Genomic DNA, 72,089 nt, shown 5'->3' on the forward strand with positions numbered 1-72,089 from the left:
TCAGTCTGGTAGTGACTACCCCATGGTATGTTTGATGCTTTTATGCAGAAACTAATACAGCACACGAGGTAGAAACAAGTAGGTTGTGAAGACAGAATTTAGACGAATAAATGTGGTTGATGCGGATGGTAAATATCACTATTACAAATGATCCAATCTCTAATTTAAAGACCAAAGAGTCACCTGCCTAAATCAAGTGGTAATTATTACAGCAACTTCTATTCATGTGGCAACGTTTATGCGTTGCAACATCCGAAACGTGCTTCATAGGAGCATTATAAAGCAGAATATGACACTTGAAATATAAAGAAATGTTAGGTCTACCTGGGCAGAGAAGTAGATTTCAATTAATACCTCAAGTAGGAGGGGGAAATAGGGACATGGAGAGATGAAGGGAGAGCATCTAAAGAGGTTGGGTAGAGCTCAGGCACAACTGCCAGTAGACAGCATTTACGATTGGGAGTGCACCAGAAACCAGGCTTACAAGTGTACTGTGGGATGATAGGAGATTGCAATAAGACATAGTACATAGAACATTACAGCGCAGTACAGGCCCTTCGGCCCGTGATGTTGCACTGCATTGTGAAACCAATCTGAAGCCTACCTAACCAACACTATTCCATTATCACCCATATGTGTATCCAATGACCATTTGAATGCCCTTAAAGTTGGCAAGTCTACGACTGTTGCAGGCAGGGTGTTCTACACCCTGTTACTCCCTGATAAAGAACCTACCTCTGACATCTATCCTATATCTATCACCCCTCAATTTAAAGCTACATCCCCTCGTGCTAGCCATCACCATCTGAGGGAAAAGACTCTCACTGTCCACCCTATTTAATCCTCTGATCATCTTGTATGTCTCTATTAGGTCACTCTCAAACTTATTCTCTCTAATGAAAACAGCCTCAAGTCCCTGAGCCTTTCCTAATAAGACCTTCCCTCCATTGCAATGATAGGGGAAGGGTGAAGTCATGGTGCAATTTATAAGACCATAAGTCATAGGTGTGGGAGGAAGGCCATTCGGCCCATCGAGTCCACTCCGCCATTCAATCATTGCTGATGGGCATTTCAACTCCACTTACCCGCATTCTCCCCGTGGCCCTTAATTCCTTGAGACATCAAGAATCTATCAACCTCTGCCTTGAAGACACTTAGCGTCCCGATCTCCACTGCACTCTGCAGCAAATTCTTATGAATAAGAATTTGAGTTTTAAATCAATATATTGCTTGACTGTAGCCAATGTATGTCAGTGAGCACAACAGTGTTGGGGAAGGGCATTTGCTTTGAATTAGGTGCAGAGTTTTGGATGACCCCAAGTTAGTAAATCAGAAATAGCATCAATGCCTCACCTCATGACAAATAATATGTCCTGTAGGTGATACTTTCCTTCACCATTCACACTGCATTAGTTGAAAATGTGTTTGCTGGAAAAGCGCAGCAGATCAGGCAGCATCCAAGGAGCAGGAGAGTCGACGTTTCGGGAATGAGCCCTTCTACACTGCATTAGTTACAGAACTTTGAAATGTATGACCGTGCACTAATGACAATGAATTATCTGGGAACTAATGAATGTCATGTCCATTAATCTGTATCATTGATCAATCACACTGTGCAATAATAAAGCTGAAATTAATTGCCTTAATATATTTTAGGTGTGGCACTGAGATGCTAGTGACTTGTAACTTCTGTAATAATTTTAAAGTTACTTTAAAAAGTAATTAAAATATTTTTAAAAAGTGAAAAACTTTTTTTAACAATGCAGTAGATATTAATCATTCAACAAATAAATAAAAGTTCAGGAGAAGCTCAACAGGTCTGGCAGCATCTGTGGAGAGAAAGCAAAGTTAATGTTTCAAGATCAGGTCTCCTTTTCAGAAGAGTCACTGGACTCAAAATGTTAAGTCTGCTTTCTCTCCACAGATTCTGCCAGGCCTACTGGGTTTCTCCAGCACTTTGTGATTTTGTTTCAGATTTCCAGTATTTAGACTTCTTTATTTTGTTTGAGACATTAATCATTGTTTTGAAAAAAAAACATAAAGAATAATGGTCTTAGAATTCATGGAGAGGGAGGAGAGGACACGATGACAGAGAATACAACAAATAAAGCTAAAGAAATGGGAGTGAGTTCACAATCTGAAGGTGTGGAACTCAGTATTAAAGTGCCTAGTCTGAAGATGAAATGTTGCAACCTCCAGTTTGTGCTGTGATTCACTGGAGCATTGCAACATGCCAAGGACAGACAAGTGTGCATGAGAGCAGGATGCCGTGTTAAAATGACCGGCTATGGGGAGGTTGAGATCAGACTTGCGCATGGATCAGAAGTATTCTGGAAAGCAGTCACCCCGATGAAAAAGCAGGTTTTGTATCTACTGCGGTTACATGGGCAAGTACAGTGAGAAGTTGGGGGTTTGGGGGGGTGGGGGGTGGTATTAGTGGTCATCGAGGAATGGACTAGGGTATCCCAGAGGGAACAGTCCCTGCAAAATCCATTATAACTATAACTTTCACATGGTCCATCTCTGACAGTTCCCTTCCTTCCCTTGACGTCTCTGTCTCTATTTTGGGGAATAAACTGTCCACTGCTGCCCACTACAAAGCCATCAACTCCCATAGCTACCTTCACTATGGTTCTTCACACTCCAGTCCTTCAGGAGTCCACCCCATTCTCCCAGTTCCTTCACCTATGTCATATAATTTCGGATGATGTCACCATCCAAAACAATTGCTGCTGACATGGCTTCTTTCTTCCGTAACTGTGGTTTCCCACTCACTGTGGTTGACAGGGTTCTCAACCACATCCAACTATCACCCGTGCTTTTGCCCTTGCCCCTTCCCATCACTCAACACACAACAGTGTGATCAGGTCCTCCTTGTCCTCACCTTTCATCCCACCAGCCTCAGCATTCAAAGGATATTCATCCATCATTTCAGACAACACCAGCAGAATGCCATAACCAAACACATCGTTTCCTCACCTTTCATCCCACCAGCCTCAGCATTCAAAGGATATTCATCCATCATTTCAGACAACACCAGCAGAATGCCATAACCAAACACATCGTTTCCTCACCCCCCCCCCCCCCCCCCCACCCCCCCCCCCCCCACCCCACCTCTGTCTGCATTTCATAGGGGCTGTAGAGACTGTTCTCTCTGGGACACCTAGTCCATTCTTTGATGACAACCCACACTAACACCCTTCCCATGTAACCACAGAAGGTGCAACTCCTGTCCCTTCACATTTTCCCTGCTCACCATCCAAGGACCTAAATAGTCTTTCCAGGTGAAGCAGCATTTTGCTTGTACTTTGTACAATCTTGTGTATTGCATTTGCTGCATCCAACATGGTCTACTTTAAATTGAAGAAACCAAGCACAAACTGGGTGATCACTTTATAATACCTCCGGTCTGTCAGCAGGCATGACCCTGACCTTCCTGTAGCTGGTCATTCTAACACAGCATCCTGCTCGCATGCCCACATGTCTGTTCTCAGCACACTGCAGTGCTCTAGCAAATTACATGTGGAAACTGGAGGAATAACATCTCATCTTCAGACTAGGCACTTTACAACCTTCTGGACTTAATATTGAGTTCAACACTTTCAGATTGTGAACCCACTTCAATTCCTTCTCTTTTAACTTCACTTGTTTTATTCCCTGTCACCACATCCTCTCTCCTCTCCCCCCATTCCAATGGAACCATCTGTTCTTTCCTGTTTGGCAGTTAGACACACTATTGTTCTACCATTCTCCCATTCTAGTCACTTACTCTGCACTAGCATCATTCTTTCTCCCCCAGCACTTGACTGACCCCTGCCATTATTAGATAAATGTTGCCCCCTCCACACTTCTTGTCAGCTCTGATAAAGAGTCATCCAGACTCAAAACATTAGCTTGCTCTCTCTCTCCACAGATGCTGCCTGACCTGTTGTGACTTCCAGCGTTTCTTTGTTTTCAGTACAGATTCCAGCATCTACAGTAATTAGCTCCTAATGTGAGAGTCAGCCTGAGTAGTGTTATTAATTGAATAAACTAGTGTTTGGTATATGCAAGTTGTAAGATACTGGTTAAACCTGGTTTTCTTCAAAAATAGGATACCTCATCAATAATGTCTGTTGATATGACAACCCTGGGACCTGCCTGAGCCTGTGAGGCTTGAAGAATTTTCACTCCTACTCACTTAGTTATATCATGTAGACAGTTAAGGAAAGGTTGTTTTTCACTAGTGTGAGGACTGACCTTGCCTCTTTCTACATTGAGTCCCCTCAGAGTGCATTCCATGCCCTTGCCAAGGTCAGTGCCTGTTCCAGTTGTGTCTGTTATTTAACATTGCAGGAGCAACAAGGGATTTGTGGGCGGCACTACTGCCTCACAGCGCCAGGGACCCGGGTTCATTTCCCACCTCAGGCGACTGACTGTGTGGAGTTTGCACGTTCTCCCCGTGTCTGCGTGGGTTTCCTCCGGGTGCTCCGGTTTCCTCCCACAGTCCAAACATGTGCGGGTCAGGTGAATTGGCCATGCTAAATTGCCCATAGTGTGAGGTAAATGTAGGGATATGGGTGGGTTGTGCTTCGGCGGGTCGGTGTGGGCCGAAGGGCCTGTTTCCACACTGTAAGTAATCTAATCTAAGCACTGATCCATCAGCTGAAAGGAGGCCATTTGCCCAGGCTTAACCAATGCATGACAATTCATTGGGTTTAAAGTCAGACTTTCTGTCATGGTTTGATAGACTGAGGGATTTCCTGTGCCAGAGGACAGATAAGAACCAAGGTTTCTTGTCATTCCTGAGTGACATTTCATTTTCCACCTGGACATCTTGCAGGTTCTGAGACTCAACTTTAGAACGTGGCTCCATCCTTCTGGTTTTTTTTTTAACCGACCCCACATCAGGTCCTGTTTTGTTATGGGACATTTTTCACACGGCCCACAAATTTCCACTCACTCTCAGGTGTATTCTCACCTTACATGGTTTACTTTCAACACTGACGATCCATTCGCTGCTACCCTCAGGCCTCAGGATCACTGATTCAGGTTTTCGTCTAACTTGATATACAACCCATATCCCTTCTTTTGCCTAATTCTTTCATCTCTCCTGGCCTGTCTCTCTCTCTCTCTCTCTCTCTCTCTCTCTCAAAACATTAATTCTGCTTTCTCTGCACAGAGATGCTGTGTTTCTCCAGCATTTTCTGTTTTTATTCCTTTTTAATGATAATTCGGCAGTTTCACAATCCATTACTGAGACGATTATACCTTACTCCAGATTGAATGAATTAAATTAATTTACATTCTTTAGTTCCTCTCCGGGTTTGAACTCATGCCTGTAGATTTCCAGCCCAGTAACAATACTCCTGAACATCGTGAATAAAAAACTGAAAGAACTGCAGATGCTGGAAATCAGAAACCAAAACAAATACTTTGTACTGTCTCTTTAAGTACATATCATTTTCTTCTATTTTATTCCTTCGCTGGATGTGGGCGTCAATGTCTGGGCCAGCCCGTTCCCAGTTACTCTGGAGTGGGTGGTGGGGAGCTGCCTTCTCCAATCGCTGCAGTCCATGGGGTGGGTGTACTCCAAGATGCTGTGAAGAAGGGAGTGTGCTTTGGCGAAGTGCCTGCGGGATGCGCTCATGAGCACTGAAGGTGTGTGCCAGACCTGCCAGCCCGAGCGCTGCCATTAACCACGGTCAGGAAAGGGACTGAACTCCCCCAGTAATTGTAAATGGGACGCCAGCAGGCACTGTGCTGCTAGAACAGGGACGTGTGCAATCAGAGGGACCATTCGCTGCAACCTTTCAGAGCCAGACTCCCAGGTTCTCTGTGGTGATGAGCTCCGATTTCTGCGGTTCCCTCCAATGCCGCGACCATGAATCAGGCAGGCGGATCAGTCAGACATGTAAATCAGGCAGGCAGACAGATCAGGCAGGCGGACAAATCAGACAGGCAGAAATTTCAGACAGGCGGATGATCAGACAGTTCAGCAACTCAGACACTCATTTACTGCATCCGCTGCACCCGATGTGGCCTCCTCTATACTTGCGGAACGTTTCAGAGAACACCTCGGGGACACCCGGACCAACAAACCCAACCACCCCGTGGCTCAACACTTCAACTCCCCCTCCCACTTCATCAAGGACATGCAGGTCCTTGGACTCCTCCATCGCCAGACCATAGCAACACGATGGCTGGAGGAAGAGCGCCTCATCTTCCGCCTAGGAACCCTCCAACCACAAGGGATGAACTCAGATTTCTCCGGTTTCCTCATTTCCCCTCCCCCCATCTTGTCTCAGTCCCAACCCTCGAACTCAGTACCGCCTTCCTAACCTGCAATCTTCTTCCTGACCTCTCCATCCCCACCCCCACTCCCACTCTGGCCTATCACCCTCACCTTAACCTCCTTCCACCTATCGCATTCCCAACGCCCCTCCACCAAGTCCCTCCTCCCTACCTTTTATCTTAGCCTGCTTGGCACTCCTTCCTCATTCCTGAAGAAGGGCTCTTGCCCGAAACGTTGACTCTCCTGCTCCTTGGATGCTGCCTGACCTGCTGCGCTTTTCCAGCAACACATTTTCAGCTCTGATCTCCAGCATCTGCAGTCCTCACTTTCTCCTAGAAGCAACTCAGACAGACAGCAATTTCAGACAGTGCACAAGCAGGAGGCTGGAGGAACACAGCAAGCCAGGCAGCATCAGGAGGTGGAGAAATAAACCTTCTGGGGATAACCCTTCTTCAGGGATGGAGGTGCGGCTAGGGGGAGGGAGCCAGGGTATTGGGTGGGGAGAGGGGCAGAATGGTGAAGTACCGATAGGTGAATACAGGTAGCGGGTATGACTTGGCTGGTCGATGGATGGAATGAATCCGTTTGGTAGCTGGAAAGAGGGGTTGGTGGGTGGAATGGAATGGAGGAGGCGGGGCTGGAAAGGGTGCCAGGATGAGAAGGTTGTTTGAAATTAGAGAACTCAATGTTGAGTCCTCCAGGCAGAAGGTAAGGTGATATTCCTTAAATTTGTGGTCTGATTCACTGTGGCAATGACAAGGATGGAAGAATTGAAATGGGTGGTGGCTGAGAGGTCAGGCTGGCCCCTGCAGGCCCGGCTGAGGTGGTCAGTGAAATGTTCCCTTAGTTTACGTTTGATCTCACTGATGTAGAGAAGGCCACATCTGGAGCATGGCTAGAGTAAACTAGTTTGGCGGAGAGCACCTGAACCCCAGTTTCACCTGGAAGGACTGTTTGGGGCCCTAAATGGAGGTGAGGGGAGACGGGATGTCCGCAGGTTTTGCATCTTTTACAGTTATGGGGAATGTGTTGGGGGTTCGGTGGGGAGTGTGGTGTGAATCAAGGCGTCCTTGCAGAAGGCAGAGCGAGGTGGGGAGAGGAAGATGTTCTTGGTGGTAGGGTCCAGTTAGAGTTGGTGGTCATGTTTGAGGAGATACGTTGCTTGTGGAGATTAGTGGGGTGGAAAGTGAGGACAAGGGGGACCCTGTCTTTATTATGTTGGGGAGGTAGTTTTAGAGCAGTGGAGCAGGAAATAGAGGAGGTATGGTGGAGGGCTGCCTGAATAACAAAGGGGGTAAAAGCATGTTATTTAAAATAGATGGACATTTAGGATGCTTGGGAGTGGAATGTCTCCTCGTCAGAGCATTTACAATGGAGAGTGAGCAATTGGGAAGACAGGATGGAGTTGTTGCAGGATATAGGATTGGGGGGAGATGTAGTCGAGGTAGTTATGTGAGTCTGTGGGTTTGTAGTAAATGTCCATCCATAATCTGTTGCCAGAGATGGAAATGGAAAGGTCAAGAAAAGGGGTGGAGGGGGGCGTCTGAAATGAACCAGGTGAATTTGGGGGAAGGGTGAAAGTTGTTGGTGCAGTCAATAAATTGCTCCAGTTCAGTCTGGCTGCAGGATGCATTCAGCAGTGCAGTCATCAATGTAATGGTGGAAAAGTTGGAGAACATTACCTAGGTATGTGCTGAAGTGGGACTGTTCAACATTGCCAACAAAGATTCGCGCATAGCTAGGGCCCATGAGAGTGGTTCATCAGGCAGTGATAGATCAGACAGGTAAGCAAATCAGATAGGCAGATATTTCAGGCAGACAGGTATTTCAGATAGGAAGATATTTCAGACAGATAGGTATTTCAGGCAGACAGATATTTCAGGCAGACAGATAGATCGATCAGATAGGCAGATGATTCAGATGGACGGATATTTCAGACAGACAGATCAGATGAGCAGATCAGACAGGCAAACATTTCAGACAGGCAGATAAATTAGACAGGCAAACAAATCAGGCAGGCACATCACCCTCCAAATACCAACCTCCAATTTTGGCACAGGGAACTGTCTTGGAGCAACAGCCAGGTCCTTGTGCTCGCTGCATGTCGCTCAGTGGTTCAGGTGGCTCATGGCACCAGGGACCTGAGTGTGATTTCGGGTGACTAGAAATTCTACCCATGTCTGCTTGGGTTTCCTCTGGATTCTTTGGTTTTGTCACACAGTACAACAAGATGTGCAGGTTAGGTGGATTTGCCATGCTAAATTGTCCATAGTGTCCAGGCTAGGTGGATTAGACATGGGAAATACAGAGTTATAGGGTAGGGAGTGTGTCAGGGTGGGATGCTCTTTGGAGGGCCAGTGTGGATTTGATGGGCCAAATGGCCTACTTCCACACTGTACGGATTCAACAATTCCAGTGCTTTCTGTTTGGCACCTGACTAATTCTACCCTGCAGGACAATCCTTTTGGATGAACTGGGCCCTGGTCAGTAACCTTAACCAGGCTCACTTACATGCCATCATTCTGCAATTTGACTGACATAATCCACACACATAAACAAAATCACACATGGGATGGGTAACTTACAAACTCAAAGGAAAATTTGGCAGATGCTGGAAACCTGAAATAAAAACAGATAATGTTTAAGTCGTACTTAACTCAATATGTTAATGCTGTTCCACTCTCACAGATGATACCAGACCTGCTGAGTTTCTATTTTAAAAATATGATTACTGGAAATTCACGGCCACCCAATCCGTTTACAAAATGGCAGTTGTAACAATATTTACAAAATTTGTCCAATCACGGACCCCCCAGGAACCAAAGGGAAATGATGAGATTTGTGAATAGAACACCTCAGGAAGGAGCTACTCTCTGGTCTTTCAGGAGAATCCTCATCTCAAGCTGCTGTGCAGAGAAACAGAGTTTGACATGTATTGGCTGGAAACCAAAGGGCGTTAAAAGAGGTACATATTTCCCAGCCCCCATTCAGTTCTGAAGAAGTGTTATTGGACATGAAACATTCATCCTGTTCCTCTCTCCACAGAAGCTGCCAAACTGATGAGTCTCTATGGCAATTTCTGTTGGTGTTTCAGATTTCCACAATCCTCGTTACTGTACAAGAGTTTTTGTGAAATGAAGTGTTGAATCTTTAACAAATTACCATCTCTAATAAACAAAACTGAGATGCAGGGAAACACTATCCCTTACACATTAATGCTGTGAGTCAGAATTGAACTGAGACTGCTGTGGCCACAATGCAGAGTACTAACCACTATACAATCACAGCACGCCACTGTGACTTTGCTAGAGTTTGGTATTTTTATCTATGTCTACAAGGAGGGTTCAAGCAGCTGGTTTCTGGGGGCAGAACAAACATGGCAGAACTGAATCAGAGGTGAGTGGCTGAGGTAACACATGTCAGAGCGCATAGAGGATGTGTATGTCTCTGGGAGTTTGCTTTTCCCATTTGGAATTGGCCATTGTTAGTCTGGATTCAGTTTCCTGAAAGTTGAGTGAGTGTGTGCACCATTGTTATCACTTGTATTTTGGGGTTATTTTTGCTCCATTGTTCCCTGCAGCCATCTCTGTTGTGTGTTTTTTTCAATCAAATGGGAGTTGTTCAATCCCAGAGAAAGCAAGGGAGTGGTTTGGGTCTGTTGCAGATCCCTTGGTTCACTCTCAGTACAGTAAAATACAGCACGCCAGCCCAATCTGCCTCCAATACAAGACCTTAAGACATAGGAGTAGAAAGAGACCATTCAGCCCATTGAGTCTCTTCTGCCTTTCGAAGAGATCATGGTTGTTCCGATAATCCTCAACTCCATTTCCTGCCTTTTATAGAGATAACCCTTGATTGCCTTACTGATTAAAAACCTGTCTATGTCAGCCTTCCACATATTCAGGGCTGTGCTGGATGAAGTGGGGCAATTTGCTCTTGCCCCTCTCTCCCAGTTCTCCAAGAGAAGTCACTGCCCTCTGACCGAAGATCTAATGTCACAGATTGAGGATGAGTTCAGTGGAGAGGGAAGTGTGGTTGTTGCAGATCGACAGCGCAGTGGGAGTGGGGGAAGAGCCTGTGATGGTAATGTTAATCCCTCCAGACTGAATGTAGCACAACTTGGCAAAAGCCTTCTATTGTCCCAGAACATTACAATGAGGCCCATCTTCCAGCGCCAGTAAATGGTTCCACTTGCACGATTTATCGGTGGGACAGCAACCTCAACCAGCTTTCAGAAAGGACCGGGCCGGATGCTAAAGCGCTCCCTGGGGTCGTGAAAGGCGCTACGGAAATGAAATTCTTTCTTTTGTTTTGCTCCGCCAACTGAACACAGATGAGAGGCAGTAATATTGCTCGACTGTGAGGGGCCTGCCTCACAGCGCCTGTAGACCTGGGTTCAATTCCCGACTCAGGCGACTGACTGTGTGGAGTTTGCACGTTCTCCCCGTGTCTGCGTGGGTTTCCTCCGGGTGCTCCGGTTTCCTCCCACAGTCCAAAGATGTGCGGGTCAGGTGAATTGGCCAAGCTAAATTGCCCATAGTGTTAGGTAAGGGGTAAATGTAGGGGTATGGGTGGGTTGCGCTTCGGCGGGTCGGTGTGGACTTGTTGGGCCGAAGGGCCTGTTTCCACACTGTAAGTCTAATCTAATCTAATCAAGCGTCAGCAGTGAATTTGAAGTCTGTCCAGTGCAGGCAGGAAGGAGGCTTGCGGTTTGCGAGCTGGTTATGTGAACTGGCTGCCTGCATTGCACAGAGCCCCTACTCCGGGGGATCTCAGCTGCTCAGTGACAGTGTCAACACCGTGTGTAAAGGGGGAGGGACGGTTCACAAACAGCCTCGGGGCTTCCACAGCATCGTTCAGCTTCTATTGGCAGAATAAGTTCAACCACAGGGGAAGGTCGTTTGGCCCATCATGCCCTTGCTAACCGGCCTCAGGAGCAATTTCGCGCTGCACCCTTCCGCAGCCCCCTCCCTGCACATTTCTGCTCCTCGGGTATATTTAGATGGCACAGGAAGTGGTCACTATGCCCACGCCAGGTTTAGAAACATCTCCTCGATAGATTGGGGGTGAATGCCTCAACTACCCTCAAAGCTGAAAACAAAATCCTCACACCTCCTGGAATTCTGAGAGTCAGAAGAATTTTTACAGAAAGAGACTATTTGGCCTTTATTCTAATCCCATTTTCTCCAGCATTTGGCCCATAGCCTTATATGCTCGGTATTTTTGGCATTTTTCGAATTAACCTGTTCAGTAATGTTATCACACATCTCTGGAGCAAAAGCTTGAACCCAGCTCCCTCCGCCCCCGCCCTAGCTCAGAGGCAGGAACACTCCCATTGCGTGACAACCTTTATAGGATCTGGTGTTTCAACTGCTCATCAAAGCGGTTCTTAAACCCAGAGGTTTCCTGCATCTCTCATCCTTTACTGAGTTGCAGATACCCACCACCCTCTCTGGGTGATTATTACCACTTAAATCTTGTCTAAACCTCCTATACCTTAAAACTGTACCTCCTAGTTATTGACACTTCCACGAAAGGAAACAGGATTTCCCGAGTTATCCTACCCGTACCACTTGGAACTTTGTATATCTCAATCAGATTCCCCCTCAGCCTTGTGTGCTCCAAGGGAAACATTGCCAGTCTGTCCATTTTCTCTTCCTATCTGCAGTTTGGACAGACCATTCCCTCCACAACTCCATCCACCTCCACCCCCCCCACCAGCCCATATCCCACTCCCGGCACCTTCCCCTGCCACCTCAAAAAGTGTAAAACCTGCACCCACACTTGCCCCCTCACCTCCATCCAAGGCCCTAAAAGGATCCTTCCACATCTGACAGAAATTTACCTGTACATCCACGCAACTCATCCACTGTATCCATTGCACACGATGTGGTCTCCACTACATCGGGGAGAAAGGACATCGTTTCAGGGAACATCTCTGGGACACCCACACCAACCAATCCCACCACCCTGTGGCTGAACACGTAACTCCCCTCCCACTCCGTCAAGGACACGCAGTTCCTGGGCCTCCTCCATCGCCAAACCCTAACCACCCGATGCCTGGAGGAAGAACATCTCACCTTCTGCCTTGGGACGCTGCAAACACACGGAATTAATGTGAATTTCACCAATTTCCTAATTTCCCCTACCCCCACCTTATGCCAGTCCCAAGCACTCCAACTTGGCACTGCCCTCTTGAACTTTCCAACTTCCTTCCCACCTACCCGTTCCATCCTCCTCTCCAAATTATCACCTCCCCCCCCCCACCTTCACCTACCTATCACATTCCCAGCAACTTTTCCCCCAGCCTCACTCCTCTCCCATTTATCTCTCAGCCCCCTGGCCCACAAGCCTCATTCCTGATGAAGGGCTTATACCCAAAACACCGAATCTCCTGCTCCTCAGATGCTGCCTGATCTGCTGTAGTTTTCCAGCACCACACTCTCGACGTTGATCTCCAGCATCTGTAGTCCTCTCTTTCTCCTATTTTCTCTTCAGAGCTGATCACTTTGACCCAGGCTATACCTGGTGAATCACAACTGCACCCTCTCCAGTGCAACCACATCCCTGTTATAGTTGAAAAGTGTGTTGCTGGAAAAGCACAGCAGGCCAGGCAGCATTCGAAGAGCAGGAGAATCGACATTTTGGGCATAAGCCCTTCTTCCCACCTATCCGCTCCATCCTCCTCTCCAACCCAACACCTTTCCCCCCACCTTCATCTACCTATCACATTCCCAGCTACCTTCCCCCCAGCCACACTCCCCTCCCAGTTATCTCTCAGCACCCCTGTCCCACAAGCCTCATTCCTGCTTTAGTGTACCGACCAGATCTGCACACAGTACTTCAGCTCTAGCCTAACTAACATTATATCCAGCTCCATCATAATCTCCTTGCTTGCAAGGTTTGTGAAGGTTTGTAGCTCGGGTTGAGGTTTAGGGTGTAGGTTTGCTCGCTGAGCTGTAGGTTTGATATCCAGACGTTTCATTACCTGGCTAGGGAACATCATCAGTGGGACCATCTATCAACCTCTCAGAAAACGAACAGGAAATGACATCACCACAAACCCCAGGAACCCCATCCAGGAGAAAGATATAAATAGAAAGCAGGAGACAACAGCTTCGCTTCACTTGGAGGTCGCCACTGATGATGTTCCCTAGCCAGGTAATGAAACATCTGGATATCAAACCTACAGCTCAGCGAGCAAACCTACACCCTAAATCTCCTTGCTCTTGTATTCAATATCTTGACTAATAAATGTATGTCTCTATATGCCTTTTAACCACCTTACATACCTGTCCTGTTACCGTCAAGGATCTATGGATATGCACTCAAGGTCCATCTGATCCTCTGTACTTCCAAAGGTCCCACAAGTAAATGTGTACTCCCCTGCCTTGTTAGTCCTATTTGCCACTGTTCAGCCCATCTGACCATAGAGTTGTACAGTATAGAAACAGACCCTTCAGTCCAATTTGTCCATGCCACTAGGTATGCCAAACTGAATTAGTCCCATTTGCATGCATTTGGCCCATATCCCTGGAAACCCTTCCTGTTCATGTACTCATCCAAAAGTCTTTTAAATGTTGTAATTATACCCATCTCTGCTACTTCCTCTGGCAGATTGTTCCATACACATCATGTGCATGAAAAAGTTGCCCTCAGGTCCCTTTTAAATCTTTCCCCTCTCACCTTGAATATCTAGGTTTGGACTCCCCACTTTGGGAAAAATACCTTGGCTATTTGCCTTATCTATGCCCCTCATTCTAGAGGTTGGCTAATGTGGTGCCACTATTTAAGAAAGATGGTAAGGACAAGTCAGGGAACTACAGACTAGTGAGCCTGACCTCGGTGGTGGGCAAGTTGTTGGAGGGAATCCTGAGGGACAGGATGTACATGTATTTGGAAAGGCAAGGACTGATTAGGGATAGTCAACATGGCTTTGTGCGTAGGAAATCATGTCTCACAAACTTGGTAAAGTTTATTGAAGAAGTAACAAAGAGGATTGAAGAGGGTAGAGCAGTAGACGTGGTCTATATGGGCTTCAGTTTGGCTTTCAGCAAGGTTCCCAATGAGAGACTGGTGAGCAAGGTTAGATCTCATGGAATACAGGGAGAACTAGCCATTTGAATGCAGAACTGGCTCAAAGGTAGAAGACAGAGGGTGGTGGTGGAGGGTTGTTTTTCAGACTGGAGGCCTGTGACCAGTGGAGTGCCACAAGGATTGGTGCTGGGTCCACTACTTTTCGTCATTTATATAAATGATTTGGATGTGAGTTTAAGAGCTACCATTAGTAAGTTTGCAGATGATACCAAAATTGGAGGTGTAGTGGGTAGAGAAGAAGGTTATGTCAGAGTACAATGGGATCTTGACCGGATGAGCCAATGAGCTGAGAAGTGGCAGATGGAATTTAGATAAATGTGAGGTGCTGCATTTTGGGAAAGCAAATCTGAGCAGGACTTATACACTTAATGGTAAGGCCTAGGGAGTGTTGCTGAACAAAGAGACCTTGGAGTGCAGGTTCATAGCTCCTTGAAAGTGGAGTCACAGGTAGATAGGGTAATGAAGGCGGCATTTGGTATGCTTTCCTTTATTGGTCAGAGTATTGAGTACAGGTGTTGGGAGGTCATGGTGCAGCTATATAGGACATTGCTGAGACCATTTTTGGAATATTGCATGCAATTCTGGTTTCCTTCCTATCGGAAGGATGTTGTGAAACTTGAAAGGGTTCAGAAAAGATTTACAAGGATGTTGCCAGGGTTGGAGGATTTGGGGCAGCACGGTGGCTCAGTGGTTAGCACAGCTGCCTCACAGCGCTAGGGTTCAATTCCCGCCTCAGGCGACTGTCTGTCGGAGTTTGCACATTCTCCCCGTGTCTGCGTGGGTTTCCTCCGGGTGCTCCGGTTTCCTCCCACAGTCCAAAATTGTGCAGGTCAGGTGAATTGGCCATGCTAAATTGCCCGTAGTGTTAGGTGCGTTAGTCAGGGGTAAATATAGGGTAGGGAATCGGTCTGAGTGGGTTACTCTTTGGAGGGTCACTCTTTGGAGGGTCGGTGTGGACTTGTTGGGCTGAAGGGCCTGTTTCTACACTGTAGGGAATCATCTAATCATAATTTGAGCTATAGGGAGAGGTTGAATAGGCGATGGCTGTTTTCCCTGGAGTGTCGGAGGCTGAGGGGTGACCTTATGGAAGTTTATAAAATCATGAGGGGCATGGATAGGATAAATAGACAAGGTCTTTTCCCTGGGTCGGGGAGTTCGGAACTAGAGGGCATAGGTTTAGGATTAGAGGGGAAAAGTATAAAAGAGACCTAAGTAACAATGTTTTCACGCAGAGAGTAGTGCATATGTGGAATGGGCTGCAGAGGAAGTGGTGAAGATTAGTACAATTGCAACATTTAAAAGGCATTTGGATGGGTATATGAATAGGAAGGGTTTGGAGGGATATGGGCCAGGTGCTGGCAAGTGGGACTAGATTAATTTGGGATATCTGGTTGGACCAAAGGGTCTGTTCCATGCTGTATACCTCTATGACTCTATGATTTAATACACTTCTTAATATGTCACCGTTCAGCCTCTGATGTTACAGGGAAAAAAGTCCCAGCCATCCAATCTCTTTGTATAACTCAAAGCCTCCAATTCTGACAACGTGCTTACAAATTTTTTCTGCACCTTTCTCAGTTTAACAACATCATATCATCGAGATCACTTTAAATCTAATCCTCCACATCTCTGCTAAGGGAAATAGTTCATTGCCATTCACGCTATCTAAATCTCTCAAAACCTCCAACCAGATTCTCCCTTCAATATGGTCTACTCCAAATAGAGAAATCCCAGCTTGGTTGCTCTTTCCGCTTAGCACCAGTTTTCCAGTTCTGACAACATTCTGATAAAGCTCTGCTTTATTGTTGAGTTTCAGTGGAATTTCGGGAAAGCATTGCAGGATTGTTATAATCGGGTTTGGACGACCTGAAAGAGTCACATAAATCGATCATTTTCAAAGGGACAGTGGTTAGCTGAACAAAAAGGTTTTTAAAAAGGGATTACTAGGGGTGTGGGACCTCTTCAGAGCCTCCATCCAGGTACAGTGGGCAAGTGGTCTTTACATTAACTCTGTTTCTCTCTCCAGCAGTGCTACCAGACCTGCTGGATTTCTCCAGTAATTTCTGCTGAGATTATTGCAGAGATGCTGTGCGTTACTGCTGTCTTTTGAGACAGCAGGACATGATTCCCTTCGCAGAACATCCAGGATCTAACCGGATGGCGAGAGAGGCTCGAAGGGGCTTCCCTCAAACCCAGTGAGAGATATCAACAGAGTGGGGAAGATCGTTGGATGCTGAATCCTGTTCAGATTTATAGAGAGGGAGACAGTATCTGAGTGTATGAGGAGAAATTTTTGTTTGACCCATGGCCACTTCTGAATCACACTTGGCTAGTTTCCGCTGCCAACTTTGTACAATTACAGATGCAGACTAAGAGCCAACAAGGTCAATGTTCCTGATCCCTACCACAATGGCAAGTCAGTTGACGGTTCATTAATACCTTAGGACTTAGAGGTGCCGGTGTTGGACTTGGGTGGACAAAGTTAAAAGAAATCACACAACCTTAACCTCCACAACCACCTGATAAAGGAGCAGCACTCCGAAAGCTAGTGCTTCCAAATAAACCTGTCGGACTATAACCTAGTGTGGGGGAGAGGGTTCTTAAATGAAATACCTCAGAGTAGCGACTTGAGTTCAGGGTGTTCTGGCCCTGATTGACACTGTTTCAAATTCTTATTGTTCCCTCAAGCGGAGCGTGCTCCTTTTTAAGCAACAATGACTTCACCCAAGGCAATGTGAGCCCGTTTAGAGGAAGCCAGAGTGCTTCACCTTTAATGTTCATGGTAGTAAATCAGAGCCGTGCAATATTGAGCGTCGGTTCTCCCACCCCCACCTCTTCAGCCAACCGAGGGGAGAAAGCTTACTTCAGAAGCTTTGTTTCTCAGTGAAACTCTCATCTCAGCTACCCCCTCACCTCCCCCCCCCCTCATAAACAACGCAAATTCTTTAAAGTGAAATTGTTCACAATGTTCTAATTTTGTTTTAAAAACATATAAAACAAAACAAAACCCTGGAAGTGTGTGTGTGGAGAGCAACAGAGTTAACCTTTCGGGTCAGTGACCTTGAATCAGAACTGGTGGAAGATATGTTAGTGCTGTGACCAAAGGAATGTGTTGATGATCATGGCCCACTGCTTCACAAGTGTTTTTCCAGCACCACATTTTTCAACTCTGCTTCACAAGTTACCCCATTGTTCCAAATGTTAAGATTTAATCACCAGTTTTTTTTATTTTTGAATCACTATCCAGAATACAGTAGACTTCACCACGAGTCTTTGATGAACTCAAAAAGTAATTTGTTTTATTTTAAAAAAGATAACTTTCTAAAATCACCTGGCAAAACCGGTTAACATTTCAACATAATCAGGACAACATCTTTTAATCCCTAAAGCAGGCACAGTCCAGGCGCCAACATACACAGTACACCACAGAGCCCAGCTCATCAGTGCAAAAGATAAGCCCGGGGCACTTTCAAGTCTGCAGCCAGAAGTTCCAATTGAATGATCCATCTCAGTCTCCTCCAGAGCTACGGATACCAGTCTTCAACCGATTCTATTCCCTCCACATGATATCAAGAAATGGTTGGACTCCCTGTATACTGCAAAGCTATAGGCCCTGACCACATTCCAGCAATCAGACTGTAGTCAGAACTAACCAAACTTTTACAGTACAGTTACAATACTGACATCTACCTGACAATGTGGAAAATTATCCTGTAAGCAAAACACAGGACAAATCCAACCCAGTCAATTACCACCCTGTCGGTCTACTCTCAATCATAAGCCCCTAAGACCAAAAGACATAGGAGTGGAAGTAAGGCCATTCAGCCCATTGAGTCCACTCTACTATTTAATTATGGCTGATGGGCGTTTCAATTCCACTTACCCGCACTCTCCCCGTAGCCCTTAATTCCTTGCAAGGTCAAGAATTTATCAATCTCTGCCTTGAAGACATTTAACGTCCTGGTCTCCACTGCGCTCAGAGGCCTACCACTCTCTGGCTGAAGCATCAGTAAAATAATAGATGGTGTCATCCACAGAGCTCTCAAGCAGCACCTCCTCAGTGACGCCCAGTTTAGGTTCTGCCAGAGTCACCCAGCTCCTGACGTCATTTCAGCCTTGGTTCAAACGTGGACAAAAGAGCTGAATTTCAGAGATGAGGTGAGAGTGACAGCCCTTGACATTAAGAATTTGACCGAGTGTACATCAAGAAGCCCGTATAAAATTGGAGTCTGATTAATATCCTGTTTAAATTGTGAACCCAAATGAAAGGGCACTCATCCGGTATTTTGTTTTTCTAATTGTAACACTGAAGCATTATAATATTACTAATATTGGTGTCAAGTTGAGAAAAATAAAGGAATAAAGTTCACAGTTGTCTCTCTCTCTCTCTCTAACACACACAGTCAGTTGTGACTCTGAGAGGAGCTGTTTCAGTGCTGTGCCTGCGGCCAGACTCCTCATTGGATGGTAACAACAATGACTGCAGATGCTGGAAACCAGGTTCTGGATCAGTGGTGCTGGAAGAGCACAGCAGTTCAGGCAGCATCCAACGAGCAGCGAAATCGACGTTTCGGGCAAAAGCCCTTCATCAGGGAGCACCAGAAAAGATGGGATTAGATTTGGGAGGCAAAAACTTAGAACATAGAACAGTCCAACACAGAACAGGCCCTTCAGCCCACGATGTTGTGCCTGATCCTCATGTGTGCACCCTCAAATTCCTGTGACCATATGCATGTCCAGTCGTCTCTTAAGTGTCCCCAATGACCTTGCTTCCACAACTGCTGCTGGCAACGCATTCCATGCTCTCACAACTTCAAGGACTTTAGAGAGGAAAGGGAGGTTAGAGATTAGATTAGATTAGATTAGATTTACAGTGTGGAAACAGGCCCTTCGGCCCAACAAGTCCACACCGACCCGCCGAAGCGCAACCCACCCATACCCCTACATTTACCCCTTACCTAACACTACGGGCAATTTAGCATGGCCAATTCACCTGACCCGCACATCTTTGGACTGTGGGAGGAAACCGGAGCACGTGGAGGAAACCCACGCAGACACGGGGAGAACGTGCAAACTCCACACAGTCTGTCGCCTGAGTCGGGAATTGAACCCGGGTCTCAGGCGCTGTGAGGCAGCAGTGCTAACCACCGAGCCACCGTGCCGCCCATGGGAAAGTACTTTGCAAAGATGGTAGAGTCAAGAGTGAGTTTTTTGAATCAATGTGTGTTGCTAATGGGTGATGCCTCTTCTTATCTTCAGGCCATTCTCCAGTGACAACATCTGAATCAACAGGTGATGCCAACAGATTTAAAGGTAAGAGAGTCAACACAGAATTCCAAATGCACAAGGGAGGTGGATGAATTTACACCCCCTCCCCCAAAGCCACAGACAGCCAGGAAATATTAATGATGAGGGTGACCAATCAGGAATTACCAGGCTGGGAGTAAGGATAGGAGAGGGAGGCAAGAATGGCAGGCAGAAAGTGAGGCTTTATGTGAGGTACAGAGAGGAAGTCTACAAATGGGGAAGAAGGAGGGTAAAGGGGTTGGGAGAAAGGCTGACTTAGGGGAATGGAGGGAAGCTACAAGAAGATTGAGGAAGAAGCTGCAAGGGAGGAGGGGCAGACTGCAAAGGCAAGGCTGCAAGTGCTGGAGAAAGGGAAGCTGCAAGGGGGTGTGTGAATGAGACTCCAAAGAGTAGGGGAGAAGTTAAGGAGAATGGAGAGAGGGGATTTGCAAACTGAAGAAAGTGTTTAAAGTAGTCAAACATTTATTAAATGAAACAGGAGCCAGGAATGATTACCGAAACAGTGAATTGCTTGCAAGTTAATGTGGAATCTCTTCCTTAGGGCTGAATAAATTGAAGAGCTACTTTCTGAGGGAAAACGTAGTTGAGGGCTTTCCAAAATGAGATTGGAATGTGGCTGAGATTTTGGTGTAATGAGCTCCAAGGTAGAAACAAATCTCCTCCCTGTGCTCTCATTGGTCCTTTCTCCCTCTCTGCCACTCACCAAGGGATTACAATTCTCACTTCATTTCTAGTCTTGAAATGGGGTTACAGTGGGAAAAATTTGTGAAGCATTGACTGAAGTAGTTCCTTTTGTAGATTTTTTTAATTTTTATTTTATATTTTTTGTTGTAATGTCAATTGTTAAATTTAAATGTGAGTGTGAGATTTGAGACACAATAGATCATATAGTAGCTGCCTGATTAAAATATTCCAGTTTTCTGAATGTACAATAGGTATCAGAAGGATAGTTGCCTGGCACATAGGAAGATGGTTGTGGTTGTTGGAGGTCAGTCATCTCCGCTCCAGGACATCTCTGCATGGGGCTCCTCAGGGTAGTGTCCTGGCCACCCATGTTCAGCTACTTCATCAACGACCTACCCTCCATCATAAGGTCAGAAGTGGGGATGTTTGCTGATGATTGCACAATGATCAGCACCATTCACCACTCCTCAGATACTAAAGCAGTCCATGAGGAAACACAGCAAGATCTGGACAATATCCAGGCTTGGGATAACAAGTTACAAGTAACATTCACATCACACAAATGCTAGGCTATGACCATCACCAATAAGAAACAATCTAACCTCTGCCAACTTTTCATTCAATGGTGTTACCATCATTGAACCCTCTACTATCAACATCCTTGGGGTGACCATTGATCTGAAACTCAACTGGACTCACCACATTAATGCAGTGGCTACAAGAGTAAGTCAGAGGCGATGCATACAGTGGTAAGTAACTCTCCTCCTCACTCCCCAAAGTCTGTACACCATCTCCAAGGCACAAGTCAAGGGTCCCCGCTTGCTTGGATAGGTGCAGCTCCAATGACTCTCAAGAAGCTTGACACCATCCAGAACAAAACAGCGGCTTGTTTGGCATCACACCCACAAACATCCACTCCCTCCACCAGCAATGCTCAGCAACAGCAGTGTGTACGATCTACTAGATGCATTGCAGACATTCACCAAAGATCCTCAGACAGCGCCTTCCAAACTCATGACACTTCCATCTTGAAGATCAAGGGCAGCAGATACATAAGGATATTACCACTGCTAAGGCACAGGCCATCCTGCCTTGGAAATATATCACTATTCTTTCATGGTCACTGGGTCAAAATCTGGAACACCCTCCTTAAAGGCACTGTGGGTCAACCATGCATACAACCACAGTTGACCCTGCACATGGACTGCAACAGTTCAAGAAAGCAACTCAGCGCCACCTTCTCAACGGCAACTAGGGACCCCCAGCCAGTGACACCTATGAATGAATAGAAAAAAATGGCAACACATTAGCTGTGACCTCACCAATTGATGATTAAGTTAATGTTTCTTTTTCACATTTATGTCTGAGTCAGTTATTTTGAAGTAAAAAATGAGGTCTGCAGATGCTGGAGATCAGAGCTGAAAATGTGTTGCTGGTTAAAGCGCAGCAGGTCAGGCAGCATCCAAGGAACAGGAAATTCGACGTTTCGGGCATAAGCCCTTCATCAGGAATCAGTTATTTTGAAACTAACTTTGGTTAATAGTTTGTGCCTGTTGTCATGTGCTAATTTAAACACTGTGGTGTCTAGGAAATTAATGTTACCTTTGTGGCTTTAAGTTTAATAAATGGATGATAATTATTGAAGATGTTAATGGATTCTCATAATTCTGCCTTTATGTGGGTTCAAATATCCCATACATCAACACAAATACAGAAGGTATTATAGCACCACAGGCATTAAAGCAAATAGGTATTATACTCTGCATCCCTTAGTAAATGTATATGACAATGAAAAGAGAACCCATCTAAACCAAAAGGTAGTTCTTGAAAATCAAGAAATAACCCTCGATATTTTTTTTTCAGCACAACCCTTTGAAAAAAATAATTTGCTTCCTGGGACAACACCTGAGATGTTGTGGTTCTGTTCACCAAGCTGGGAATTTGTGTTGCAGACGTTTCGTCCCCTGTCTAGGTGACATCCTCAGTGCTTGGGAGCCTCCTGTGAAGCGCTTCTGTGACCTGAAATGAGATAACCGTTTAAACTTTTGGCTAATCTGTGGTGTAGAATGGGAAGTTTGATGAATACAAGAGAAGTAATGTAGGGCACCGGTGAGACCATTACGCCCCATTTGCCAGGTATTTACCCACTTACAAAATTGAACAATATTGTACTTTCCTTGTTGTTCTTCTTGAACTATATCATTTTTTCCTTCTGTGGGATGGGCCATATATTCTGTCCCTAGCCAGTAACACACACACTTTCCAAGATCAGCTAATAAACAGCAATTCGTTTGTTATGCAATCCTGCAATTCTATGAACTATCTGTGGGTATGGAAAGGGAAATAGAGGCACTATTTCCACTACTTTTTTTATTTCTCTCCAACAAAGTTAACAAGGACCTAATAGAGTCATAGAGGTGTACAGCATGGAAACAGATCCTTCGGTCCAACTCGTCCATGCCGACCAGATATCCTAAATTAATCTAGTCCCATTTGCCAACATTTGGCCCATATTCCTCTAAACCCTTCCTATTCATATACCCATCCAGATGCTTTTTAAATGTTGTAATTGTACCAGCCCCCACCACTTCTTTTGACAGCTCCTTCCATACATGCATCTGCATGAAAACGTTGCCCCTTAGGTCCCTTTTATATCTTTCCCCTCTCACCCTAAACCAATCCCCTCTAGGTCTGGACTCCCCCACTCCAGGGAAAAGCCCTTGTCTATTTACCCTATCCATGCCACTCATGATTTTGTACACCTCTATACAGTCACCCCTCAGCCTCCAATGCCCAGGGAAAATAGCACCAGCCTATTCAGCTTCTCCTTATAGCTCAAACCCTCCAATCCTGGCAACATCCTTGTAAGTCTTTTCTGAACCCTCTCAAGTTTCACAACATCCTTCTGATAGGAAGGTGACCAGAATTGTGGGAATGAAACAATCATAAGATGCATACTTGGTAACACCCAACTACCCAGGAACAGGATGAAGATTGGGCTTCTTTGCATTGACAAAGACTGATCAGTTTCTGCTGTTACTTGGAGTTCATCCTGCCAGGAGATCTCTTGTCATGGTTTGTCACTCTTAGTTGACCTGCACATCCTCACACATCTACTGAGACACACCTACAATTCTACTGTAACCTTCATCATCTAAATATACTTAGGTCAACCCTACTTTCTGCTGCCTCCACTTTGCCCTTTTGGAAGAAATCTCTGCAGCTAATCAGCTCTGATGAAATGGTTGAAATTTTGACATTTGCTCTCTGGATGTGACTTTTCGGAGTGTCTTTTTAATCTTGAAATTCCAAACATCTCAATTTATCTTACAGTTTGTGAATAGAACTATTAGCAGGTCAGGGTGGGGAAGTTCAAAACTGAGGGACATTTTTTTCTGATGAGAGGAGAAAGATTTAAACATCTTATTTTTAAATTAACACATTAGCCTGGGCCTCAGGATTAATTTGTCCAATGACATTACCACTACACCACTGTCTTCCCTATAAACTGTACAACCTTACTCTCTTCTGTCCACCCTCACAGCTATCACTGGTGAAGGTTTCATCTGTGATCCATAATATTGCTCACTTCCCTCCAAGGCCCCAAGGGATCCTTCCATATCCGCCACAAGTTCACCTGTACCTCCACACACATCATCTATTGCATCTGCTGCACCCGATGTGGCCTCCTCTATATTGGTGAGACAGGCCGCTTACTTGCGGAACGCTTCAGAGAACACCTCTGGGCCGCCCGAACCAACCGACCCAATCACCCCGTGGCTCAACACTTTAACTCCCCCTCCCACTCCACCGAGGACATGCAGGTCCTTGGACTCCTCCACCGGCAGAACACAACTACACGACGGCTGGAGGAGGAGCGCCTCATCTTCCGCCTGGGAACCCTCCAACCACAAGGTATGAATTCAGATTTCTCCAGCTTCCTCATTTCCCCTCCCCCCACCTTGTCTCAGTCGGTTCCCTCAACTCAGCACCGCCCTCCTAACCTGCAATCCTCTTCCTGACCTCTCCGCCCCCACCCCACTCCGGCCTATCACCCTCACCATGACCTCCTTCCACCTATCCCACCTCCATCGCCCCTCCCCCTAGTCCCTCCTCCCTACCTTTTATCTCAGCCTGCTTGGCTCTCTCTCTCTTATTCCTGATGAAGGGCTTATGCTCGAAACGTCGAATTCTCTATTCCTGAGATGCTGCCTAACCTGCTGTGCTTTGACCAGCAACACATTTGCAGTACTGAATGGTCTGGACAGAGTGGATGTTAGGAAGATGTTTCCATTGGTAGGAGAGACTAGGACCCCAGGGCACAGCCTTAGAGTAAAGGGAAGACCTTTTGGAATTGAGATCAGGAGAAACACTTTCAGCCAGAGAGTGGGAATCTATGGAATTCACTGCCACAGAAGGCGGTGGAGGCCAGCTCATTGAGTATATTTAAGATGGAGATCTTTAATGGGAGAATGGGGTTGAGAAACTTATCAGCCATGATTGAACGGCGGAGCAGATTCGATGGGCTGAATGGCCTAATTTCTGCTCCTATGTCTTATGTAACCTTTCAATGTTCCAATGTTTCTGAGCAGATCCAGATTCCTTGAAAATGAGTTGAGGGTTTCCACCTCAACATCAAGCTGGGCGGTGAATTCCAGGCACCACTTGGGGTGAGAAAGATTTTCCTCACGTCCCTCTAACTCTGTGCCCCAATCCCTGCTCGGAGTTGCCTTATCCACACCCCTCATCATGTTAAAACACCCCTTCGGCCTCCTCTATTCGAAGGTAAACTACCCTGTCTCCCGATTGAATGTTAGCGACAGTGCAAAACCTTGCTGTGTTCTCCCATTCACCGAAAACGTGTCTGATGACCTCTCCCAGGTTAATTGTCACTACTTGGGTCCCAATACGGACTGCAGGTAAATCCCACATCCTCACACTCCCTGTACCGGCTCTGCAAAGCTCACGGGTTAGACTGTTGAAGAACTATGGGGCAGCAATGATAGAGGAGAGACGGCAAACATATTCCGGTCCAGCCTAAAGTGGGCAGTTCAGCAGAGCTCATGTGGAAGGGGAATCGGTGCAGCGCTGAAAGGGATGGGGGTCACAGGCAGGGAAGGAACGGACCGTGTGGTGGACAGAGGTTTACCAGTGTGGTAGGCAGCTCTGCAAGCTGAAACTGGGAGAGACGGATATAAACTGGAATTGATGCCACGGAGTATTTTACCCAAGTACTGCAACGGGTAGCAGACGATTTAGATGCTCTATGGTCCTGAACCCATCTATAATGTTCCACCTTCGCATTGTATTTGATCGCTTCAGTAGGTCCTTCCGGAATGTTAGGGAAGTGTGTGTTCGCCCCAGCCTTACAAACCACTGGCCAGTCAATGTACTCTTTGCTACCCTCTCCCCAGCCTCACTCCCCCCATTTATCTCTCCACCCTGGAGGCTCCCTGCCTCCAAACCTGATGAAGGGCTTTTGCCCTTAAACGTCGGTTTTCCTGCTCCTGGGATGCTGCCTGACCTGCTGTGCTTTTCCAGCACCACTCTGATCTAAAACTCCGCAGTCCTTACTTTTGCCTGGTCAATTAGCCAACCACGTCTGGTCCCTTTCACAAATTCTTGCTTAAATTGCTTTTGCCTCTGCTAGGATGAGAACGGTTAGACCTAACTGGCTGCCCTGGTCTGTCAACCCAACTTTGCTGTTCCATTCTGCACTTTGCATTCCTTCTACACTCCAGGGAGGTCATTTCAACAGAGATCTGTCCTCCATAATACACTGTTTCCTCCCTTCACACACAATCCTCCCTTTCCATGATTGGCAATTTGGGGAGTTTGAAATTGCTGGATTTTGGGGAACATGTGGCGCTTGTGGCAACTTCTGAAGCAGACAACCCAGCTTCAAGTCAACGAGGTAAAAACAATGACTGCAGATGCTGGAAACCAGATTCTGGATCAGTGGTGCTGGAAGAGCACAGCAGTTCAGGCAGCATCCAAGGAGCAGGAAAATCGATGTTTTGGGCAAAAGCCCTTCATCAGGAATAAAGGCAGTGAGCCTGAAGCGTGGAGAGATAAGCTAGAGGAGGGTGGGGGTGGGGAGAGAGTAGCATAGAGTACAATGGGTGAGTGGGGGAGGGGATGAAGGTGATAGGTCAGGGAGGAGAGGGTAGAGTGAATCGGTGGAAAAGGAGCTAGGCAGGTCGGACAAGTCCGGACAAGTCATGGGGACAGTGCTGAGCAGGAAGTTTGGAACTAGGGTGAGGTGGGGGAAGGGGAAATGAGGAAGCTGTTGAAGTCCACATTGATGCCCTGGCGTTGAAGTGTTCCGAGGTGGAAAATGAGGCGTTCTTCCTCTAGGCGTCTGGTGGTTCAAGTGCTACCTGTTTTACAGGCGTGTCATAACATTGCTGAAGAGGTTGATTAGAAAATATCGACCCTGTTCTAGGTGGCAGAGATAGTTCTCAGTCCAGGGGCTCCATCCTCAGGAAAGCAGCCACCAAAATTAAATACCCTCCCATTCCAGCTACACCTTTCCATTGGGCGGAAGCTACATAGTTTGAAAACACATACCAACATGTTCAAGCACAGCTCTCTCCCTGCTATTATCAGATGTTTAAATGGACCGCACATGTATTAGAACTGATCCTTCTCTGCACCTTCCCTATTGCTGTTACACCATATTTTACATCCTGTTCTATTACCTTGAAGTACCTATATAAGATATGATTTGTTTGGATAGTGCACAAAATGCTTTTCATTGTATCCCAGTACCTGAAAATAATAAATCAAATCAAATCAGCCACATTTTAAAACCTTACTTTCACATACAGGTCACAGAAACTCTGCATGGTGCATTCATGTGCAAAAAAAACCTTTGTTTTAAACTGGAAAAGGCCACCCGTTTAAGCAAATTAAAATGAGAGGTGGGGAACAGAAAACCACAAGAAAGAACTTGTGTTAGAACATCAAAAAAAAGGCAGGAGTTCAGTCTCCCAAGCATGCTTCACCATTCTCCAACATCATGGTGATCTGTCCCATGCCTCAACTCTTCTTTCATGCCAGAACCTCATAGTCCTTAACTCCTCAATATATTCACAAAAGGTGTTGCTGGAAAAGCGCAGCAGGTCAGGCAGCATCCAAGGAGCAGGAGAATCGACGTTTCGGGCATAAGCCCTTCTTCAGGGCTCATGCCCAAAACGTCGATTCTCCTGCTCCTTGGATGCTGCCTGACCTGCTGCGCTTTTCCAGCAACACCTTTTTCAGCTCTGATCTCCAGCATCTGCAGTCCTCACTTCCACAGTATATCAACCACTTATCTCATTCTACTTTAAATAGAGAAGTTGAATACGCTGGTGCTATTTTCCATGAAGAGTCGGAGGCTATGAAGTGATCTTATAGAGGTTTATAATCTCATGAGAGACATGGATAGGGTGAATAGTCAGGGTCCTTTTTTCCCAGGCTAGGGCAGGCCAAAACTAGAGGGCATAAGTTTAAGGTGAGAGAGGAAAAACAGATAAGGGACTTAATGGACAACCTTTCCTTGCAGAGGGTGGTGTGTGTATGGAATGAGCTGCTAGAGGAAGTATTGGAGGCTGGTACAATTACAACATTGAAAAGGCACCTAGATTGGTCCATGAACAGAAAAGGTTTATAGGAATATAAACCAAATGCTGGCAAATGGAATTAGATTAATTGAGGATGTCTAATCGGCCTATGATATGAGGAGAATGGTTAGGTCTACCTGGCTCCCGGGCCTGTCAATCCAACTTTGCTGCTCCCAATCATTCCATCCTACACTCTGCATTCCTTCTACACTGGACTAACAGTCTGTTTCCATGCTGTACATCTCTATGACTCAGTGATCTAGCCTTCACCAATCTCTGGGGTAGAGAATTATAAACATTTACATCCATTGAGGGAAGAAATTCCTTCACATTTCAGGTTTAATTGCAAGTTCCCTTACTGTGTAACTAAATTCCCATTTTCTCAACATCTACTCTGTCATGGCTCTTCATTGTCATAGGTGGAAAGCTGGAGAGAATACAGAAGTGCAAAACCAAAGGGCCATTATCAAATTTAAACAGAGAAGGATTGTCAACCTAAATATAAACTCAGCTTCCTGATCCCTGCAGAGCATTTCTGCAACTTTTTCTTGTTATTTCAGATTTCCAATATTGATTTTGTGTGATGAGTTGATGACTTGATCACTGCAGTGACAACCAGTTTATGGGGGAGGGTTAATAAATCTTTCTCTGCATGCAGGGATTACAGGAACTGAGGTTAGTCACAGGGATTGGGGAGCGGAGGGCGGGGTAGTGGTATAAATTTGTAACTCTACACGTAATTTCAAAGTTAACACTAGCTATAAAATATAAGGTGATTTGTTAAAAAAAACCTTACAATAGCTGGGCTATCAGTTCTGGTTAAGGATAGCATTTGATGGGCATTGGTTGAATATTTGAAATGAATATTTATGTAGCTTGCAGTCTGGGTAAATTGCCTGGTCATAGCAATATTATGGCTCACAGGTGAAAGCTTCAACAGTGATAGCTGTGAGGATGGACAGAAGAGAGTAAGGTTGCACAGTTTATAGGGAAGGCAGTGGCGTAGTGGTAATGTCATTGGACAAACAACCCTGAAGCCCAGGCTAACGTTCTGGAGACATGAATGTGAATCACACTGTGGTGGATCAAGGAGTTTAAATTTAATTGACAAATCTGAATTGAAATCTAGTTGTAAAACTATCATTGTGTGTTGTAAAAACAAAACTGGTTCACTAATGCCTTAGGAAATTTGCCATCTTTACCTGGTCAGGTATACAATTTGGCTGAGTCTTAACTGCCTTCTGAAATGGTGAAGCAAGCCACTCAATTCAAGGGTAATTAGAGATGGATAACACATGCTGGTCTTACCAATGATGCTCACAACTCATGAAATAAATAATACAACTGGAAGTAATGTTAGGGGAGATTAGTTATACTTTTTGTATATTAATTCTGATTGTCCTGAAGGAAAAGGTACAAGAATGAAATGTAATGTTTGGAGTTTATAGTTGACCTCAGCCAAAAATAATATTGCAAATATAAAACATCATGTCCTGGGCATTTGAAAGAGTGGGTACATTCCAGCAGGGAGCATTGTTTCCAAATGTGATGGCTTGGATTTTCCCATTATTCAATTGACAACAGACAAACCAGAAGGAATTTAGTGTCTAGTGGGAATGCTGAATCTTTATTCAATTTGGTGGGCGGCACGGTGGCACAGTGGTTAGCACTGCTGCCTCATAGCGCCTGTAGACCCGGGTTCAATTCCCGACTCAGGCGACTGACTGTGTGGAGTTTGCACGTTCTCCCCGTGTCTGCGTGGGTTTCCTCCGGGTGCTCCGGTTTCCTCCCACAGTCACAAAGATGTGCGGGTCAGGTGAATTGGCCATGCTAAATTGCCCGTAGTGTTAGGTAAGGGGTAAATGTAGGGGTATGGGTGGGTTGCGCTTCGGCGGGTCGGTGTGGACTTGTTGGGCCGAAGGGCCTGTTTCCACACTGTAAGTCTAATCTAAAAAAAAATCTGGATTTCTGTGGGCTGGAACCAAGAATAACTTGAGACTGAAGGCTGGCAAGCATCATTCACTTTGCTTATCAGTGACCATGGTAATAGGATGAGGGCATTCAGTTCTCTCCTCCATTCTCTGTTTTAATTAGGTTACTACTTATTTGCATATCATCCCAATTTTCTGCCTTGGCTCTGTAACCTTTAATACCCTTTTCAAAACAAATGGTTATATGAATTTCGAAGCTTTCATTTGACCGACCTTGGCAGTATCTTTCTTATGATGGGGTGGAGATAGTGAGTGCGGCTAACTTCCACTAAATTAGACAAGTTCTCCCTGATATCACCACTGAATGGCTAAGCCCCAAAGGTTTCTTCTGGACTCTCTCACTATAGAATATAACTTGTCTTTAGCTACCCTTTCAACTGTTTAATCATTCAAAAAGCCTTAATTAGATTCACCTTAATTTTTGCTGTTAGAATCTTAGCCTTACGTATATAATCTGTCCTCAATTCAAGGGAAAAAGTTAGAAGAATTACATTTATAATAGTACTTTTCACAACCACTAAATGTCTCAAAAGCACTTTACACCCAATTGTGAAGTTTAATCACTGTTCAGCTGAGAACAAAGGAAACATAGCAGTCAACATGTGCACTGACAGATCCCAAAATAGCAATGCAATATTGACTAGATTTGTTTGTGTGATGGTGAGGGATAGATATTGATCAGGGTAGTGAGGAGACTTTTTCTGCTGTTCTTCAAGATATTGTAATGGGATCTTTTGCTATCACCCAAGATGGCAGTGGGGCTTCAGTTTAGCATCTCGTCTGAAAGGGTGTATATCAAAACTGTGCAGCATTCCCTCAATATTTGATGTGGAGTGGGTCTTCAGTCTGAAACTTTGCAACTCATACATGGGTATGCTATTACTCGAGCTCCAAAATGCCAGACAAGCCCCAGGTGGACACAGGAAGCATTCAGGTGTATGCTCAAAGCCTCATTGGTGATGTGCAGCATTCTCACTGACACCTGGAAATCAGTGACCCAAGACAGGCCCATGTGGAGGAGGAGCATCTGGGAAGGAGTTGAGCACCTTGTTGGGAAAAAGCAGAACCTAGGCAAAAACAGCAAATCAATGCTCCATGCATCCCTTCCCACGACCGTCTTCTTCCCCAAGAGTAGTAGAGCCTGCGGTTGCCCCAACATACTGTATAGTCCCTCCTGACTCATCCTGAGAACGGACAAGAGTCAACCTCATCCGTGAGGGACTGCCAATCATGATGATGATGATCATCATCATCATCTACTGAGTTATGAATAACTCAAAGATAGAATGGGGATCCTACCAGCCCTAATGGGTTTTGAGTATGCATGGACCCACATAGAACAATATCATAGTCTCCTTTAAGGCCATGTCCCATGAACTAATACCGTTGGTGAGGTAATTGTGGACAATCATGTAGATGGCACAGACTGAATTTTGTCAGCTTTCACACAGAGGTCGGCCTCAATTTCCAACTCTTCCAAAGAGAGACATGTAGACACGAGGCATTTTTGAGGCAGATACTTGGGTCACAAGAAGGAATATAACTATAGTAAATGATTATAGTGGTAGAAATCAGAATACAGCAGCGGTAAATGAAAGCTGAGTCAAGAATAGGGTATTTCAGAGCACACAAGGTCATCACTCAAAACAGGAGAGGTTAGCCAACTTCAGTTTAGATTAGATTCTCCACAGTGTGGAAACAGGCCCTTCGGCCCAACAAGTCCACACTGCCCCTCTGAAGAGAAATCCACCCAAACCCATTCACCGACCCTCTATTTACCCCTGACTAATGCACCTAACACTGTGGGCAATTTAGCATGGCCAATTCACCTGACCTGCATATCTTTGGATTGTGGGAGGAAACCGGAGGACCTGGAGGAAACCCACACAGACAATGGGAGAATGTGCAAACTCCACACAGACAGGCGGGAATCAAACCCAGGACTGGTGCTGTGAGGCAGCAGTGCTAACCACTGAGCCACCGTGCCGCCAGTGCATTCTCACCCCTCATGTTCCATAGATCTCCAAACAAAGTTTATTATTTATATATTTGCTTCATTTGTGCTGACTGGCACTGTGACCAAACTATGTACTTACGTAGCTCAGTTACAGAGAGATTGGGACTGTTTTCTTTGCAGAGATTTAATAGAAGTTGATTGGGTGGGGTCAGATGAGATAGGGACAAACTGTTCATATTGTAAGAATCAAGAGCCAGAGGGCACAGATTTAAGGGAATTGGCAAAAGGAAGAATGGTGACATGAGGAAAAACTTTTCACGCAGTGAGTGGTTAACTAACAGAAAGCAAAGAGTGGTTGTTTTTTCTGGTTGGTGGTGTGCGTTGAGGATCAGTGTTGGGATTGCAATTGTTTACAATTTATATAGAGGTAGAGTTGGGGAACCAAATGTAGTGTGCCAAAATTTGCAGATGACACTAAGATGAGTGGTAGACCAAAGTGTGCAAAGGACTGAAAGTCTGCAAAGAGATATTGATAAGTTCGATAAGTGGGCAAGGGTCGGGCCGATGGAGTATAATGTTGGCAAATGTGAGGTCATCCATTTTGGTAGGAATAATAGCGAAATGTACTATTATTTCAATGGTGAAAAATTTCAGCATGCTGCTGCGCAGATGGACCTGGATGTCTTTGTGCATGAACCACAAAAAGTTGGTTTGCTGTTGCAGCAAGTGATTAAGAAGACAAATGGAATGTTGTCCTTCATTGCTAGAGGAATGGTGTTTAAAAACAGGGAGCTTATGTTGCAGCTGTATAGGATGCTGGTGAGGCCACACCTGGAGTACTGTGTAAAGGTTTGGCCTCCTTATCTGAGAAATGATGTACAGGCATGTGAGGGTGTGCAGCGGAGGTTCAGTAGGTTGATCCAAGAGTTGAGCGGGTTGGCTTATGAATCGGGATTGAGTAGGTTGGGACTATGCTCATTGAAATTTAGAAGAATGCGGGTTGATGTTATAGAAACATATAAAGTTATGAGGGGAAAAGATTAGAAGCAGGAAGGTCGTTTCCACTGACGGGTGAAATTCGAACTAAGAGACATAGCCTCTAGATAAAGGGGGGGAGGGGGCAGATTTAGGTCTGAGGAGTTGAGGAGGAACTTCTTCACTGAAAGAATTGTAAATCTGTGAAATTCACTCTCCACTAAGGCAGTTGAGGCCAATTCATTGAATATTTTTAAGGCAAAGATAGATATATTTTTGAACAATAAAGCCACAAAGGGTTATGGTGAGCTAGCGACTAGGTGGAGCAGAGTCCATGAAAAGATCACTCATGATCTTATTGAATAGTGGAGTCCTGTTGGTCTCCTCCTGCTTCTATTTCTTGTATTCTTATTATGTTCTAGGATCTAGAAAGTGCTGTTTGAGAATATTGTGGAGGCAGGGTCAATAAAGGCAGTCAGGAATTTAAAAGGTGAAGGCTTAGGGGGACTAAGCTATGGAAGAGCTTGGAGAACCCACACAGACAGGACGACTCGAATGGACTTCTATCCCGCAACCATCCTGTGGATCGAGTTTGCTAAGTTACAATTGCAAAGTGCGCAGCAATTGGGTCAAGGATATAACGTGCCTGCCAGAAACAGGGAGGAGATTTGGAAAATGAACGAGACATGCTCTTTCCCCAAGCAATGGCTGCTGTCAATACGCATGTCGAAGAAATAACATGCATGATTGGATTTGGGAGCTAATCGACTGAACGTGAATGAGCTAATGGGCGATTTGGTTGAGGGAGGGTGGGGGAATCACGTGTGTCAGAGGGACCTGGTTGGACTCCACCCCACAATGCGCAGAAGATGCAGCAGAAACAATAGGCCAGGCAAGCTGCATTTGCAACACTGGCTGCAGCGCCGCATGGGTGAGTACAAAGTGAATGCCTCTCTTTCTGTCCCGCCTTTTAAACAATTAAGACGTGGTTATATCCAACGACAATCAAAACAAAACGGTGCAATTTAACTGGGAGAGAGAGAGAGAGAAAAAAAAGCTGTATATTTAAAAAATACTAAGCCCGGAAGGAATTCGGAGCAACTTTAACTGGAGCTGAAACTCACAATTGAGTCACTTTCCTGAAGAATGCAACAGCGCACTCTGTAAACACGGTGTAGCAGTTACATGTCCTGGTGTCAAAAACCGATCTCCGTGTTAAGTCTGGGTATAGATTGGGACTGAATCCTGCATTTGACTTTCCCCCCCCCCCCCCCCCCCGATGCCGTGCTGTGGCTGAGCGGGGTACGAGTGGACACCACCCGGTGGGCACGGCTAGGACCTGCTGGATGGAAACCCGGCCTCGATGGCCGCGTTCCCCTGCAGCCTCCTCGGTGTTTTCACCGGGTCAGGAGGCGACGAACTGCTTCCTATCCGGAGTCTTTGAACAACTGAACCCCAAACCGAACTTTTGCTCGAACTTGACTGGCTATGTCCACCTGGCCTCGGCGCTGGACTCCCATCCTTATTATCCCCACCTTGCTTCCTTTCCCTCCCTGTAAACCGGCCTGTTTGGCCATTTACCCAGTAGTATGTGACTTTGCTTTGTTTGCAACTGTCTCACGAGCATTTTATGATGTTTGAAAGCATAGGCTTCCTTTGGTCAAGCCCGTCAATTTCTAACATGAGACCTTGCTCTTGTCCAATGCTTTTCTTGCAACTGTTAGCCCTTTGTGTATCCGTGTCCCAGGTTCCAGTCACCCCCTACCCCTCCCGGGAATACACCCTGTTGCTGTCTGGCCCTCTGGATCCCAACCCTCGGCTGTGCAATGTTTCTCGAAATTTCTCTGACTTCCTGAAATGGTTGCTGTCCACTTGGATATGGGAATGAGGAGCAGCAGCAGGTCCCCTAGCCTGTTGACTCTGCATGTGGAGTGCAGTGTCGCAGCCCCGGGTTTGATTGACAGCTGTCACGACAGGAGACAGTCTGATTGACAGGTGTCATTGCCCAACCCTCCCAGGCCGATTGACAAAGGGCGTGAACAAGTGGGCGGGGCCCTGATGACGCCAGGCGGTGATTGACAGGGCGGCCGCGCAGGTGCGCTTGCGCAGTGAGGTTGATCCGGTCACCGAGCGCTGACTGGGCCTGGGCCTGCTATCTCGGCGGAGCCTGGGGAGGGGGCCGCCGTCACCAGGTAATCGGGGCCTCACCGTGTTACCGCCCGAGCCTGACTCGGAGCGGGCAGCGGCGACAGCGAGGAATGGCGCCGAGGGTGCGCGCAAACACTCCGGACACGGCCCTGGACATAACGGCCAGCCCGCGGCTCAGAGCCCCCCCTCCCCCCCCCCCTCCCCCTCCCCCTCCCCCTCCCTCCCCCCCTCCCCCTCCCCCTCCCCCCCTCCCCCTCCCTCCCCCCCTCCCCCTCCCTCCCCCCCCTCCCCCTTCCCCTCCCTCCCCCCCCTTCCCCCCCTCCCTCCCCCCCTTCCCCCCCTCCCCTCCCCCCCTTCCCCCCCCCCCTCCCCCCCCCCCCCCCCCTTCCCCTCCCTCCCCCCCCTCCCCCTTCCCCTCCCTCCCCCCCCTTCCCCTTCCCCTCCCTCCCCCCCCTTCCCCTCCCTCCCCCCCCTTCCCCTCCCTCCCCCCCTCCCCCTCCCCCCCCTCCCCCCCTCCCCCTCCCCCTCCCCCCCTCCCCCTCCCCCTTCCCCTCCCCCCCTCCCCCTTCCCCTCCCCCCCCTTCCCCCTCCCCCTCCCCCCCCTCCCCCCCCCCCCTCCCCCTCCCCCTTCCCCTCCCCCCTCCCCCTTCCCCTCCCCCCCTCCCCCTTCCCCTCCCCCCCTCCCCCTTCCCCTCCCCCCCCCCCCCTTCCCCTCCCCCCTCCCCCTCCCCCCTCCCTCCCCCCTCCCCCCTCCCTCCCCCCCTTCCCTTCCCTCCCCCCCCTTCCCTTCCCCCCCTTCCCTTCCCCCCCTTCCCTTCCCCTCCCCTTCCCCTCCCTCCCCTTACCCCCTTTCCCCCCCCTTTCCTCCCTCCCCTCCCCTCCCCTCCCTCCCCTTCCCCCCTCCTCCCCCCTCCCCCTCCCCTTCCCCCCCCTTCCCCCCCCCCTCCCCCCCTCCCTCCCTCCGCCTCCCCCCTCCCTCCCTCCGCCTCCCCCCTCCCTCCCTCCGCCTCCCCCCTCCCTCCCTCCGCCTCCCCCCTCCCTCCCTCCGCCTCCCCCCTCCCTCCCTCCGCCTCCCCCCTCCCTCCCTCCGCCTTCCTCTCTCCCCCGTCCCCTCCCTCCCTCCCCTCCCCGCCCTCCCCCCCCCCCCTCCCCTCCCTCCCTCCCCTCCCCTCACACCCTCCCTCCCCTCACACCCTTCCCTCCCCTCACTCCCTCCCTCCCCTCCCTCCCCTCCCCTCCCCTCCCCTCCCCTCCCCTCCCCTCCCCTCCCCTCCCCTCCCTTCCCCTCCCTCCCCTCCCTCCCTCCCCTCCCCTCCCTCCCTCCCCTCCCCTCCCTCCCTCCCTCCCCCCCCCCCCCCCCCCCCCCCCCCCCCCCCCCCTCCCTCCCCTCCCCCCCCTCCCTCCCTCCCCCCCCTCCCTCCCCTCCCCCCCCTCCCCCCCCTCCCCTCCCTCCCCTCCCTCCCCTCCCTCCCCTCCCTCCCCTCCCTCCCCTCCCCCCCTCCCTCCCCCCCTCCCTCCCTCCCCCCCTCCCTCCCTCCCCCCCTCCCTCCCCCCCGTTCCTCCCCCCCCCCCGTTCCTCCCCCCCCCCGTTCCTCCCCCCCCGTTCCTCCCCCCCCGTTCCTCCCCCCCCGTTCCTCCCCCCCCGTTCCTTCCCCCCCCGTTCCTCCCCCTCCCTCCCGCCCTCCCCCCCGTTCCTCCCCCTCCCTCCCGCCCTCCCCCCCGTTCCTCCCCCCCGTTCCTCCCCCCCGTTCCTCCCCCCCGTTCCTCCCCCCCGTTCCTCCCCCCCGTTCCTCCCCCCCGTTCCTCCCCCCCGTTCCTCCCCCCCGTTCCTCCCCCCCGTTCCTCCCCCCCGTTCCTCCCCCCCGTTCCTCCCCCCCGTTCCTCCCCCCCGTTCCTCCCTCTCCCCCCTCCCTCTCCCCCCTCCCCCTCCCCCCGTTCCTCCCCCCCCGTTCCTCCCCCCCCGTTCCTCCCCCCCCGTTCCTCCCCCCCCGTTCCTCCCCCCCCGTTCCTCCCCCCCCCGTTCCTCTCCTCCCCCCTCCCCCTCCCTCTCCCCCCGTTCCTCCCCCTCCCCCTCTCCCTCTCCCCCCCGTTCCTCCCCCTCTCCCTCTCCCCCCCTCCCTCCCCCCCTCCCCCCTCCCTCCCCCCCCCCTCCCTCCCTCCCTCCCTTCCCCCTCCCCCCGTTCCTCCCCCTCCCCCTCTCCCTCCCCCCCCCCGTTCCTCCCCCCCTCCCTCCCCCCCCGTTCCTCCCCCTCCCCCTCCCCCTCCCCCCGTTCCTCCCCCTCCCCCTCTCCCTCTCCCCCGTTCCTCCCCTCCCCCTCCCCCCGTTCCTCCCCCTCCCCCCTCCCCCTCCCCCCGTTCCTCCCCCTCCCCCTCTCCCTCTCCCCCGTTCCTCCCCCTCCCCCTCCCCCCGTTCCTCCCCCTCCCCCCTCCCCCTCCCCCCGTTCCTCCCCCTCCCCCCTCCCTCTCCCCCCGTTCCTCCCTCTCCCCCCGTTCCTCCCCCTCCCCCCTCCCTCTCCCCCGTTCCTCCCCCTCCCCCCTCCCTCTCCCCCCGTTCCTCCCCCTCCCCCCTCCCTCTCCCCCCGTTCCTCCCTCTCCCCCCGTTCCTCCCCCTCCCCCTCCCTCTCCCCCCGTTCCTCCCCCTCCCCCCCTCCCTCTCCCCCCCGTTCCTCCCCCGTTCCTCTCCCCCCGTTCCTCCCCCTCCCCCCCTCCCCCCGTTCCTCCCCCCCCGTTCCTCCCCCCTCCCCCCGTTCCTCCCCCCCCGTTCCTCCCCCCCTCCCCCCGTTCCTCCCCCCCGTTCCTCCCCCCCTCCCCCCGTTCCTCCCCCCCCCCCCCTCCCCCGTTCCTCCCCCCCGTTCCTCCCCCCCTCCCCCCGTTCCTCCCCCTCCCCCTCTCCCTCTCCCCCCCGTTCCTCCCCCTCTCCCCCTCCCCCCTCCCCCTCCCCCCTCCCCTCCCCCCTCCCCCTCCCCCCTCCCCCCGTTCCTCCCCCTCCCCCCTCCCCCCCCCCCCTCCCTCTCCCCCCGTTCCTCCCCCTCCCCCCCCCTCCCCCCGTTCCTCCCCCCCCGTTCCTCCCCCTCCCCCCCCCCCCCCCCGTTCCTCCCCCTCCCCCCCCTCTCCCCCCGTTCCTCCCCCCCCGTTCCTCCCCCCTCCCCCCCCCCCTCCCCCCGTTCCTCCCCCTCCCCCCCCCTCTCCCCCGTTCCTCCCCCCCCCCGTTCCTCCCCCCCCCGTTCCTCCCCCTCCCCCTCTCCCTCTCCCCCCGTTCCTCCCCCTCCCCCTCTCCCTCTCCCCCCGTTCCTCCCTCCCCCCGTTCCTCCCCCCTCCCCCTCTCCCTCACCCCCCGTCCACCTGTCCCGCTCCGCCTCTGCCCCCGCCCGTCCACCTGTCACCCCCGCCCCTCTACCTCTTCCCACCACCCCCAAACGTGGAATAATTGTCGTTGTTTGGATTGGATTATTTGCTTGGATTTTTTATGTTCGCTGCTGCTCTAAGCTGAATTGTTTTGGCTATATATTACTGCTCTCTACTATAGTACATTTTGTCAATTTTGGAGAGTATCTACAATTAATTTTTCCCTTTTCATGCTCTTAGGAACTAGCTACGCTGTCCGTGTTTTAATTCTAAAGAGAAGCCCATCCTTCATCCTATCAACACCAAGTTGCCTACAAGACGTGTAGGTTGTGTACAGTTTGGCTCTTTCTGCTTTGTGGAGAACCTCCAGCTAACAATCACCTGACACTCGCACGTTTCTTCCCAGGTGGCTGCATCCACGGGAGCTATGAACCAAAACCAGCTGGATCCTCAGCCCCAGGTGACCCATATCCCAAAGCCCTCTGGCAGCCTTGCCAGCGCTGACGAACAAATTCATTCCTCTGTTGCCTCTCCTGGAAGTCGTTCAGCTGCTGGCCCTTCCCCCATCAGTGGATCGGGGTTGACGCAGGGTGTATCCAGCCCTGGCACCTACATCCAGATTCCAATAAATGCTGAGGTTCGCTGGATATCCACGTTCTCATTGCCTACTGCAGTTCAACATAAGATCTTTGGAGGAGCGAACAACCTGCCCAAGGGTGGGGAGAGCAGCAAACCCACCACGGCCATTTATATTTACCCGGTCAACCCAGTGAAGGTGACTGAGGCGAATCGCCTCTTGCCTTTGGCACCTAAACCGTTACCACTGACCCAGGGGGCTGGTGGGTTGAATGTTCCAGCTAAGGAAACACCTACTGCCTCACCGGTGACCAAGGCAACCAGCAAAGAATCTTCAGGAAGACAGGACACCAAGGCGAGCAGAGTGGGTAAGGCATGTGCTTCCACTCCCACACCCGTTTCTGTAAAGTTTTGTGACAATCTGGCCTCTCAGGTGCTGAAGACATTCGTGAGGCAGCAAGCAAAGGGCGCCAGCGTGGATAGCTTGATGAAGGCTTACTGCAATAGCCCACTGGAAACCAAGTTTGGGAGTTCATTCAAGGATAATGCACTGCTCCTCTTTGATGGACAGCTATACTTCCTAGCCCAGAAAGGGATTGAGATTCCCACTGGTGCTGAAAAAGGACGGCAACAAGGAAGGAAATCAAGATCACGTGACAGAAAGGCGGTCCATGCTGACGGAGAGAGGCTGGCAAAGACGATTGATGCCAGTCGTAACTTGCTTCATACTTCAAGCACCAGACAGGATGGTGATTTGCCTGAGAAGAGCCATGAATGTGACACAAAAGGAAAAGAAAAGCGAGTAAAGAGAAATAAATGTTCAAATAATTCTCGTGGGATTAACGTGGCTGACCACAGCACAAGTACACATCCGGTTGAGAATGGGTCGAATTTGGGACAAGAGGTGAAAAGTTTTGAAAAGAAGTATCTGACATGTATACACTTGTACAGATGGGTGCTGTGGGACCATCCAGCCAATGATCAGAATTGAGCTTTTTGTTCTAATGGGTGCCTGTTGTTGTAATGGGTGGTGAGATTGTTTAGCGATTCCTGTTCTTATCAGGTTATCAGTGCTATTAGTAACCTTGGATAAACAACCATTATTCACTATAGGATATTGCATTCCAATATAATTCATTTGTGGGCAGTGGGTGTTAAGATGACTCATAAGACAAGGATCTAAAGCTGCTTTAATAGGTGCTTTTTTGATTCGCACTGTAATTATTATTGATTGGCTTAAAGGCACATTGAATTACTGCTTCACTGCCTATATTCTTGCGTCACCTATGGGTAAAAGCATCAAATGTGCAGTATCGGTTGAAAAATAATCTTTTCAAAAGCCATTGTTCAGTATTAATAAGTCTGGAGTGCCATCTGCTGGCAATTTCAGTCTGGACTTAGAATAAACGAGAACTGAGCAGAACATTCAGTCTCTGCAATGCCCTGCCTGCAACAGTAGTAAACTCGCCAACCTTTATGGGCATTTAAATAGTCATTCCATAAACATGGATGAAAATGGAATAGTGTAGGTTAGATGGGCTTCAGATTGGTTTCACAGGTCAGCTCAACATTGAGGGCTGAAGGGCCTATACTGCGCTGCAATGTTCTAGGTTAAATGTATGGCTTGGAAATTGTACTGCTGTGTTGTGATCATTAGCTGATGTGTGAGAGTCGACAAGCCCAATGCTCAGATGATGTGGAGGCTTTCAGTGCATTTGCATCAATTAGCTACTGACTCTGTCAGTGTTGAAGAGCCTCAGAAAAGCGTGCTTTTCATTCAGTACCAAGCTGATTTTCACAGCTGGAGCACAGATGGTTTTTCAGCTATATTCCTGATCTTTTTTTAAAAAAGTCTGGAATTTTGTCTTCCACTCCCAACTAGTACTTCCCTGTATTTACACTTGTGTGCCCATTCACCTTATTGACGTCCTTTCATAATACTAGGACCCCATGCACATTACATATCATAAATGACTATTTGATACATCGTTAAGTATGTTATGTGAAGCCTCTGGATTGTTCCATGTGTGAAGCTCCAAGACAATTATTTCCAATATAACACATTTACTTCTTGTCTGGTGTATAAATTTCCTTCTGTTTTTGTGTTTTGCCTCGTAGTCTTGAATGTTGAATCTTACTGGAATGCTTTCTGGGAGTCCATGTAATCACGTTCATAGACACCCACCACCTTAATTAGAGATTCCAGTGAGCTTGCCATGACAGATCTATCACTAACCAGTTTAAACACTCCCTTTCTAAATAATGGAATTATATTCAAATTTGCACTTGGAAGAAAACTTTGTCAGATTATAACATCTATAGTTTTTCCACTTCTTTAAAACTTAAAAGTGAAAGCTATCAGGTCATGAAAGTTTGCCCATCTTTAGATTATAATTTTTGAAGCCCTTTATGCTACTGTTGATTTTAATGGATTTAAGTCCTAAATGGAATATTAATTTCCCTGGAATGTCCTGTTGCTCTTGTATGATTAACAGACACTAATTGTTCAGAAAGACTGTGTGCTAACTTATTTTAACTTGTAGTATTAGCCCCATCTATTTTTCAACGGCTGCATTATTCTTGACTACTATTTCTTTGTTTCCCCCTCCCCCACTCATATAATCATAAAACACTAGTTACCCTTTAACGCAGTTCCTTCCCTCTGTCTTTGTCTTCCCTTGCTTCTAGTTACATATCTTTAATTCCCTGGATCTGCACTATTTTGTGTACTTTGCGATGCTCTGTCCTTTTATACCTTTTAGTTATGGTCTTTTTTAATTTGGCAAGTTAAGCTCTTGCCCTTTCGCGGTATATACTGGTTTTGTATTAAACCTGAAATTATTTTTCATCACCTCCTGCAATTTAGCTATAGGTTTCTTCCATTACTATTTTCTGTCAGTTTGTCTGCAAATACCTCTATTTCAACCTGTTGAAATGTCAACTGTTGGTGTCTGAATTATAATGTTAAGTGATGACTGATTTGAAAAGTATAACTAAATAATAACTGATTCTAAAGTAAGTCCAGCTGGTTGCTGATTAAAGTGGTTTACATGGTTAACCTGGACTTTTGTAAAGCTTTTGCTAACGTTCTGTATGGTAGACTAATCAATAAAGTTAGATCACATAGGATTCCGGGTGAGCTTGCCAATTGGACTTAAAATTGGCTTTAAGTTAAGAGAGGGTGGTGGGGGGTTATTTTTCGGACTGGAGGTCCTTGACCAGTGGTGTTTCACGGATTGGTTCTGAGTCCAATTTTGTTTATCATTTATATAAATGATTTGGATGAGAGAATCAGTGTGGTTAGTAAGTTTGCAGTTGACACCAAAATTGGTGATTTTATGGACAGTGGAGAAGGTTCTCAAGAGTATGAAAAATCTTGATCAGTTGATTTTGATTTGATTTAATCTCATGTGTACCTAAGTACAGTGAAAAGCTTTGTTTGCATGCAATACATAGAGATTAGGGTGAAAAAACATGAACAGAATGAAGCATAACAGGTTACACCATACAGGAGGTGTGCAAAGCAGGATCAACATTAGCAAGATCAATGTTATTTGAAGTTGGAGAGTTCAGTCGTCAATCTAATGGCAGGGAAAAAGCTGTCCTTGAACCTATTGATGTGTGTGTTCCAAATTCTGTATCTTCTGCGTGTCGGAAGAGTTAGTAGGAGAGAGCATTACGAGGGTGGGAAGGATCCATATTGTTATTCCCCTAACCTCATTCTCATTAATTTTGGTTTCTCTTTTCCTTGTTACATATTTAAACAAGTTTTTGCTGTCCACCTGGACATTGCTTGCAAGTTTAGCTTCATAGTTTATTTTTGCTTTCTTTATTTTTTTGGTCATATTTTGCTTTTTTTACTAAACTGTCTGGTGTACTGATAATCTTTACCACGTATGATTTTTTTTCAATTTAATGCTATTCTTGACCTCCCTGCTGAGCCGTGCTTAGGTAATCCCCTTTCTAGAATCCTCCTTTTTCACTGGGATATTTTTGTTGCGAACAGTGAATTACTTTCTTAAACTTTATCCATTGTTCCTTAACCATTTTTGCTGCTGATCTTTCTCTGTCCACTTCAGCTAGCTCTGCTGTCATTCTTTTGTAATTATCCTTATTCAAGTTTGCCACAGGTGTTTCCAACCCAACTTTCCTTCCCTCAAACTGAATGTTACATTCTAGCCTGTTATGCTCACTTTTCTGGGGCATCTTTACACTGAGATTATTTATTAAGCTAGCCTAATTACATTTTGCCAGATCCAAAATAGCCTGATCCCTGGTTAGATCCACCTAGGAAACTAAATGAATTCTTCCTTAAGGCTAGACCTGTCAAATCTGACTTTGCCAATCTGCATGAAGATTAGTCACCTGTGATATCCTGCCTATTTTTTTTACATGTCTTCATTATCTCCTGATTTATTCTGTCCACAAATATAGCTGCTGTTACAGAGCTTATCTGACTACTCAAGTGTTTTCCCCTTTTTCAATGTTATGCCGCCTCTTATATGAATTCTGATCCAAATTCATTTCCTCCTTTTGTAATTATTCCATCCTGTACTAAACAGGCTAGCTCACTGACTTGTTCTCCCTGCCTGCCCTTTTGAAAAATCAATATCCCTGAATATTCAGTTCCCAGCTTTGATCTCCTCGTAACCACGTCTGTAAGAGCTGTAAGATCATATCTATTAATCCATATATGTACCATTATTTATTTTGTTGCAAATGCTAATACCCTTGAAGTGAAAAGCCATTAATTTTACAGTTTCACTCTTCCAACCTCCTGCCCCAACTCCCCCATCTTTTGTTTTTGTATGTTTGTTCATTCTGTATCATCTTGTGTCACTCTGTGTATTGTTATCCACATACCTGTCCTGTAATGATGCACCATTCTTTTGATTTGTAAGCTTCTGTTGTTCCTCTCCAGACCCCAAACTCCCCTCAATTAATTTAAGATCTCTCTGCAGCCCTTGCTATTTGATTAATCAGGACACTGATGTCCTTTCTTGGTCTACACGTGAATGCACGCTCGCTGGTTGACTCTTAACTGCACTCTGAAAAGACGTTAGCAAGAATCTCAATTCAAGGGGAAATCCGGAAACAGCAATAAATACTAGCCTTGCCAATGACACCCAAATCTCATTAAAGAATAAAGAATGATACCGGTGCTCATTCAAAGCTATTTAGAAAAAAATGCAGCTCAGCCACTTAATATTTTGGGCACCTGTAAAACTACACTGGTTAGGTTGCATTGTGTTCTCATTCTTTTCTTTTGGACCAGTGTATGAGTAATTGGATCAACAAACTGCTGAATTCATAGCCTGAAAATAGTTTGTTACACTTCAGAATTTCTGTCTGCCCATGAACTTTATGTACCTGAGTATGCAGTGATTCTTTTCCTCCCTCCATCGCCATTTATTATAACGAGTGAATTGGCTGTTTCCCTGTATAATTTGACACGTCTTCATGAATGCAGGGAAATATATTTCTTAGTTTGCTAAAATGACTGTTTTTGATGGTTATTGAGACATTTTGGGGCAGTTGTATATTTTGTAATGTTTTCTAACTCAATTCTTTGACTAAACTTCTTGCCTCTTGTTTTCACAGGTTATAAAATTATCAAATCTCCTTTCAGGAAAATGTGCTCACAACCCTTGGTTTTCTAAGGACAGAGACTTGTTGTTAAAAGCAGGAATCCATTCTGATGTCAGAGTTTGCCTTGACAGACTATCTTGTGCTGATCTTACTAAAATTTCAGGATGTCGGTTGGAAAGTTGCATGAAATACATTACAAAATTCTCTAAGAAGTCTGATCCTATGGATTTGAAACAGTGTGCAGAACAATCATTGGCGCCTGGTCCAGCAAAACTAGAGGAATGTCCAGAGCTTATCAGAGAGCATTATCCAACAGAATTCAGAGAGTGTCCAAAGCTTTTTAAGGAGTCTGCCCAGGCAGATTTAGGAGGAGGTCTGGATGCATTGAGGGTGCCTGATGTGATAGCATCCCAAGAATGTCCGGTTCTGTGCAAAGAACTTCCATTGGAAGAATATGCAGCCGTGTCTGGAGCATTTAGCCCACCAAAACTGGAGAAGTGCCCAGCAATCTTGAAGCCTGGTTCACTAACATTGGAAGAATGTCACAATTATTCCAAAACATGTGTCACAATAGGATTAGAAGGTGTTGATTCTAACATCATACCAAGCACAGTGGAATTTGGAGAACATTCAGACCCTGCTGTGAGTTCGAGTTCAGCAGATTTGATGGACCCTCTTTCTGAATCTGAAGAGGGAGACCATAGTAAACGCCAAAGAAAGAGGAAAGAGGTATTTATTTTTACTGAGAATATGGTGATCTGTTTAATATTCAGTAGTGTGGGAAAGTTGAGAGAGATGAAACTGAAATTAGAGAAGGTGAGAGCATATCAGGCCATATTTCATTGCGGAAAGTTTGCAAGGATTTGGGGGCTTAGTGTTTGTTGTTCATTGTATAGCAGTGGTAATATCCTCTTAATGCCGATGATTCACCATTCGATCAGAATGGAAAGGAAGGGAATTGATAGTATTCTAAGTGAATGGATTGGTAAGTAATTCTGCCATCAGGATTGGAGTACTTGTGACTTTGTTTGGATCCAGAAAGATTCAAAGGAAAATGATATTCAGAACATTGGCCAGAATGTTCCTTTTTTTTAAATTTAGTGTGGTGATACTTCGGAATGAGTGAGCAATCGCCTGACCCACAGAGAGCGCCTACTGAGTAAGGTGTCAATCAGACACTGAAGTTGTCACCTGGTGGCCTTCTTGGTCAGTTCCTTCCTCGGTACTGACATCTCACTGTGCCTGAAGGTGCAAGCCAATCAGAGACTGCAGTGACTGAGAAGGGCAGCATAACTTAAGGTTGAGGCTGCTGGTTGCACAGCAATGCTGAGGACCGGAACGATGGGAAGGGATGTGACATATTTTAGGAGTGGGATTAGAGAAACCAGGGCTGTGGGGTGACTTGCAGTGAGGATTGGGGTATGTGAGCACCCCCAACCTGGCAAGCAGGCTGTGTCATTTTACAAGAGAGGCTGCCAATTTTCTTGATAGCCAGAAACAAGGTTAATTGGGCTAGTGATAGGATGAGGCTCTTGAGTTGTCACTAATTGACCACTTAAAAACTTTAATTGGTGACTGTCAACAATGAGTCTTTTATCCCAGATCATCAATCCTTACAAAATAAATCTTTATAGTGTCAGCCCACCTAATTATTTGCCCTTCTGACCAATTCAAGGGTTGGGGTGGGGTGTACCCAAGTCTGTAACAAAATTATAGAAGTATTCCAAGGGCACACGCTGGACAAAGGTTCTGTGCTGCGTGCTTTTCACATACGGTTAACTGGTCCCTGAGAGGTTTATTGCGTAGAGTAACAATTTTAACTCTGAATCTTGTGTGGTGAATCGAGCATGGGTTGAGTCTCCTCAAGGTGAAGGTAGGTACATGCCCCACTTTGATTACTTTGTCAGAGACCCTTCTTGGACAGGACTGTGGTAAAATGAATTGCTCTCTTTCTGTACTCTTGTTTTTGTAGTGGGAAAGCATTATCCAGTTAAATCCTGACACCTTGTTTTGGTGCTAATTTTAGAATCTGAATAAACAAGCAAAACCTTCCCCTTTGGAATTCCCACATGTAAATATTGGGTAGTCAAGCAAACCATCCCAACTGATGACCTACTACCTATGAAAGTGGAAAATAAATTAGATTCCCTACAGTGTGGAAACAGGCCCTTCGGCCCAACAAGCCCATTCCGAACCTCCGGAGTAACCCACCCAGACCCATTTCCCCTACATTTACCCCAACTAATGCATCTAACCTGCACACTACGGGCAATTTAGCATAGCCAATTCACCTAACCAGCACATCTTTTTCGGATTGTGGGAGGAAACCGGAGCATCAGGACGAAACCCACGCGAACACAGGGAGAATGTGCAAACTTCACACACAGTCGCCCAAGGTGGGAATTGAATCTGGGTCCCTGGTGCTTTGAGGCAGCAGTGCTAATGACTGAGCCACCATGCTGCAAATATATTTGCATTAATGTAATAATGATATCAAAAACATTCTAGATAGGCTGGATTTTTATTCCCCTTTGTAACTCGAAGAAAGAGTCACTACTGCTGGTCAATGTAAGGTGTCCATGATGAAATTTTATGGGAATATTCCAATAGAAGATAAAGATTTTCCCTGTGCCTTGAATGTTGCTCTTGGCTGTCTTAGTTTCATTTCCCATGTTGCAACTTTCTCATGGTAATTACCTCAGCAAGTGTCTGGTTTTATGATGATTATTGTTTAGTCAAGAGCGTGTTTGCTGCTGCTGTGTCTGTAGAGAGACACTGGCCACCCATTAATCACTGCCCGTGATGTCACTCACTGCCAGCACTGCAACAGTGAGCTGCCTGCATGAAGGAACAAAAGCAATGAAATAGGGTTTTTTTGGATGTTTAAAATAATTTCAAATTCTGGATTGTGGCTTGCTCGCTCTCTACCCCTCGTTACCTTCTTCCCACTCACCACCATGCTGCTTCTCTCTTCACCATCTTCAGGAGAGAAACTGGGAGTGGAATAACTAGGGTAATAGCAAGCAGGGTGGCAAGGGTTCTTTGGGCATTAGTGGAATGGTGCATATACATATATTTAATGATGTCAGCAGTGCAGATTTCTTTTGCTAGTGTAGTGGCAGAGGAGATATCTTTTGTTGCAAAATGGCAGTACTTGCCCCTGCCCCTGCAGCTGTCCGTATACCTACAATGTCATTGCTGGCACTGCAGCGGTGAGGTGTCTGCATTATGTAAAATAGCTGATCTGCTGATTTTTAAATAAACAGGCTATGATGGCATGTGGAGTGTAGCTAATGAAGAAAAATCATGGGTTATTATAATATTCATCAACATTCAATTAAATGCATGTAGCTATCTGTCGAGATTGGGGTGGCGCTGGAAAAGCGCAGCAGGCCAGGCAGCATCTGAGGAGCAGGAAAATCGACATTTCTGGCAAAAGCCCTTCAGGAAGGGCTGATTTTTGCCCGAAATGTCTATTTTCCTGCTCCTCGGATGCTGCCTGACCACCTGTGCTTTTCCAGCGCCACTCTGATCTCCAGCACCTGCAGCACCCACTTCTGCATATAGCTATCTGTCTAGATCCATCAATAAATTCTATCCTTTATTTCCCTGTTCAGTATATGATTCTCCCTCTGTGACTAGCTTGTTTTCTTTATCAAGTTAACTTTTACTTTTGATTTTGCTGTTATGCTTCTGTTGGGCTCCTCCTATGATCAGATGGTTACATATTGGAGAGAAGCACAAATTATAATCTTCAATGTCCTTTCATGCCTGGCTTCGCCACTTGGGTGTGTGACGTAGGTATCAGTGCCAAAGATGAGTCAATACCTATGCTGGTTTATTTACTTTTTAATACATCTATTTTGCCCTTGGAATGAACGATCGAAAATGTGTTTGCATGTATAATATTTTCTTGAGCTTGTTGTCGTCTTCTGTGCAAAAAGGAGCTAATGTAGGATCAATTGAAAGCCCAAGCATGAAGCCAAGTTTTCATTGGAAACTGCTTACTCTGAAGTTGACTTTTTTTAGATAGAATCCCTACACCGGGTTCTTTAATATGCTACTTCGTGGATTGGAGCAGTTAGTAAAGGTGGAGCGATGATTGGTTTCACTCAAAATCCCTTACTTACACTTCTCTTTGATTCATTGAAGGCTGTTTGGTCAACAGGGTGAAAATAAGGGAAAACTGCAAATGACTTACAGCTCACCTGGAGCAAACTGTGCTGGTACTTTGTATTTGTCTTCTTTTGGGGGTACTTATAATGTAACTGCTAGTGAGAGACATGCTGTAGATTCAGTTAGCAACTCCCTAGTTTACACTGCATGGAACTGTCCTGTTTCTGCTGTGTATAAGTTTTCCAGGTCTGAATTTCACAGTTGCAACACAAAAATGTCCCTTTTGACAGGTTAAGGGATATCTTACAAGGAAGGGAGATCGGTTTAGTGAGGAAATTGCAGAGATTAAGACATTGGCAGCTGAAAGCTGCACTATCAATGGTGGAATGATGAAAATTGGGGCTGCCCAAGAGGGCAGAATTGGATGAGACCTGATACTTCAGAATGTTGAGAGCAGGAAGAGATTTTGGAAATGGGTCTCTCTCAGGTCACTCGGAGTGTACTCCTTTTAGAAAAGCACCAACTTGTTCAATCTCTTCAGTCCTGGTATCATCTTTGTAAATCTATTTTGCACCAAAATAATACCTCTATACACTTGGTAAAATATAAGGTTCAGTGTGTGTTACAAAAGTGCAATCTGACTAAAAATCTGTAGTACTTAGATTTTAATTCCCTGTGGAAAATAATGGGCTCCAGTGCTTTGGTTCATAGCTTTATTAACCTTCTTTTGTAGTTTGTGTGTCTATATGTCTCTAGAATCCTTTGATCCTCTATTAACTTTAAGAACTTAAGAAATAGGAGCATGTAGGCCATTCAGACCTTCAAGCTCTATCATCGATTCAGTGTAATCATTCCGAATAATCTACTTCCCTGCATGGTCCCTCAATGTTTTTAATATCTGGAAACCTACCAAACTCTTTTATTAGGAGTTTGTTCGTGACTGAGCTGCTACAGCTGTCTTGGGATAGAGAATTCCAAAGATTCATCACTCTGAGTAAGAGGAATCCCTTTTATTTCCAACCTCTTTATGGTCCACAAATTAGGAGCAGATATGGAAGTCTCAGCCCTCCAGCCTGCTCTGCTATTCAGTAAGATTGTGGCTAACCTTAACCTTACTCCACATTCCTGCCTCACCATGATAACCCCTCATCCTCTTATCAAGAATGTTTTTACTTTTTACCTTTTTGAATGTCCAGAGACTCTGCTATCACTACCTTTTGAGGAAGAGAGTTTCAAAGACTTGTCACCCTCTGAGAAAAGAATTTTGCCTGACACACTCAAAATAGCAAGTCCTTGTCTTTAAACAATGTCACCTCGTTATAGATTCACAAGAATGAACATCCTTTTTATATTTGCCGTCTCCCTTCAGATTTCATATTTTTTAATCAAGTCACCTTTTATTACATTCACTGGAACTTAGAAAGATATCACCAATGCCCTCTATACTGCCTGTGTGGGGTTTGCACATTCTCCCCGTGTCTGTGTGGATTTCCTCCGGGTGCTCCGGTTTCCTCCCAGAGTCCAAAAATGTGCAGGTTAGGTGAATGGGCCATGCTAAATTGCCTGTAGTATTACGTGTTGGGGAATGGGTTTGAGTGGGTTGCTCTTCAGAGGGTTGGTGTGGACTTGTTGGGTTGAAGGGCCTGTTTCCACACTGTAAGTAATCTAATCTAAATAAAGTAGAACTTGCTTACCTTTGTGTTCAATTCCTCTGTGGTAAATGACAAGCTTTTTGATTTCTTAGCTACTTGCTGTACCTGCATACTAATCTTTTGTAATTGAGGACACCCAGATTCCTCCGCATCTCAGAATTCTGCAATTTGTTCATTTACGTGACATGCTTTTTTATTCTTCCTGCTGAAATGGATAATTCCACATTTTTCCCACGTGCTCCCATTTGCTCCTAGATAGGTTAATAGATTGGACAACTATTTATAATGCTTTGTAGCCGCCTTATATCCTCTTCACATCTCACTTTCCTACCTATCATGGTGACATCAGCAATTTTAGCAACTATACTTTCAGTCCCTTCATCCAAATCATTTATACAATTTGTAGAAATCTGAGCCCAAACCACAGTGTCCAATTTAACTGAAATGCGCTGACACGTGTATATTGAATGTAATTTACCAATTTTATGACCATTCTGTAGGTGTATCAATGTTTTTTTAATTGCCATCTTTTTTAGGAAAAAGTAAATGCCCTAATACAGCGATGTTTGCAGTTCCAATCCCCATGTCCAAAATCATTAGTAGAAAAGCAGTAATAGTGGTCCAAATTCCTATTCTTGTGGTACAGCACTTCCTCCTCTTTGCTAGTTTCTGAAGTTAACCTTCATCTTTGCTCTACTTTGTTTTATACTTTGTTCCTCTATCCATTCTGTTACCTGTTCCCTGATTCCACAATTGCAAATTCAACTCGAGCAATGTTGGATTTTGTGCTGCTGTGCTCATTTGGGGAAAAAAAGATGGTAAAGCATCCATTCTCAATAGTTTAGTGCATGCTGCACCAATCTATCCTGTCAACACTCTCATTTAAAGTCTCTTAGCTACAGGCCAATACCTTCACTGCCACTGTATAAAGGGATCACCATATAAATTGCATATAATGTGCATTTGACTTCCTTTTGGTTTGCTACAGAGGTAGAAAAATTGACAGATCATTCTATCTGAAGGGGTGGTGATGCACTTTGGAAGGAGTGGGGTGCATAAGAAAAGCTTCTGAGAAGAGGTTGCTCCCAGTCATGGAGGATAACATTGCAGTTCCTCTTGGGATGTAGAAGTGGTGTAGCAGCACCAAAAATGGGAAGCTATTTGAAGGTGAAAGCCTCCCAACAAAAAGGCCTTATAAACCTCCTGTCTTCAGAAAGCGCTTATCTACCACTCAACCTGGAGCAGTGTCTGCAAGCAGTTGAGTTTCAAAAAGGAAGTGGTTGTAGAATTGCATAATTTCCTTGAACTGAAACTGCAACTACAGAGCAGGATCATCTCTGTGCTGCTGCTAGATCCTTGAGGGCCTTGATTTCTACATCAACTAATGCTTCTAGGCAGGAAATGGTGACGTTGCCAAGAGGCCACTGAAGCCCTGTGCACAAGACGTAGGTACTTTTGTGTTTTCTGCATAGGCAATGGAGGAGACATGAGGATTCCAAATAATGAACTTTCTAATGCTGAACATGTCTGTGGATGCTGCCTCTCATTTGGGAAATATACTTCAATCTCAAGGCTGCATTCCTTGAAAGTGCAGTTGATGTGCGACTGAAGTCAGTTTGTCATGATGATGAATACCTTCTGATTTGGCAATAGTCATGATGCTTTCATCTTACACTAGTGTGTCATTTCACCGTATCTGAACCACCGTGTTGAACTCGTTGGTGGCTCCTTTTAATCGATGATTACCCACATTGTGGTTTATGATTCTGCTCTGACACCCAGCCATAGGTGGACATAACTTTTTTGTGGTGAAGCAGAACATTGGCATCCTGAAACAACTAGTTTTGTTGTCTGGATAGTGGGAGAGTCTTGCAGTATGTGCTGTAGAGTAATTTTGCACTTCATAGTGGTCTGCTGCGTCCTGTATGACCTGAAAATTACTGGAGGAGGGAGGGACAGTTTATCCAGCCACCATTTGTGCCCTTTTACTGCACTGTAGTTACCCTGAAAAGGTATTCCTAGATCACAGTTGCACACTTGTTTGCAACCCATTATTGCAGACCGTTAGTGTTCACTTGACGAAAATCCTCATCTAACATTATCAGCAGCACTTTATTAATAATACAAACAGTACTCCACTGGAAGACTGAATTAGCTAAGTACCCACGGCTAATTGGATCCAAAATTGGCTTAGTGACAAGAAGCAGAGTCTTGTGGTTGAAAGTTGTTTTTGTGACTGGAAGTCTGTCTACTCTGAGGATGCAGAGGAGGGTCTACCACGATGTAGTCTGGGCTGGCGTGCTCTGTGAAGAGAGACTAGATTGGCTGGGCCTGCTTTCCTTTGAGCAGAGAAGGCTGACGTGGGAGTCTTGATTGAGGTGCACAAAGTTCTGTATGGCAAACACTGGGTAGCTAGGGAGAAACGTGTCCTGTTAGGAGAGGGGTTTAATAACCAGGGGCACAATTGAGATAAGGCGAAGCTGGTTTAGACAGGATTTGCGGAATCTTTTTACTCAGAGGGTGGTGAGTATTTGGAATCCACTGCATAAAAGGGTGGTAGAGATGGGAATCCTCAAGACATTTAAATTATTAAATGAGCACTTGAAATGTCATTGCTCCAAGGCTATGGGCCAAGTGCTGGAAAATGGGATTAGAGTAGATAGATGTTTAAAGACTGGTGTATACAGTAGCCCGAAGAGCGCTTTTCCCTGCTGTAAAACTCTGACTCTGGTACTTTGGAGAATCGTGGATGCTTTTGCACAAAACCTTGAGCAGATCCTTCGAGTTCTGCCATAAAATTGCCCCATTTCTGTCTGGGCAAGAATGGCGTTAATTGGGGCATAATATTGTCATCCTGAGAGAGCAGCAGCTACCATTGCCCTGTTGGAGGACAGATTGCTTTACTGATCTGTGGCTGTGCAAGCCCTTCTGACACCTTGTATCTGCAGGCATGTTGGCAACAGTCGAAAGCTGAATGCCAGTTCTGATATTGGGTGACCTTTAGTTTTGCTGAAATGGAAACTGGGGCTCGACCATCAGTCACTGCATCAGTTAGATCTGTAAATGTGCTCCTGCAGTTGGCTGCTGTTTCTCTTTTGGAAAGGTGGGCTGTAAGTCCAGTACAAAGTCATTGCCAAGTTGGAACCAGGCACCTCCATGACCTTGTGACAACAGGCTTTCTGATAGGTCTCCAGTAGGCCAAGTTAAAAAAATCTTGATCTAACTATGCTACAGCCGAAATTGTCTGCAACTTTGCCCTGTGGGGAAACCTGCTGTGGGTAGTCCATATCTGGTGACTCGCCCATGCTTTAATGTGATACATGAAGGTACATCAATCTTGGAGCTGGAAGCTACAGGTGTAAGATGCTGTGACAGTGAAATACAGGAACAGATGTAGGTCATTTGGCCCATCAAACTTGTTCCACCATTCAATTATATCAAGGCTGAGCAGCTACCTTACTTTTCTGTACTATCTCCATAACACTCAATGTCATTTAGCTCCAGAAACCTATCAATTAATGTTTTGAGCATGTTCAATGATTGAGCTTCCATGGCTGTCTTGCATGGAGAGTTCCATGGATTCACAATCTTCTAAGTAAAGAACTTCCTCATAATTTGTCTTAAATGCCCCATATCTTATCCTCCGATTATATCCCTGGGGAAATAGCTTGTTTACCTTCGCCTCGTAGGAATTTTGTAAGTTTGAATGAGATCACCTCTCATTCTTTGAAACTAAGAATCTAGATCCAGTTTCCTCATCTCATAAGATGATCCAGCCATTCTCTGGGATTAATCTGGTTAATTAACTTCTGTTGTACTCCCTCTATAGCAAATATATCCTTCCTTAGATAAGGAGACCAGTGCTCCAGGTGAAATCTCACCAAGGCTGTGAACCTTTACTCGTATATTCAAATCCCTTCTGATGAAAGTCAACATACCATTTAACTTTTCATATACTTGTTCCATTTGCTTGCTCACTTTGTGATCATTGAACTAGGGCACTCCTGGTCCGTTTGGACACCTGGACTTGCCAAATTGTCATCATTTAAGGCCTGCTTTTTACTCTGAGCAGTGCTATTCTGACCCTTTAATCTCGGGCACTACTGGTTGGCCAGGCAGGACATCTTGTGTGTCTGAAAATATAAATGGAGGGAGGAGGACTGTATGGAAAGTAAGAGGTGCAGAGTTACACCACTTGCACTTTGTAGTTCATACTAGATTGTGGAATGAAATGGGATTGAGAAGATACAAAATGCCAGAAAGTTCTTCTCTTCCTGGAGCACTTCGCACTGCTTCAGTGGATTCATCGACACCAGTAGTCATGAGCACTATCTACGCTAGGAAATGAGGTCCTGCAGCCTTACATGTCTTCTACTGGTTCCTTGCTGGCCCCAGTTGTCATATGCTGCCTTATTCCTGCAAGTGTAGCAAACAGTTCGGATATATTGCATTGTGCTGGACAATATAGCTGTTATATAGAGGAATGTAGAATCTGAAGTTGTATGTGGTTGTTAGGCTTTTAAAAATAATACACATTTAAAATGAGCTTTTATGTATCAATCCTGATTATACTTAAGTGTTGGGAAGTCTAATGAATATAATACTTACTCCTTTGGGGTCAGATGATGTGGTGTTGAGGCTGGTTGTCTGCTTCTAAAGCATTTACAAAGCATGTTTAAAGAGCTTCTTGCTGAACGGCGACCTATTTCTCTTCTCTGTTCCACCTCCTGCACTAATATCTTCAATGCTGAGAACCTGGGACCCTCTTTCTGGTTTGTTTGTGTTGAGAGTCTCTGTCAACCATTTCCAACATCTGCAGCAGTAAAAATGCACCTTCTTTCAGAAGTTGAAGCAAACTTTAATTGGGGCTGGCCTCCCGCAGACATCAGCTTCCTGTTCTGAGTGCAGTCACTCAGCAGTGTGTTCAGCCCTTGGGCTTTGTCACAATCATGGAGATGAATTCGCAGCACCGTTTATATATGTTAACTCGTTCAGAGGGGAGGTTATCTCTCACTGCCTGACAATGTGGCCTATTCCAATTTAGCACTGTATAGGATTGTTTATTCACAGGTGTGGTCATCAATTGTACGTTCCTAATTGTCTTAGATAAAAGTGGTGGTGAGTTATAGTACTGAACCACGACAGCTCGTTTGGTGTAGTGATTTGGAAGCTATATTACTGTTCTGTTAGTATCACTGGGTCAAAACTCTTTCTACCACCACTTGGTGTCTCAACACCCTGAGAAAGCAGCTCACTAAACATTTCTCAATGTCAGTTAGGGATAAATGCTGGCCTATGAATGAAGCAAAAAACATTAGCAAACGTCCCCACTTGCAACATTTTGGAGAGAAAGTCTTTTGAAATCTCCAATGTTCCAGATTTTTTCATTGCTATTGCTGGATCAGGCTGCACAACATGTCCTATCACATGGAAAGACAGACCCACCAGAGTTGCTGACAATGATGTGCTGTTAGAAAAGTGTGGCCTTCAGTGTCACTAACATTGACTATAAGCCCCACATGGTGTCCTGGTATCAGATCAATCATTTGTGAGGAAACCTCTTAGTAGTTGTCAGTTACTGCCTTTCTTTGGTTGATTAGATTACTTAGTGTGGAAACAGGCCCTTCGGCCCAACAAGTCCACACCGACCCGCCGAAGTGCAACCCACCCATACCCCTACACTTACCCCCTACCTAACACTACGGGCAATTTAGCATGGCCAATTCACCTGACCCGCACATTTTTGGACTGTGGGAGGAAACCGGAGCACCCGGAGGAAACCCACGCAGACACGGGGAGAATGTGCAACCTCCACACAGACAGTCGCCTTTGACGGGAATTGAACCCAGGTCTCTGGCACTGTGAGACAGCAGTACTAACCACTGTGCCACTGTGCCGCTCACTGGTTGGTGAAGCCAGTACTCCTGTGTTTGAATACCACTGGAACAAGTCCAAAGATCGTGAGGGCAAGTCCTCGGCAGAGTGGGAGGGGTAGCTAAAATGTTCGGAGATGTTCCCTGAAGCACTCTGGGGAGACTGGACACCTTCTCACAATGTAAAGGACACTGCATCGGGAGCAACGGATGCAATAAATGATGTGTGGAAGTGCAGGTGAAACTTTGGATGTGGAAGGCTGCTTTGGATCCCTGGATGGAGGTGAGGGGGAGGTGTGGGAGCAGGCTTTGCAATTCCTGTGGTGCCAGGAGGGGAGGCTGGGTTGTTGGGGTCGTGGACCTGACCAGGTAGTCATAGAGGAAACGGTCTTTGTGGAAAGTGGATAGGGGTGGGGAGGGAACTATATCCCTGGGGGTGAGGTCTGTTTGTAGGTGGTGGAAATGTCGGTGGATGATGCGCTTTCTGCAGAGGTTGGTGGGTGTGTTCTGTCTTAGTTGCGGTTGGAGGGGTGGGGTTTGAGTGCGGAGGTGTAGAACGTGGATGAGAAGAGTTTGAGGGCAGCTTCAGTCGCATGGGAAGGGAAATTACAGTCTTTAATGAAAGAGGCCATCTGGTGTGTTCTTGGTGGAACCAGTCTTCCTGGGGGCAGAAGCGGAGGAATTGGGAATACGAAAATTACACCCATGTTTGAGATTGCGCTCGTAAGTATCAGTGGTCATTGTACCCTGAAGGTTGCTTCACGGGTGGATAGAGTGGTCAAGAAGGCATATAGTATGCTTGTCTTCATCGGACAGGGTATTGAGTATAAGAGCTGGCAAGTCATGTTAAAATTTTACGAGGCATTGGTTCAGCTGCATTTAGAATACTGTGTGCAGTTCTGGGCACCACATTACCAAAAGGCTTTGGAGAGGGTGCAGAGAAGGTTTGAGGATTTTGCCTGGTATGGAAGGTGCAAGCTAGGAAGAGAGGTTGAGTAGGTTAGGTTTATTTTCACTAGAAAAAAGGAGATTGAAGGGTATAGACAAGGTGGATAGAGACTAGCTTTTTCCCCAGGGTGAAGGATTCAAAATGAGAGGTCATGCTTTCGAAGTGAGAGGTGGAAAGTTTAAGGGGGATACACATGGTAAGTATTTCACACAGACGTTGGTGAGCATTTGGAATACATTGCCAGCAGAGGTGGTAGAGGCAGGCACTGTATCTTCATTTAAGATGCATCTGGCCAGATGCATGAGTAGGTGGGGAGCAGAGGGATACAGATGGCTAGGAATTGACCGACAGGTTTAGACAGTACGTTTGGATCGGCTCAGACTTCGAGGGCTGAAGGGCCTGTTCCTGGGCTGTAAATTTTCTTTGTTCTTGTTCTTTGTTTACAAGTTAGATGGTTGTAAATTGGGAACCCCTTGTATTTCTGAAAAAAAGAGACCTGCTGTCAAAGGTTTTCATCTTTGATTCATCAGGACAAAATTGCAAGAATACCTAATCTCAAAGGAAATGACAATTTACACTTGAAGTGCCATAATGTTCAAGACTAATAGGCCAAGTGCTAGAAAGTGAGACTAATGTAGATTTAGTTTTTTGATGGGCTGAAGTGCTACTGTTGTACTATATGATTCTGTAACTTTCAGGATGATGTTGCTGATTGGACTGTGATTGATAGAAACTTTGCCACAGAGACTTCACCAGTGAGCATTTAAAAGCAAAATACTGTGGCTGCTGGAAGTCTGAAACAATTTGGAAGAATGCTGGAAATAGTCAGTATCTGGGGCGAGAGAAACTGATTTAATGTTTCATGTGACGTGATTTCTTAGGTTCAACCTACCAACGTGAAACATTAACTCTGTTTCTTGCCCCAGTATTCTGTGTTTGTTCCAGGGAACAGTTAACTAGAGACTTCCAGCCTTGAGGTGATTCTAGACCCTCCTAGCCTCCAGGTGAAGCCTGACATGGTCTGGAGTCAAGGTCCTAGAGACGCTAGGTCCCAATGTGGACGGGGTTGGACGGACTGTTATTCTGAAGAACTTGTTTCTTAATTTTACTTATTTATTCCATGGTCTGTAATGCTAACTTTATTTTTCTAATTTATTTTTCCCTATGGATTTGTACTTCAGACTCTGTATCTTGGTACGTTTTGCCTAAGATGAAACCATAAGTGGTGACTTGTGCACTATTCACTACTCATTTGAGTACGTGACAATAAAACAAATTCTAAATTCTAAGAACAACTGTCAAGTTTTTTTTGAATTCAAATGTTCTCACATTATGCTTTGTTCAACTGGAACAGTTTGGGGGTTGGCCTTTTCCTGACAATTCTAACTAATTTAGATATTTCTGAATCAGCCTGTTCAGAGGTAGGGACATTACTCTTGTGCTACAAGAATCCGTCCCTGTCGACTCATCTGGGTTAAATTTAAGCAGCGTCCACTTGCTAGGACCCTCTTTCCCTGTGGGGTAATAATTGTTGTTCCCCATGCTGTAAGTTAAAGGGGTGGAAGAGTGAGGGGAACAGCAGGGAGTGAAGACTGAGGGAGGGAGGCAGGAGTTATGAGTGTGGGGATTTGCAAAAGGTCACAAATGGAAGAGATGAGGTGGTAAGGTAAGCTGCTAAATAAGCTCATTACTCAAATGGCTCTTGGTGCATGTACAGTTGGTATGCTAAAATGGAAACAGTTAAGTGTGCTTTACATTGGGTAGATCTGCATTGAGAGTTCTTATAGTTTGATTCATTTTTGGTTTAGTTTGTGGAGTTAAGTTAATGTCAGTTGAACAGATTCTCCTGTGAAGGCAGATTCTTTGCATTGAGTTTTTTTAAGTGGTCAGAAACCAAATTTTATTAAAATCATAAATTAAGCCTCAAAGTTTCACTTTAAGGACTGTAAGTTGGGCAGGGAGATCACATTAGCTCTTTCCATATACTGTCCTATTCTACATTTACATGATTAGAAAAGTAATTACTTCACTTTTCTGCCTAGGTTGAAAAGCCTGGGTGCCCAGGCTTGGATTGGATCGATCAGTCTGTAACTGCCAAGAGGAGAAAACAGCCTGAAGTAGATCTTGGTCCTGAAACCTCTGCTGATTCTGAAATGGAGTCCAGTAGGGGCCTTGACATAGGAAACCTGGAGAAGGTCCACAATGGAAATTCCCCTCCAACATCGCCGAGCTGTCTTGAAGTTTCATCAGCACTTGAGCTGAACAGTCTGGTTACCAACGAAGGAAGGACATCCTCACCCTTTCATAAATCACATCCTACTGAGTGTGAAAACACTGCCGATCTTTCAAATCCACTGGAGGTAGATGAAACGATCAGAGATGAAAAAATAAACCGTCTCAAAGAAATGCTGAAGGAGAAACAGGCAGCACTAGATCAGATGAGGAAGAAAATCTCACTTTCAGATACTGCCTCATATTCAACTTTGGAGTCTTGTAGACTGTAGTTGCTGGAATAAACTGTATACTACATATTAAACAGTGTGTTAAACATAAGCTTTGTGGAAAATTAATGACCGCTTCCTCAGGAGTACTGTAAGTTTGATATTTCACACGGGAAAGTAGTGACCATGTGTACCTGTATATTTAAAATCAATAGTTGAGTAGTCACTATTTTAAAATAAAAGAATTTCTACTTTTTTTTGTAATTCCAGGATCTTGATTTGTATTTTGCTATGTGTATATATAGAATATTAGGTGTTTGAGATATTACTTCCACTGTCCAAAACCATGTTTTTTTTTCTTATTGTTCATCAAGTCAGTGCTCCTGAAATACATCTGTTGTGTTGAATAAAGATTAGCGTGGACAAGAATGCAGTTTCATCTCAAATTCTAGAAATTGGGAAGTTTGTAAGTGGATTTTTGTCTTAGCTTTTGATAAAAATCACTAAGCACCAAGAGGTTAGAGATAAATCAAATGTTTAATTCCAGCTTTTTAAGAAACTAGTTGTGATTGTTGGCTGCAATTTTGTTCTATCTTCATTACAGGTATCCTGCAAGTTTGCCTTTGGTTTCATATGTCACTTAACCCCAGAGGACTATTTAGTCAAAAGGAGCCCTTGTTATTTGCACAATATAATCAGCAAAGGCTTGTATAAGGAGCTGTGCTGCTGAAGGATGAGGATTATACAGCTCTGTACTCAACTTAGTGTTGCTTCAATTGGAAAATTACGAAGTGACAAAACTATTGTTCACAACTTTTTAAATTTATGCACCAGATGTGAGTTTTTGCTAGCTAGGCCAGCATTATTTACCATTTACTGCCAGAGGCCAATGAAGAGGTAACCACCAGGATGGGCCAGTGTAGGTAGGCTTTTGCCCGTAACAATCAAGTGGTTTCATGGTGATTATTAGGCTCTGAAGTCCAGATTTTTAAAAAATTCAAATTGCAACAGTTGCCCTGGCAGAGTTTAAGCCTGTGTCCCAGCCTATTGAGGCTCTAGCCTATTAATCCACTAGTAATACTAGTTGGTTTTCCCTCTGGAGGTGATGACCTATTATTTACAATTTCACACAAAAGAAAATGTGTTTTATTCATTTAAATGCAACATTTACTCAAAGAACATGGCAGCATAGTAACTTTGTCTTTTTCACTACACTTTCACATCAGGAATTTAGATACTAATCTAACCCATTTCTAAGCAGACAACTTGTTTCCATTTGGACTCCTGAAACAAGATGGCTTAGCAAATAGGTTTTTAAAAAAAACCCAGCAGTATAGCTTTGAGATTAAGGGAGAGCTTTTATGTGGCTACGCCAGAATAAATGTAAAACATCACGGTGCTGGACTAGGAGAGAGAGTTTGGTTTCTTACGCAGTCAGAACCTGGTAAAGTGAGGGATTTAAAGCCATCCCTTAATGGTTTCCTTGCATGAAGTAAGCGTGTGTGTGTGTGTGTGCAGGTGCATGCACGCATATCTCCCACCCACCTTCCTAGGTGTAAATATTAAGGGTGGGGGAAAGGAGACTAGTTAACTTTGTGTTACAGGCAGTGGATCACATGCCAATGACAGCTTCATGGTCATTATTGAATTTTGTGCTAGTCTCAAGCAAAGGGTAGGCTGCTCCTTGGTTTAATGACTCATCTCAAAGTAAGCTTTTGAGCTGTCCGAGCATTAGGCTCTTAACCAGAGGGTCCTGGGTTCGAGTCCCCACTCAGGCAGCCACTTTTGGGGCAGCACAGTGGCTCAGTGGTTATCACTGCTGCCTCATAGCAGCAGGGTCCCAGATTCAATTCCAGCCTTGGGTGACTGTTTGGAGTTTGCACATTCTCCCAGTGTCTGCCCAGGTTTCCTCCCACATTCCAAAGATGTGCAGATTAGGTGAATTGGCTATGCTAGACTGTCCACAGTGTTCAGTACATTAGTCAGGAGGGTGGGTTACTCTTTGGAGGGTCACTCTTCAGCCTTTTTGTTCTGGAGAGAAATGTGGACTTGTTAGGGTGAAGGGCCTGTTTCCACAGTATAGGGAATCTAATGTAATGAAACTTGAACCCAAATACTAAAGTGGTTGGATGACAAATCCATTCACAGCGATTGCATAGCAATGATTAGCAGAAGAAATGACTACTCAATTGGGAAAGAGGTGGAAACAGCAGGAATAGGCATTAGGCCTAGAACCTGATCTATTGAACTCCATGAAAGATCCAACATTTGGCTTTTACAGCTTTGTAGTCAAGAATTGCATAAGCTTCCCACTCTTTGGAGGAAGAAAAAAAAAGTTTTCATGTCAGTGCTAAATGACATTCCATATCAGAGAGCCCTAGATTCTGACTTCCTGCTCATTGGGAACATCCTAATGTTTACTTTGTCATATCCTTCCAAACTAGTGGGGAATATATTTATAACTAATCCAGTATGTTGGCTTAGCCCTGCTTCACAAGCCAAGTTGTAACTTCAGCTTGATGGCCCATATCGATCTTTCAGTAGATTAAATGTTAAGGTATATACCTCACAAGCGAGACTTGCATTTCGTAAGTTTGCTATTACTGCCATCAGTATCCACTATTAGAAGTTACTGCATAGCAGACTCCTGTGTAATTTGTGTAGTAATTCCCTGTGGCTCCTATCCTTAATCCAGTCTGTACCTCTAAAGAGCACAATCATTGTGAGATTTTTTACAACATAGACAATCATAACGGTCATTTTTTTGTCCTTGCTTAGTAATTTTTTATGGACATGGTATTTGAACTGCCATCATTCTGGACAGTGTGAGCATTGCTATTGGGAGCAGGGGGTTAGTAAAAGCAACAAAAGTCATCTATTTATCCACATCTCAAAGTGAGTAGTTGTAATTTTGTAAGTAATCTTTCAATTCTGTAACACTGACAATTGGTCGTGTCTCTTGGAATTGGTCAAAGACTGCAGCTGCTGGAATCCATAGTAGACAGGGAAAAGCTGAAAGCTCGGCAAACCAGGCAGCATCAGATAAAAGCCTTCTTCAGGAATGGAGGTGGGTTAGAGGAAGCTTCAAATGGGGGTGGGGGTGGTGGTGGTAGTAAGTAGAGACAGGGGATGAACAGAGTGCGGATAGGAGAACAGATGGTGGGTATAACCTGGTTGGTCAGTGGGGGGCACGAGCAAATCTAGCTGGGAGTGGAAGGAGGTGACAGGGCTGGAATTTGGGGGGGGGGGGGGGGGGGGGGGAAAGAGAAAGAAATGTGGCCGAGAAGGAGGGGTGATCAGGGGATTGTTGGAAAGGTTATTTGAAGAACTGAATGTTGAGTCCTCTGGGCTGTAGGCAGACAAGCCAGAAGATAAGATGTTCCTCCAATGTGTGGTCTGATTCACTGGCAGGGGAAGTGGGTGAGGATGGACATGTCAGAGGGGGGAGTGGGAGTGGGAATTGAACAGGCAATGACTAGGTGGTCAGGCTGGCCTTTCGGAAACATATCCATTGGGCCCTAAGTTTGTGTTTGGTCTCACCAATGTGAAGATGACCATAGTTGGAGACCAAAATGTAAACTTAAGGAACATTTTGCTGAGAATCTCAATTAGATCCAGAAGATAACTATAACCTACACAAATCTATACAATTGGAAGACCTATGCTAACCTGGAATTAGAGTGAGCAAACCTACATCCAGAGCCACAGAGCTGGGAAGGTTTATTTCCAGATGGTTCATCACCCTACTAGGTAACATTAGTGGACCTCTAGGAGAAGCAGTGCTGATAATTCCTGCTTTCTATGTTTGGGTTAGTGATGTCAGTTCCTGTGATGCCATTTCCTGTTTTTTTCCCTCAGGGGTGGTAGATGAGGTCTAACTCCATGTGTGTTTGATGAGTGTTCTGGTCAGAATGTCACACTTCTAGGAATTAGCGTGTCTCTTTGGCTTGTCCTAGGATGGGTGTGTTGTCCCAAGGTGGTGTGCTTCCTTATTGTGTGCCATTCTGAGATGTCAGTACAGCAAACAGCCAATGGGGAACTTCAAACCAGCATCTACAGGAAAATACCACATATAGACCAAATATTGAACTACAGAATCCCAACATCCACAAACGAAGCTGCATCAGAACATTTCACCAAGCCAACACACTGCAGAGGAACTACATAGCAGAGGAAATTCACCTTTAGTATATTCAAAAAGAACAATGAACAGTCTGCCAATTTCTTAAACAAGTAGACAAAAACATGTCCAGAAACCCTCACCACACTCTCCTATAATATCTCTGAAATAAATGTTAGACTTGTGTCTCCTTGGCATCATGGTAGCCCACAAACCCACCATCTCACAAGAACAGCTAATGAACTTGAAAGATCTGACACAAACAACAAGCAAAACTAATGTCGTTTACAAAATACCATGCAAAGACTTTAACAACCACCATATTGAAGAGGCAGAAAACTAGCCACCAGGATACATTAACACCAACTAGCCACAAAGTGACATGACCTTGCCTCACTAATATCTTTCTTACAGATAAAGGAAGGACGCCACTTCGACTGGGACAACACATCCATCCTAGGACAAGCCAAACAGACACTAGAATTAATAGTTCTGGTTGGGATGCCATGCTTCTATCAACAAACAGAGTTCGACCCCATCTACCATCCCAGAGAAAAAAAGAACAGGAAATGACATCACCAACCCAAAGAAACCCAAACAAAAATTAAAAGCAGGAATTATCAGCAGTGCTTTGTCTGGAGGCCCACTGAAGAGGTTACCTAATAGGGTGAAGAAACATCTGGAAATGAACCTTCCAGCTCAGTGAGCAAACCTACATCCAGAACCTCAACATGAACTACAAATCTTAAAACTTGCTAAGATTATGGCTCATTCAAGTATTGGCACAATACAAAGTTGAGCAATATATTTACAGCTTATACACTGGGAAATTACAAACAACCTTGACATAGGTGCACAAGAAATAGGAATAGACCATTTGATCCCTCAAGCCTAAATTGATCGTTCTTGACTGACCTGAAACTTCACTTTGTTCCCATGAACCCCTCAACTTCATAATTGGGACACAATTACACTACTTTTAGGTAGACAATGATCTTGTTTCCACTGGTTTCTAGAATTGAGGATGTCAAAGATTCACAGTTCCAAAGATATTCCTGCTAGTCTTTATCTTTTGATTCCCCTGAAAGGAACATCCACAAAATCTTGTCAAACTCCTTTTAGAATTTTAAAAACTGAAAGAAAGATCTAAAGGTTGAAGTTCTAAATTGGAGGAAGGCCAATTTTGACAGTAATAGTCAAGAACTTCCAAACACAGACTGGAGCAGATGTTCACAGATAAGGGACAGCTGGAAGATGGGAAGCCTTCAAAAGGAAATGAGTGACCAGAGACTATTTATTCCTGTTAGTGTGAAAGGCAAGGCTGGTAGGGAATGCTGAATGACTAGAGAAATTGAGGTTTTTGGTTAAGAAAAAGGGAACAGGTCAGGTAAGACAGCAGAGATAGAGCGAGTCCTCAAGTAGTGGGAGTACACAAGAGCAAAATCAGGAGGGCAAAAAGACAAGATAGCTTTGGCAGCACAGTGGCTCAGTGGTTAGCACTGCTGCCTCACAGCACCAGGGTCCCAGGTTTGATTCCAGCCTCAGGCAACTGCCTTGTGGAGTTTGCACATTCTCCCAGTGTCTGTGTGGGTTTCTTCCAGGTGCTCCAGTTTCCTCCCACAATCCACAGATGTGCAGGTCAGGTGAATTGGCCATGCTAAGTTGCCCATAGTGCTAGGTACATTAGTCAAAGGGAAATGGGTCTGAGTGGGTTACTCAGAGGGGTCAGTGTGGACTGGTTGGGCCGAAAGGCCTGTTTCCACACAGTGGGGAATCTAGTCAAATAGGGTTAAGGAGAATTCAAAAAGGATTTTGTAAATGTCAAGGTCAAAAGTTGTAACTGAGGAGAGAATAGGGCTCCTCAAAGATCAGCATGGCAACCTGTGTAGAACCACAGGAGATTGGGAGATACTAAACTAGTATTTTGCATGTTTTCTGTGGAAAAGGACATGGAAGATATAGAATGCAGGGGAATGGATGGTGTCATCTTGAAAAATGTCCATATTACAGAGGTAGTGCTGGATGTCTTAAAATGCACCAATGTGAATAAATCCCCAGGACCTGAGCTAGAACTTTATGGGAAGTGATTGCTGGGCCCCTTGCTGAGATATTTGGATCATTGATAGTCACAGGAGAAGTGCCAGAAGATCGGAGGTTGGCAAATTTGGTGTCACTATTTAAGAAAAGGTGGTAAGGAAAAGCAAGGGAACTATAGAACAGTGAGCCCGATATTGGTGGTGAGCAAGTTGTAGGAGGAAATCGTGAAGGACAGGATTTCCATGTATTGAAAAGGCAAGAACTGATTAAGGATAGTCAACGTGGCTGTGTGTTGTGGGAAATCATGTCTCACTAACTTGATTGAGTTTTTTGTAGTAGTAATAATGAAGAGGATTAACAAAGGTAGAACAGTGGACATGATTCATAGGGACTATGAAAGGCATTTGGCAAAGTTCTTTATGGTAGGCTAGTTAGCAAGATCTCATGGAATACAGGGAGAACTAGTCATTTGGATACAGAACTGGCTTGAAGGTAGAAGCTGAAAATGTGTTGCTGGCAAAGCGCAGGTCAGGCAGCATCCAAGGAGCAGGAGAGTTGATGTTTTGGGCATGAGCACTTCAGGATTCTTGAAGGGCTCATGCCCAAAACATCGACTCTCCTGCTCCTTGGATGCTGCCTGACCTGCTTCGCTTTTCCAGCAACACATTTTCAGCTCTGATCTCCAGCATCTGCAGTCCTCACTTTCTCCTTGGAGGTAGAAGACAGAGGGTGGTGGTAAAAAGGTTGCTCTTCAGACTGGAAGCCTGTGACCAGTTGTGTGACTCAAGGATTGGTGCTTTGTCATTTATATAAAATGATTTGGATGTGAACAGGAGACACAATTAGTACATTTTACAGCTGACACCAAAATTGGAGGTGTAGTGAACAGCAATTTTACCTCTGTACAACAGGATCTTGATCAGATGGGCTAATTGGCCGAGTGGCAGATGGAGTTTAATTTGGATAAATTGAGGTGCTGTAGTTTGGAAAGGCAAATCAGAGCAGGATTTTTACACTTAATGGCTGCTGAACAAGGAGACCTTGGAGTACAGATTCATAGTTCTTTGAAAGTGGAGCCACAAGTAGATCGGATAGTGAGGAGTGTGTTTGGTATGTTCTCCTTTATTGGAGGGAGCATTGAGTAAAGGATTGGAGGTCATGTTGCAGCTGTACAGGACATTGGTTAGGCCACTTTTGGAATGGTGTGCACAATTCCGGTCTCCCTCCTATTGGAAAGATGTTGTGAAACTTGAAAGGATTCAGAAAGGATTTACAAGGATGTTGCCAGGGTTGGAGGATATGCACTACAGGGAGGTGCTAAATTGGCTAGGGTGGCTTTCTCTGGAGTGTTTGAGCCTGAGGGGTGACCTTAGATTTATAAAATTTGGGAGGGGGGTGGGGTAGGGAGGAGAAAGAGAGACCATAAGGTTTAGAGTGAGGGGAAGTTAAAAAAAGGAACCTAAGGGGCAAATGTTTTCATGCAGAGGGTGATGTGTAAGGAATGAGCTGGGCATATACTCATTAATGAATAGGAAGGGTTTTAGAGGGATACGGGCAAATGGGACTTGATTAGGTTAGGAATCTGGTCGGCATGGACAAGTTGGACCAAAGGGTTTGTTCCATGCTGTACATCCATTACTGATTTGATTCTAAAAATCGGAAACAAATTGCTGGAAGAGCGCAGCAAGTCTGGCACCATCTGTGAAGTGAAATCAGAGTTAACGTTTCAGGTGGAGTGACTGCCTCAGAAGTGCTTTCTCTGCTGAAACTTTGTATGCTCAGGAGTCGAAGGGCAATTTAAAAGTCTAGGATTTATATTACTTTGACTATTTGAACAATAGAGACATTAGGTTTCAAAAAATTCCTACACACATCATGTGGCAAAGTTGATTTGTGCAAACAATTAGGATGTGGAATATATGAAGCATGTATGTGTGGAATGAGCTGCCAGAGGATGTGGTGGAGGCTGGTACAATTGCAACATTTAAGAGACATTTGGATGGGTATATGAATAGGAAGGGTTTGGTGGGATATGGGCCGGGTGCTGGCAGGTGGGACTAGATTGGTTGGGATTTCTGGTCGGCATGGACGGGTTGGACCGAAGGGTCTGTTTCCATGCTGTACACTTCTAGGACTGTGTTGTTCTACCTTCAAACCTAAACTGCACAGCCTGGGTCAGTGTGGCAATAAAGCCACACTGGGAGTGGAGAATAACAATGTAGAAAACCAGAATCCTGCCGATCCTGGCACAGACATGACAATAAAATCAAAGTGGCAGAAAATTTTCCAGAGGGATGCCCATATGTAGTCATTCACCAATATCATGCAAAGAAATTAGGACAGTTACATGCAGTGTTGACTTATTTGGATTAAAACATGCATATACATAAGCTATTAGGTTACTTAATTAAAAGGAGGCCATTTCCCCTAGAGGTTTTTCAAGAAACCTCCCCCTAAAAAACAAATCAGACACCACCTTGCACCATTGTCATGTTAAATTTGATACCTACAGACCAAATCAATCTGAAAAGTCCTCCAGCACAAATGGGACTTGAAAGCAGAAGTTATTCAGTACTTAAGTCTGCTCCACTATCCAATGAGTTAGCTGGTGTAGTTGTGATCACGACTCCACCTGGTCTGCCTCCCATTACCCTCGACTCGTTTGTCTATCAAAAGGTAGATGTGTTTCAAGACCCAGCTCCCACTACCTTCTGCAGAGAAAGTAAATTGCGCACACCAGCTACCCTGATCCATCTTCAAGGAGGCATCTTTCAGATATCATTCTCCATCTTTAATTTTGCTAGTAAGAAACATCCTTTGTGTATCAACCCTATCCTGTCTTTTCAGGTGGGTGTATGATGTTATATAATCACCTCATAACTCCAATGGAGTAGGCCAAACCTACTTGTTCAATCTTCCATATGACTTTATCCCAGGAAAGTCCGGTGACCCTTTGCAGGAAGCAGGTTCGCAATCACTTTATGATAGAGGAGAGAATGTACACATGACTCTAGATGTTGCTTCACCAATATTGTTCAGCTGCATTAAAAACCTTCCTTTTCATATGTCATTTGCCCTCCTACAATTTTGCAGTTTAGATTGCCTCACTACAGGATGGATGTGATGGCACTAGAGGGGTATAGAGGATGTTCAAAGTTGTGTGGGGTGCTCGAGAAGCACAGGTCAGGCAGCATCCGAGGAGCAGGAGAATCAATGTTTCAGGCACAAGCCCTTTACCAGGAATGTTTCAAATCAGGTGTCTTGATGAAGGGCTTATGTCCAAAACATCAATTCTCCTGCTCCTTGGACGCTGCCTGACCTGCTGCACTTTTCCAGCACCACACTCTCGACTCTGATCTCCAGCATCTGCAGTCCTCACTTTCTGTACAGAGGAATGATTTGGAGATACCGGTGTTGGACTAGGGTGTACAAAGTTAAAAATCACAACACCAGGTTATAAGTCCAACAGGTTTAATTGGAAATACACTAGCTTTCAGAGCGTTGAACACGGGGCTAATACCTTCAACATATTCTTTAGCTATCACCCATTGTTAACAGCTAACCTGAGAATGCAACTTTTAAAAGGTTTTGTGATTTACACATGAGAGAAGTGAAACTATCATGGCATTCAAACAGATGAAAGACTTATCAATTTTTCAATGTATAACTTCAGTTACATCACTAAATTTTTGCTATAAATTCTGTGTTATGATTGAGCCCTCCACCATCACATGAAGGAATGATGCTCCAAAAGCTAGTGTGCTTCCAATTAAACGTGTTGGACTATAACCTGGTGTTGTGATTTTTAACTTTGTACAGAGGACGTTCACCAGGATGTTGCCTGGAATGGAGAAAGAGACAGATAGGATTAGATTGCCTATTTTATAAAATAAAGGGGGAAGATAGAGTATAAAAATGGAGTATGGATGGGGTGAATAGGTTAAACCTGTCAATCAGAAGGGGGCAAAGTTTAAAGGTGGGGCAGGAGATTCAGAACAGATGATTTGAGGAAAAGCATTTTCAGTGAGTAAGTAGAATGTACTGCCTGGGAAGGTAGTGGAGGCCAGAAACATGACAAATCTTAAAAATATTTGGATGAGTACTTCAAGTATAACATTCAAGGATGTGACAAGTGCAAGAAATTGGGTTTAAGTGCACTTTGAGGTAAGTGCAGACTCCATGGGCCTTTACTGCATGACTCCAGTTAAATGCTGTACCTGCAAACCAACCTTCGTTTCTGGTTCCAGAACATTCAATCCCAGCTCTGCTGGTTCTGCAATCTCATTCAATGGTATACTGTTTTTCAACATATATCTTTGATAACTTGCTTTTCCAACCATCCTAGTGCTATTGACATCCTTAGCTATTGGTCAGTCCCAAACCAAATCATTTACAAGATTGTACACAAGCCCAAGCATTGATTCCTGAAGCATTAACTACAGCTTGCAGATCCAAGAAGGATCCATTTATGCCTACTGGATTTCCTGTTAGCAAACAAAGTCTTTAAAGACTGATGTTACCCCTATATGTGCTAGTCTTGTACAGCAACATTTGTGGTGCCTTAAAATGGGTTTTTATTTCTAAAAGCATTTACCAGTTCAGTTCTGCCTAGAGCCCTGCTATAAACCAGAAACTGAACTGGACTAGCCATACAGAGACTTAGAGTCCAAGAGTAACTCTTATCCTGACTCCCCAAAACTACCTACCATTTATAATGCACAAGGAAGATAATCAATACATCCCAATCCTGTCACTGCCATTACAAGACCCAAGAATGCCAGAATGAAGAAACCTCTTAATGAAGATTCCTGAAGGGCTTATGCCCGAAACGTCAAATCTCCTGCTCTTGGATGCTGCCTGACCTGCTGCCCTTTTCCAGCAACACATTTTCAGCTCTGATCTCCAGCATCTGCAGACCTCACTTTCTCCTTGAAGAAACCTCAAGTTTCACTGTCACCTTCCAGAAATCATTAGTATCTTAGTGACAAAATTGGAATACTCTACTGTAAACTGGTCGACTCAAAACTCTAGTCTCAAACCAGTACTGTACCAATATGTTTGGCCAGTGTCCCCAGATTCCTGATCATCATTGAAACAATAGAAACTCAGGTCTGGCAGCAATGGAGAGAAACAGTTAACATCTCATCAGGCAGGACTTCTTCAGAAGTGAAAAGTGTGTTGGAAAGGTTTTAAATATACTAAGCAGAGGCCTAATGCAAAAGATCAAAAAACCATGCAGCACAAGGATAGGCCCTCTGGCTTAACCTGCACTAACATGGCCTTCCTGAATTAAAATCCTGTCTCTGAACTGTCCATCTCCCTCTATGCATCGGACAAGATGCCTCTTAAACATTGTTATTGTATCTACTTCTACCACCTCCTCCCAGGCACTTACCACCTTGAGAAAAAAACTTGCCCCATACTTGAAATAGTACATGCAAGGAAATGAGTTCCATCCAGAGGCGGAAAAATATGTCTCCAACTATCCATTAATTTTGTAAACCTCAGATTGTCCTTCAGTCCTCAACTCCTGATGAAGGAGCAGCACTCGTTTCAAATAAACCTGTTGGACAATAACCTGGTATCAAGACTTTGTCCACCTCAGTCCAACACCAGCATTTCCATGTCAATGTTCAAGTGAAAACAAACCAAGTTTGTCTAATCTGTCCTCAAAAGAGTACCCTCCAATCCAGGAAATGAGTAGAGGAGAAAGTGAGGACCACAGATGCTGGAGATCAGAGCTGAAAATGTGTTGCTGGAAAAGCGCAGCAAGTCAGGCAGCATCCAAGGAGCAGGAGAATCGACGTTTCAGGCATGAGCCCTTCTTCCCAAGGAAGGTCTCATGCCCAAAACGTCTATTCTCCTGTTCCTTGGATGCTGCCTGACCTGCTGTGTTTTTCCAGCAGCACATTCTCAGCAATGTCCTAGTAAACCCAGTTTGTACCCTCTCTAAAGCCTCCACATCTTTCTGGTGGTTACTAGAACAGTAGGCAATATTCCAAACAAGAAACAAGTTAATGGAAAAGCTCAGCAGATCTTGTTCAATTCTGAGGAAGCATCACTGGTCCTGAAACATTAACTCATTTCTTTCCACAGATGCGGTCAGACCTGCAGAGCTTTCCAGCAATTTGTTTTCTGATTAACAGCATCTGCAGTTCTTTCTGGTTTTTAATTGCACTATTTCTAAAAACACAAGGTGACAATCTAGTATTATCACCAGATTGTTAAGAGACCCAAGTACATTCTGTGGAGACAGGTTCGGATCCCACCATGGGAAATGATGGAATTGGAGTTCAATGAGAGTCTGAAATGACCATGCATCCATTATTGATTGCCAGGACAATCCCATCAGGT

General features: G+C 45.6%; 1 protein-coding gene across 2 annotated transcripts; it reads left to right on the forward strand.

Annotated features, from left to right (window-relative positions):
- Positions 1 to 33,760: 33,760 nt before the first annotated feature.
- Positions 33,761 to 59,833, forward strand: LOC132828246 (uncharacterized). 2 transcript variants are annotated; one of them, XM_060845212.1, is made up of 4 exons: positions 33,761 to 33,820; positions 38,623 to 39,862; positions 44,560 to 45,276; positions 59,180 to 59,833. In XM_060845212.1, the coding sequence occupies exons 2-4, from the start codon at positions 38,810 to 38,812 to the stop codon at positions 59,639 to 59,641; spliced, it is 2,232 nt and encodes a 743-aa protein (XP_060701195.1). In that variant the 5' UTR covers positions 33,761 to 33,820; positions 38,623 to 38,809; the 3' UTR covers positions 59,642 to 59,833. The 2 variants fall into 2 exon arrangements, with proteins under 2 accessions (XP_060701195.1, XP_060701194.1); XM_060845211.1 differs by lacking the exon at positions 33,761 to 33,820 and adding an exon at positions 34,996 to 35,081.
- The last annotated feature ends 12,256 nt before the right edge of the window (positions 59,834 to 72,089 follow it).

The sequence above is a fragment of the Hemiscyllium ocellatum genome, chromosome 26 (genome assembly GCF_020745735.1).
Source record: "Hemiscyllium ocellatum isolate sHemOce1 chromosome 26, sHemOce1.pat.X.cur, whole genome shotgun sequence".
NCBI lineage: Eukaryota > Metazoa > Chordata > Chondrichthyes > Orectolobiformes > Hemiscylliidae > Hemiscyllium > Hemiscyllium ocellatum.

Bases quoted from the DNA above. Each gene is read 5' to 3' on its own strand.
- LOC132828246 (XM_060845212.1), top strand. From the start codon at position 38,810: ATGAACCAAAACCAGCTGGATCCTCAGCCCCAGGTGACCCATATCCCA. The intron at 39,863-44,559 runs GTGAAAAGTTTT...TTGTTTTCACAG, and splicing joins GGTCGAATTTGGGACAAGAG to GTTATAAAATTATCAAATCT. The intron at 45,277-59,179 runs GTATTTATTTTT...TTTTCTGCCTAG, and splicing joins GCCAAAGAAAGAGGAAAGAG to GTTGAAAAGCCTGGGTGCCC.